The sequence below is a fragment of the Alexandromys fortis genome, unplaced genomic scaffold, assembly GCF_014885135.2.
Source record: "Alexandromys fortis isolate MF-2015 unplaced genomic scaffold, M_Fortis_MF-2015_v1.1 scaffold_18, whole genome shotgun sequence".
Lineage (NCBI taxonomy): Eukaryota > Metazoa > Chordata > Mammalia > Rodentia > Cricetidae > Alexandromys > Alexandromys fortis.
In genome coordinates, this window is record NW_026067897.1 from 11,365,317 (window position 1) to 11,428,398 (window position 63,082).

Consider the following 63,082-nt stretch of genomic DNA (forward strand, 5'->3'; position numbering starts at 1 on the left):
AGCTGTCCTTGAACTCACTTTGTGCATCATAGAGATGCAGCTGCCTCTGCCTCCCAAGTACTGGGATTTTTTTTTTTAAAGACAGTATTTATTTTTCATTTCAACCTATGATAAACATCAATTAGTTCCAACATTATAGCAACTGTATTGCTACTCTGTAGCTGTTTGTGACAATAAGAAACGTATCTTGGAATATTACCATCAAACATTTTTTTTGTTTACCACTTAAAATTTACTTTATTTTTTTAATATTTATTTATTATGTATACAATATTCTTTCTGTGTGTATGCCTGCAGGCCAGAAGAGGGCACCAGACCTCATTACAGATGGTTGTGAGCCACCATGTGGTTGCCGGGAATTGAACTCAGGACCATTGGAAGAGCAGGCAATGCTCTTAACCACTGAGCCATCTCTCCGGCCCCCAATTTACTTTATTTTTATTTCTTGACACCAAACATTTCCATAGTTTTATACAAAAGAATATAGTTTGTAACACCAGCATTCCCTACTGATCACAGGTTTGTTAGATACCCATTTTTTTAATTTTTAATCTAAATTTTTTATGGTTTTTATTGCACAATATGTTTTTTTCTCTGCTCCTCTCCCTTCCTCAGTTGAGGGGCATCTAGGTTGTTTCCAGGTTCTGGCTGTTATTAATAATGCTGCTATAAACATAGTTGAGCACATGTCCTTGTGGTATGATTGAGCATCCTTTGAGTATATACCCAAAAGTGGTATTGCTGGGTCTTGAGGTAGATTGTTTCCTAATATTCTGAGAAATTGCCATACTGACTTTGAAAGTGGCTGTACCAGTTTGCACTCTCACCAGCAATGTAGGAGTGTTCCCTTTACCTCACATTCTCTCCAGCATAAACTGACATCAGTGCTTTTGATCTTGGCCATTCTGACAGGTGTAAGATGGAATCTCTTGTTTTGATTTGCATTTCTCTGATGACTAAGGATGTTGAGCATTTCCTTAAGTGTCTTTCAGCCATTTGAAATTTATCTATTGAGAATTCACTGTTTAGATCTGTCCCCCAGTTTTTTTATTGGATTATTTGTTCTTTTGATGTCAAGTTTCTTGAGTTCTTTGTATAATTTGGAGACTAATCCTCTATCCAATGTGGGGTTGGTGAAGATCTTTTTCCAATCTGTAGGCTGCCATTTTATCTTGTTGACCTTGTACTTTAATTTACAGAAGCTTTTCAGTTTCAGGAGGTCCCATTTATTAATTGTTTCTCTCAGTGTCTGTGCTACTGAGGTTATATTTAGGAAGTGGTCTCTTGTGTCAATGCATTTAAGTGTACTTCCCACTTTCTCTTCTATGAGGTTCAGTGTGGTTGGCTTCATATTGAAGACTTTGATCCATTTGAACTTGAGTTTTGTGCATGGCGATAGATATGGATCTATTTTCATTCTTCTACATGTTGATATCCAGTTTATGCCAGCACCAATTGTTGAATATGCTTTCTTTTTTTTCCATTTTATATTTTTAGCTTCTTTGTCAAAAATCAGGTGTTCGTAGGTGTCTGGATTGATGTACGGGTATTCGATTCCATTCCATTGGTCCAAGTACTAGGATTAAAGGCATGCACCACTACACCATGCTAGATAATTTTTTAAATATGTATCAAAACATAATCTCCCCAAGAAAAATAAAAATCAGCAATTTTCTACGACCTTGTTAGGACACGAGGGACAGCCTATAGTGCTCACTGATGAAATGTACTACATGAGAATTCTATTGACTTGGTCCCTTGAATCATTTTGACATTGTTCAGAGCCCTCCAGTGTGCATCACCCAGGGCCCAGGTGCCCAGCTACCCTCCCCTGGGTCCCTGGACTCTCTCTTTCAGCAATGATTTCTGTCCCTGCAGCTGTGCTCCAGAGACGGCTTTTGTGGACCACCAGGAATTTCCTGCGATAGAATATCAGAAAGCTACTGGTGACTCGGAAGAGGTGACTTCACAGGGCAAAAGTTCCCTCTCTACAATAAACATTCTCAATACGGTCATGTCGGAGACTTCCCGCAGAGATCCCACACCTACCAGCCCCTTGTCATCTTGACACCAACCAAGTGTCCAAAGAAAGAAATACAACCATTTATAAAAGACTGTCTTCTTGTTCTAACCAGACCTGCTTTGGGTTCTGGATAGGTGAATCTTATGCAAGCCAATCAGCAAAGCCTGGTGAATCACCTGTAATCCCAGCATTCAAGAGACCAAAGCAAGACAGATTCTATGAGTTCAAGGATCACCTGGCTATAAAAAGTGGGGAGATAGAAGAGAGAGAAAAGAAAACAAACCTTAAGATAATTTTTTAAGTTCCAGAACAGGAACCAAAGCTACACAGAAAAACCCTGTCTCAAAATACAAAAAAAATAAATAAATAAATAAATAAAATAAACAATTAAAAAAAAAGACAAAGGATTTATCTTGGTGCTGCTGGGAATCAAACCCAGAGCCTCAACATGCTGTGCAAGACTTTCAAGATGTAGCTGGGGTCCCATCCACAGGCACTGATTCCCACTTCCCAGGGCAGGATGAAGGCTGGAGTGAGCACGAAGCCCTTGAGTGTTCTGAGGATAGAAGCCGACACTTCTGCAGCGGCCCCTCTAAAACCCACGCTCGAAACAGTCAACGGGGCGAGACGCCAGGAGGGAGACTGTAGCTGGTCTGCACCATGACACCTGCGACCCTGTTTGTATAGAGCTTGAACCCAGCTGGGTCTACATAGCAATTCCAGGGCAGCTGGGGTTACAGAGTAACCTTGCCCAGCTATCCAACCAAGAGAATAAGCTACATTTCCCCCTGAGTTTCCTGGAGTCTTAGCAGCCTCCACATGAGGTATTGCTTGCTTGAATCCACCTGTGATGCCTAGGAGGAGCTTTTACAACACAGGGGCATCCTGCCCAAATGGCCTCTGGGGGTCTTCTAGTTTTGCTTTCACCTGAAGCAGCAAATGTTTGTGGGCGTCCTCTATGCTAACTGGAAGACAGCTGAGTTCTCCCATCCCTGGCAAGTGGCCATCTGCCCTCTGGACTCATTACAAGATGCTCCTCAGGGACAAGCCAGGGATGGACAGGAGCTCCAAACAGCCCGAGAAGCCTGCGGTGGAACTGAGAGCATTTAAAGCTCCAACAAAGGACTAGGCCTATCATATTAGCAGTCATTAAAAGTCAGTAATTTGATTTTCTTTAGAGAAAATTGTTTGAGGCAGGGTCTCACTACATACAGCTATGGCTGTCCTCGAACTAACTCTGTAGACCATGCTGGCCTGAAAACTCACAGACAAGCACCTATCTCTGCCTCCCTGGTTCTGGATTAAAGGCGTGTACTCTCTCTCCCAGGTTTTTTAGTTTGTGTGTAAATGTGTGTGTGCGCGTGTGCAATCAGTGCCCACTGAGACCAGAAGCGGGTGTCATATTCCCTTGAGAAGGAGTTACAGGCGGCTCTAAGCCGCCAGGTGTGAGTGCTGAAAACTGAACCGAGGTCTTTTGGAAGAGTCGCCAGTGCTCTTAACCTCAGAGCCGTGTCTCTGCTCAGTTCTTTGGTTTCACCTGTGATAAATGGAGTATCTTAGAACGTTGAGATTTTGCTGTTTAGTTTTGGAGACTGTGTGGTCTGTGAGTTCAGTGTGCCAGCACACTGTACAAAATCTGTCAAAAGCAACTTAGAACTCAGGAAGGCCAAGATGAGTGGGCAGAGATGCCGGGTGACCTTTCTTCAGCTCTGCCCAAGAGCCCTACAATCTGCTCTTTTCTTGACAGTGAAATCTCCTCTTGGTGGCTGACCATGTCCAGAGACACAGAGCCGAGCCCCAGCCCTGCTCAATGAGTTACCACACACAGACCGCGTTCCTTATGGTTCAGTGAGACTGGCTAAGTAACTTTCTCCAGCTCTAACGAGTTAGCGGAGCTATTACACCCTGTCCTGAGGAGCCAGAGGCAGCCCCATTGGTTTTCCTTTGTGTTGTGATAGGACTTGGAACACTGCGTTCTAGTTCTCATCTTGATACTGCTATGCTTTTCACACCCTGGAGAGCCAGGCAGGCGGTGGAAAAAGACTCCCCAGAATAGGAAGTCGAACAAAGAGCAGGCAGGGCATGCTCTCCCTGTTCCTACCAGAGTCATCAGAAAGCAGCCCAAGTGTGGTTCGGCCGGGCTCTGCCGAGTGTGGGTGTTGCAGATGGAAATCTTTATGTCACTGTCTTTGTTGAATGAGATGTTTTTAAACCAAACATCATGTTTCCCTTCACCTTCTGTCCACGTTTGATGAAGTCTGATATTGTTCCCATTTTTTTTTTTTCTTCTCGTTTTTGAAAGCCGAACATTTGTTTACGGCGGATTGATGAAGTCTTCAGGAAGAGTTGGTGCTGCCCAGACAGCAGCACGCTCTCCGCGGCCGGTGTTGTTCCTTCCAGCAATCCGCATCTGAGTTGTCAGAGGCAGGCTATGTGTGCCTCTTTAGCCCAGACCTGGCAGTACACTCTAATTCCACGTTTGCTTGAGCCTGGCAGGGTGACCACGCTTACCACGGGTCCACGACTTCGGAAAACGGGAAAGCCTTAGAGGCACAGCAGTCTTGCGTGTTCGTGTCATTTCAATGCTTCCCAAACACTGGCATCCCCTCTAGCGTCTTGCTTCTGCAGATGAGACCGAAACAACCACAAGGAACTGGGAATTTCTAAAGGCGTGATCTAAAGACTGCTTTGAAATCTCTGTGTGGCAAGGGCCAGGCTGCAGAGACAGCGCGACATAGGCGCCGTTCCCATGTGCCCCAGGAGGCGGGTGTGCAGAAGCCACGGCACTGATGCCAGATTCCAGGGTTGCAACCTCACATGGAGCTTAGAACCTGGCTTTAAGCCAAAGGATGGAAGGGTATGGAATTGTTGAAAACACTGTCAAATAGTACGGAGAGGCTGTGCAAAACACAGTCCCGGAAGCATCGCGGGAGAGCGGCTCCATCCTCACCAACACCTGGAGCTTTGATGCCAGGTTTAACATGGACGTGCCTCTTCCTGCTGAGCGCCCCTCTCTGGATTTCTCATTTCTCCGCCTAAGTGTTCCATCCACCCACAACCCTAGGGAACGTGAAACAGGAACCCCAAGTCCTCCCCGAGGACGGAGGGAGGCCCTCGGGCTGGTAGAAATAAGGGTCTTTGGCTTGACACCATTCAGAAAACTGCCACTAAAACCCGGCGGCGAGAGTGCTTGGCATCTTACTTCTGGGCAGGGACCAGGGCAACAGTGATTAGCCCGAGGCACAGGAGGAAGGCTTGAGGAGCTTGTCACAGTGCTTGTCACAGTACTTCCGGTTGTGACTCTTGGCTTGGCGCTCCCTGGAGCTGTTAGGCCCTAAGTCTCAATTTATAGATTTCTTTGTTTATTCTAAAGGAAAGAAGCAGGAAGTTCACTTTGGCCGGTGACCTTGACTGGATGTCTTTGATGGTGAAGTTTAATAGGCTGAAGGCTCAGCAGTTTATTTATATCGTTATAAAGTGACGCCATCCTTGTATTTTTCACATCTCTTTAGCGAGTGCTTCCTGAAATCAGTCACACACACACACACACACACACACACACACACACACACACACACTTGAGCAAGTGCTCCTCGGTCTGTCTTACTTATTTCTTTTGTTGCAGTTTCATCCCCATCTATAATAAAAATTGTGCGATATTATTTTCAAATGTTTACCTGGACTTGTAGAACAATCTGTTGTTTCAGGGCTTTGGTGTGGTTGGTTTTGTGTTGTTTGTTTTAATGATTTTTATTTTAATGGAGAAATTTTTGAACCTTTTTCTCCATATTGTATTAGGAAAAAATTGCTTACTATTTGTCACATTCTTTAGAACTTTTTTTTTCTCTTTCTTTAAAAGCAAAATGTCTTGTCAACTTGAAAAGGTTAATTATAAAAACAACTACAATCCGGCATGGTGGTGCACACCTTCTTTAATATCAGCACTCAGGAGGTAGAAGCAGTCTGAGTTAGCCTGGTCTACAGAGTGATTTCCAGGACAGTCAGGGCTACACAGAGAAATCCTGTCTCGAAAAATAAACAAACAAAGAAAACACAAAAACACAGCAAAGAGGCAAAACAGCCTAAGTATATGAAATTTTAGGAAATATTGCCACCTAGTGGTCATATGCAATACTGCAGTAGGGTTAGCATGTTGCTTTGTTTTGTTTTTGTTTGCATACACTTTAGTTAAAGGCATGGTGTCCGTTAACAGAGCTTTTCAATCTTTAGTTAAAGATTGTGTGTGGAAATAACTATGAGATCTTGTCAAAGGAAGATTATTATTCAGGAGTTTGAGGGTCTCAGTCTTGGCCCTCTAGTTAGGCTTTCTGCCTGGCAGGGTAGTCATGTTTACCACAGCTCCATTAGAACACGATGTGCATCTTATTTCGATGTTTTCCAACGTGCAAGGCTGTAGAGTCCACAGTTCAGCATAGGTGTAATTCCCACGTGCCCAACAAACTACATCAACGAGATCCCAGGGGAGGCCATTGCTGCTGTTCCACGACCACCCTGAGTTCAGAGGGTTTAATCTAATATGCATAGCGCAAAATTCAGTGAGTCTAGCCTATAGAGTCAGGAAATTTTTATCAATATTTAATTTTAGACATTACGGTTCTTTGACAGTATGCTTCAGGGGTAGAGCTTTTCCCTAACATGTGTGAGGCCGTGAGCTGCGAACGGAGTCCCAGCACCACATATTTTAAAAAGCAATTCCACAGCTGGGTGGTGGTGCACGCATTTAATCCCAGAGGTTGGGAGGCAGAAGCAAGAGCGTCTCTGTGATTTCGAAGCCAGCCTGGTCTACAGCACTGTTCCTGGACAGCCAAGGCTACACAGTAAAACCGTGAGATTGACCTAAATGAATCAGGAATGTTGAATTAACTGTTAGGAAAGCCCAGCCACCCTTCTGTGAGTGTTTAACCTCTATTCTTTCAATAGAGGTTCAACAGAGTCTAAGAACTTACTCACTTACTCTTTCATTCCCTGCCTTATTTTTTTTTTAATCTATTTGTTTGTTTTTGAGACAGGATCTCCCTACCTAACTCTAGCTGTCCTGGAACTCACTCTGTAGACCAGGCTGACCTTGAACCCACAGAGAACCACTTGCCTCTGCCTTCCAAATGCTGGGATTAAGATGTGCGTAGCCTACCATCCCCAGATTCCTCCCTCACTTTTGAAACAGCCCTAAAGTCCGGATTCTGTTTTGTCTCTTAGTGGTGGAACAGATCAAATCACAACGAATGTCCAGCCTGTTGGTCTGGGGAGCTGACTGAGCTCTCCAGGAATGATAACAGAGGCAAGTGGGTACCGAGTCTCACCTCCAGCTGTGTCGGTTCCCAGGGAGACTCCAGCAGCCAGAGACTTGGTATCCCTCCACAACTGTGCATCATTCTCCCCTGAGTAAGTCCTTTGAACTCTTTCTAATCGATTGTTGTGTCTGCATGGTGTGGGAGAAGTGCCTTGACACACATGGGGTTGGCCTCTGCTTCCACCTTTTCCATGGGTTCCAGGAATTGAACTCAGATCAGTAGACTTCACTGGAAACACCTGAGCCCTCGCACTCGCCCTGTCTGATTTGCTGGTGGATGTCAGCCAGGCTTGGTGTTTGTAATCCTAGCCCTCCAGAGGCTGAGACAGGATCAAGTTCATGTCCAGTTTAGGCTATGCAAAAAAGACCTTTTCCTTAAGCTGAGCAAGCTAAACAGTCTCCATATTTGATGGACATCCCTTCCAATAGCACGGCGGTCCACATGTCTCTCCTCGCACGCTCAGCACCAGCCCTTAGAAAGAAGCACCTCTGCTCACACCATTCTGCTGGCAAGCTTACTGGAAGTCAGCAGTCCTGCTAACCTGGCTTGTGTACCAAGGACCAACGCCTTCAAAACTCTCCCTTAATAAAACGACTTTGCTCCCATGTCCAACACTGGCTTGTCCACTCTCTGAGACTTCATCCTATATGCACAGTAGACCAAGAAGGAAGAGCCTGTCAACTGTGTCCTTCCTTAACATGCTGGTGGCTACTAGAATATCCGCCCAGGAAACTCGAGAACATCTACATCTAAATTAGAGATGATGGGATAGTTCGTGGGGGATCAGGGAAAGTCAGTGTGAAACCAGAGGGGATATGGCTACCTTTCCCTCATGCTTTGTGGTCACCATCTGTTACTAACACAGAACTTGGGTTTGTTCCACGAGACCCAGGAATGCCTTTGAACATAAAGGCACGCCGGCGCATATGGCCGATTACTTCGGATTCTGCATATTGTGTTTTAGTGGTTTGGTTCTCCGAGCGTCTGTGCCTCTGTTGTAACTGCTTTTCTAATTTCAGTGTCTCTGGCACTGTGTCCTGCGTGTGCACTTGAGGACTGTGGCATGTAGAAGCACACGAATTTAAATGTAATACCATTCATCGAACCTGGAAGCTCCCTGAAGCATACTCACATTTGGCCACCAGGGGGCAGTCTTTGCCTACTTTGAAACGGTATCATCTTGTGAGACGCAGTCTTCCCGAGAAAACTGAGTTGGAAAGCGTCTCAAAAGTTACTTCTTTTTGACGTTTTCATTTGAAAGCATTTCAAAGGTAACTCCTGCTGTCCTCTTGCCAGAGTTTGTCTAAGCAGAAGGTAAAGCAACATTTCATTCTCAATTGCTAATCCAGGCTGGTAGCCACAAGCCTACCAATCAAATGAGAAATCTGGAACTGACCAGTCAGGCTCGGCAGGATTTGCACAGTGAGATAGGGTCCCCGCCCAAAGAGTTTAGAGCTCAACCGAAGGTTCCGGCCTTGGCTCACAGGCCACAGTGGCAGGATTAAAGGTGTGCACCACCACAGCCTGGTGTCTCGTGCCTTAGCTCCGCACTCTCATCTTCAGGCAAGCTGTATTTGTTAAAACATTAACAAAAATATCACTACCCTTCTCACCAGTGAGATTCAAGCAAGACTTAGAAAAGGCTTTATGTACAAGGATTTATGTACATCTTAAGAGGAAAGGAGGCAGCATCCCTAGGGTAGCAGCTGTATAAGCACCAGAAGACACGAATTCACCAGTGTGTAGCTTTTCACCCAGTTCAGTGGCCTCCCCTTCAGCAACTGCAGCTCCTCTGACACCAGCTGCGGTTCAGCCACAAGGGCCACAGCCAGCGGGGAATTCTGTTCCCTCACACCCCCACCGGCTCTCTCAAAGTCACCAAGGGAAACTTTAGATCTCTGTCCCTCTGTAGAGCTCAGGATTCAAGGTTGAGGTGAAATCCTGCCCGCTCAAAGAGGCTGAACCGTAAGCAGCTAACTTTCCTTGCTCGCGTCTGGCGAAAGCCCACCCGTCCTTCTGACCTGCCGCCACATAAGAACCCTGGCTACACCTGGTTCCTTCCTCCCTACCGCTTCCTGTCAGCTAGTTGCTGCCGCAGTTTCCCCGACCACAGGTGAATTTTATTTAATCAAACAAGTGGAACATGATTTTGCATTGTAAACAAAAGCAGTAGGAAAGGGTACCACACCTTAAAATAATGTTCCACAACACACCAACACTTGAGAAGGCCTCACGAGGCAGATCACGTGTTCCATGCTTTACAAACACTGCTTTCAAGTCTAATAATTGTTCTAATTTTATATCAGCTTGTCTTAAGAGTCATCTGACATGAAGGAATCTCAATTATGAAAATGCCTCCATAAGATCCAGCCTGTGGGGTATTTTCTTAGTGATTGATGGGGGAGGTCCCAGTATATTGTCGGTGGGGCCTCCCCAGGGCTGGTGGTCCTGGATTCTATAAGAAAACAGGTTGGCTGGACAGTGGTGGCGCACGCCTTTAATACCAGCACTTTGCACTTGGGAGGCAGAGACAGGCTGATCTCTTGAGTTCGAGGCCAGCCTGGTCTACAGAATGAGTTCCAGGACAGGCTCCAAAATTACAGAGAAACCCTCTGTATTCAGGGGGTGGGGCAGCCTGAGCAAGCCAAGAGGAGCAAGCCAGGGAGCAGCTCCCCACCATGGCCTCTGCATCAACTCTGTTCTCCAGGTTGCAGCCCTGTTTGAGTTCCTGTCATGGCTGCCTTCTGTGATGAACAGCGCTGTGGAAGTGTGAGACTCCCTCCTTCCCAACACCATTTTGGGCATGGCATTTATTATAGCAGTAAAAACCCTAAGATAATTTGGATTTTATATAAACCTAATTTATATTTTACCTTCCGTTTCTCAGACGGTGAAATGAGGCAGAAAAAAAAACCACATGCTAAATCCCATAGCCAGTCCTGCTTTAAGCCCTAGTCACATTCCATCCAGACGGCTCTGCAGGTCCAGACATGAGAGGAGAGCTATACTGTGACACGGTCTGCCTGCAGCAAGGTCTCCAGAAGACCCTATGGGACTTACATTAACATCAGAGCCCACTCTCCTCACCCCAAGGGGAAGCAAGCAGCACCGTTCCCATTTGACACTTCCCATCCTATGAGGGGCCCTCTTCTTTCCAAAGAATAGTGACTTAAATTTTTTAAAAAAAGACCAGGATCTCATACATCATAGCAATTTTCCCCAAGTTTAGAAATGGGGTAGGGGGCAGATGCAGGCACACAGACCAGATGCTGCTCACATGTCTTCTCTCAACGGCTTTTTTATTATGTGCGTGTCTTGCTTACGTGTATGTGTGCCTGGTGCCCAGAGAAGGCAGAAGAGGACACTGTATCCCCTGGAATTGGAGATAGAGATGGTTGTCACCATATGGGGGCTGGGAATTGCACTTGGGTCCTCTACATTGGCAAGAGCTCCTAACTGCTACGCCCACTAAACTCTAGCCCACTGTCCCCGCTTTTTACACAAGGTCTCTTATTACTGAACCTGAAGATCTCCACTTGGCTAATGTGGTTGCCAGGGAGCCTGCAGGGTCCACTCACCCTCTGATGCCCATGCGAGCTGTTCATACGGCTCACATGGGTTCTAGAGTTGAATGCACACAGTACCCGCCCCTAGAAGTGGTCTTGGGGTATTTTCGTTTGGTTTTTGTTTGTTTTTAGCTTCTGGAGACAGACTCACTTTGTAGACCAGGCTGGCCTTGAACTCAGAGATCCACCTATCCTTGCCTTTTGGGTGCTGGGATTAACGGCAGGCACAATCACACCTAGTCCTAAAAATCATTTGAAGGCACAAATTAACTCAAGGATTTTTGGGCTTGGCCACCAAAACGCGTGTGAGAAGAGATGAAGCCACATACCAGGACAGCTCTAAATTGAAACCTACTGCTTTTAAAGGTAGATTCTCACGGGATAGCAACACTTACAGCTACCACTTTCTATTGGCCCTCTCCTGGGTGCCCTTTAAACGGCACAGGGGCCAGAGCGTTCCGGCCGAATCTTACGGAACGTGCTGCTTTGGCAGAGAGAGAGAGAAAGCTGTGGGGTTACAGTATCACAGCCCGGACACAGCTGTTTGTGACAAAGTCACCGTCACCAAATAAACACCCTGGATCACCAGACATCTGTTTCCTGTTTTTATTCTTCCCTTTATCGCCCTATCCCGACTTCCTTCCACCTGTAGGCCACAAAGACAACCAAAACGAAGAAAGCCCGAGAGAGCTGTCGGTTCTCCGATGAATGTCGAGAGGGAGGTTAGTCATTCAGCTTGCAGGGATGGGGGAAGAGTCCAAGGACCCTCGCAGGACATCTGGGATGGAAAGGCAGCAGTGTTCTCCCGTGAGGTGACTAACATCCTCTCCCACTTCCTGTGGACGCAGTGGCTGAGGCCCACAACTGTAAACGGCATCACCAAAGGAAAGCCGTGGACAATATGGCGAGGCAGTAACTTACCTAGTGCCCAGCACGGCAAGCAGGACCCTTTACCCCACCCACAGCTACGACACAGGAGGCCTTTATATCTCAGGCAATTTATTTCTATGCAGATCGGCTGAGGTCAAAATTGTCCTCAGGTCAAGGAAGCATCTGTGTCACTGAGCTGCTGCAGCTGGAGGCAGCGGGAGGGTGGTGTCACCCGGCGTGTGAAGAGCTGGTGCACAGGAGGGTGGGAAAGAGACTGCAGTGTAGCTGTTACACGCGTGCAGCGTGTCTGTTACACACCCGCTGCTTTACAGACTGGCCCTGCACTTTGGTTTAAGGAGGTGAAGCAGGGTGCAGCAGCAGCAGAATGTGGACTTTTGGTCCCATTAAACCTCAACAGCCGGGTGTGGAAGCAGACATTCTGTAACCCCAGCACTAAAGGGGTAGAGGCGGGACTTCCACGCTGCCCTCCACTACGTGACAAGTTTGAAGCTATGTTGAGCTACAAAACTAAAATACCTCAATACAGGGCTGGAGAGATGGCTCAGAGGTTAAGAGCATTGCCTGCTCCTCCAAAGGTCCTGAGTTCAATTCCCAACAACCACATGGTGGCTCACAACCATCTATAATGAGATCTGGTGCCCTCTTCTAGCATACAAACATACATGGAAAGAATGTTGTATACATAATAAATAAATAAATCTTTTAAAAAAAATACCTCAATACTACCTCGTGTTCAAAACAAGAACTTTTGTTCTCATATGACATTTTAAGAATTTTTTTTCCAGACGTAAAAATAAAATGTCCTCAATTCTTGAAGTGTTGGTTGTGAACAGCTGATATCCAGCCCAGAATGAACCCACTCTTAACCCATAGGGACTCACTGCTGACAATTAAAGCGCATATTCTTTGTACCTGTATTCTACCCAGTCTCCACTGGGGCCTATTCTCTTTCCCCTTAAACTAGCCACGTGTATGTTTTTCTAAGGTGTATTATGTAGTGTTCTGCCTGCATGTACGCCTGTAGGCCAGAAGAGGGCACCAGATCTCACTTTAGATGGTTGTGAGCCACCATGTAGTGGCTGGGAACTGAACTCAGGACCTCTGGAAGAGCAACCAGTGCTCTTAACCTCTGAGCCATCTCTTCAGGCCCTCAAATGTATATTTTAAGATACCTAATACGGGAAGCATAAAATAAACTAGCTTTACGGTAAAATGTTTCTAAGAGCAGGCATATATTGTCAGGCAGTGGTGGCAGGCACATTTAATCCCAGCACTTGGAAGGCAGAGGCAGGTGGAACTCAGTTTGAGGCCAGTTTGGTGTGCAAGCAGAGTTTTAGGCTATGAGCTAAACCATCTGTAATTACCATCTGTAATGAGATCTGGCACTGTATCCTGGAAAGTGTATATATAATAAATAAATATTTAAAAAAAAAAGTTTTAGGCTAGCCACAGACTTAGTGAGGGCCCCAAATCCAAGAGATTGATGAACTGATCAACTTACTGTTAGTTATGTAAAGCATTGAACTCAATATTCCAGGTGTAGAATTTAAAATTCTTCACTTTTGTCTTATCTGATGTAAGTTAACTCACCTGAGCTGAAGTTCAGTGGGGAGATGTGCTCACTCTTATTCGTTACTTTGTTTTGTTTTGCTGAGACAGGGTTTCTGTGTTTCCCTGATTGTCTTGGAACTCGTTCTGTAGATCAGGCTGGCATTTAACTCACAGAGATCCACCTGCCCCTGCCTCCCAAGTACTGCATTTAAAGGCTGTACCATCACTACCGCCCTGCTTACTCATGACTTAGCGGCCTTTTCACCCAAGACCAGCAGCTGCCTCAGACTTGAAGCCCTTCAAAACAGGGCTGTGTTCAGGGTCTGGCCAACAGCTACGAACTTTGGTGGCAGCTTCTAACTTTGTTTACAGAATGCTGGCTTGCGGCTGCATGGCTCTTATTTAGAACTCACAGTACAAAGGCATTTACCCAGAAGCAGCTGCCCAGCACAGCTGCCGCCAACTCCAACAGAGCCCCGCAGCTCACTGTGAGTGAGTGTTGCTTCACTCAAGCCATGGGACTTGGCGTTTTTAGCAGCAGAGCTAAAACTACCCTGGTCTGTAAAAATACAAACATATTGTTAAGAATTGATTTCAGCCAGGCATTGGTGGCACGTCTTTGATCCCAGCACTTAGGAGGCAGAGGCAGGCGGATCTCTGGAAGATCAAGGCCAGCCTTGAGTTCCAGGACACCCAGGACTACACAGAGAAACCCTGTCTCAAAAATCAAAAAAATAAAATGGATTTTAAAACAATCACAGAAGTTGATCTAAGGATGATTCTTCTTAGCTCGTCCTTACTAGAGTTTGTACCAAACAAAATTACACAACCCTGGATGAAAACTGAAACACACTCTCGGCACAGGTATGAATTTATAAACTAGAGCCCCAGTCAGCAAAAGTCAGTAAAAAATACACTGTATGATTTATGAGTTTTTGTTTTTTATTTTAAGATAACCAGCTAAGAATCATTTTAGCTGTGGGAAAATTATAATGAATTATTCAAGATCAATGTTTACTTGATCAGCCATGCATGGTTCCCAATACTTGGGAAGGGGCAGGAATTCAAGGACAGCAGGGTCACAGGAGACCCTTGTTCATACAAATAAAACAGCTGTCACTTAAAGTAATTAAGCTTTTGCAGGATTTGGATATAATGTCCCTTTGAAAAGCTTACTAACTTGTAAATCTTTTACAATAACTGAGTTTAAAGGGGGCTCAGTAGCCCCACTTTCCAGAAACGCTCAGGCAGAATTCAAGGCCAGCTTCAATAGTGACACGCCCATCTTAAAACTACCACCTAAACAAAAGACAAATCCTGACAACCGTAACTGTTTCCATTTGCTTACACGGCTTTATAATCTTTGAGTAATTTTCTAAACTTAACTGAAATGCCTTGAAATCTGAGATAAATAAATTTTTATCAACTGGAACACTATCTTCAAGAAAAATGCTAATGGCTTGACCGCTATCTATATTTACCAATGCTGTGAAAATTAATTCATTTGTGATCTTCCTTTCTCTGCCTCCACTGCTGATATGCACCTTTGTAGCAACTCACCAGCTGTCAGCCACATTCTGAGCATCTCCGACCCTGCTGGAAACTCACAATCCTAAGGGGTGGTAGCAAAGCTTCTCTGGGGCTACTGCCTTAGCTCCTTAGCACCTGCTCCCAGGCCTACTAATCAATCCGATACACTTGCCCTTCATTCTGACAAAACAGGTAAGAAAGACCATGAAAAGATGGACAGGAAGATGTTTTAGAGTAGTTAAAATTAGGCTGAGCAATGGTGGTACACACCTTTAATCCCAGCTCTCGGGAGGCAGAGACAGGCAGACGGATCTCTGCGAGTTCGAGGCCAGCCTCTTCTACAGAGCGAGTTCCAGGACAGTCAGGGCTACACGGAGAAACCCTGCCTCAAAACAAACAAAAAGGGTGGTAAAGAGGTGATTTTAAGTAATTTTTTTAATGACCTTTTTCTAAGGACCGTCACCTTTTGAATTTTGAGACATACACCCATAAAGGTTCAGTTCTGTGCAGCTTCTGCTGCCTGTGATTTAGTTTTGGATCTGACCACACCGACAGCTACTAACAACCCCGAGGATTTGAGACCCACAAGAAGCCTCTTCTCAGCCTGTCTGGTTCTCATGTCTGCTTTGCTGGAAGAGAGTTCAGGAGCTGTAATACTTGAGGAGATTCTCATCTGTAGGCTTCAGAACTTTCTTATCTGCCATATTCACCACCCAACCAGGAGCAAGGCCAAAGAAAATCTGCCTTGGATCCTTCCGAGCGCTGAGCATTCTGAAGAGTTCATCTTTCGTGATATCAGGAAGAACGTAGCCGTACTTCATGGCGAGTTCAAGTCTTGCTTCAGGAAACTTGGCAGGGTCGGCCAGGTACCCCCGGTTCTTCGCATCTGTGTAATACGGCACAAGGGCCTCAGGAGGGAGCATTCGCTTTGGAATGGGCTGTCCCCGCAGAAAGAACGGAACAGGCTTGCACAGAATTTCTAAAGAGAATTTTTAAAAAGAGCTATAAATACTATTAAATAATTTTAAATTAATTTTTACATTTACTGAGATGAGAACTGAACTCCAAGAACTTCTCAGTTAGACAGGTTAAGTAGAAAAATGGAAACAACTCTATAAATTTCCGTCTTCTTCTTAGTCTCCCATGTGCTGTGCTGCACAGGGAGAGCTGATGATGACTTCAGGAGCTGGTTCTCTCCTTCCACCATGGAACCAAACTCAGTCAGACTTACAGAGCAGGTGGTCTTGCTACTGAGCTATCTAAGTTAGGCTGAAAAAAGTCACATTTAATAGTATACTTTGAAAAAGAAAGGAAAAGGGTAGAGGGAGGGAGGAAGGGAAGGCTTGTAAACACTTCAGATGAGCTAACACCCCTCTGAACAGTGAAGTTCATGACCGCAGCGCTCAAGGCGGTCTAAAGAGGGCAGCTGTGAGCAGGACGGAGCACTAAAAACAATACTGGCAAACAAACAGCAGGCAAGAACAGACTTACCCAGACTTCTTGGGTCATAGAAGGCTGTAGTAACGACACCGCCATTTTTTTCAATTGCAGCAATGGCTAATTCTGAAGCCAACTGCACCTCAATATTCACTTTTGCTTGAAAAGTATCAGCACCCTGTCACGAGTAATAACAAGGCCTGTAGGTAAAGAGCTTAGCGGAAGGCCAATCAGCACTGGGTGTTTTCAGCTGTGCTCCCCGCCCCACAGTACCTGCAATTCCATCTCTAAGGACCTCTGTGCCTATGCCTCACCAATTCTCAAGCTCTACAATAGGAATGACTGTCTTATTTCCATTTTCTGCCTTTAGTAGGTTATCGAGGGAAGTAGCCGTTCCCCAGGCTCCATTAGCAGTACACGATTTGTTGTGAGCACCCATGTGGGGTCCAGGAATTGGAATTGAACCCAGTTACTTTGGAAGAGCTGTCAGTGCTCTTAACCACTGAGCCATCTATCTCCAACCCATAACAGATTTTTAAATTTTTTCTTCTTTTTCTTTCTTTCTTTTGCTTTTTTTTTTTTTTTTTGGAGAGGGTTTCTCTGTAGCTTTGGAGCCTGTATTGGAACTTGCTCTGTAGACCAGGCTGGCCTGGAACTCACAGAGATCCCCCTGCCTCTGCCTCCCAAGTGCTGGGATTAAAGGTGTGTGCCACCACCGCCATTTTTAAAATTTTAATAATAAAATAAAAATAAGTCTTCCTTATCCTTAAGTAAGCAATAGGAGATTATAGAGGATCCAAAGGTCTGGAACAGCCTAGAAAACAAAATATCTGACAATACTGAAGAGAATGGCTATCTTTAGAAAGAAAAGGGGGGGGGGTGCATTTCGTATTCAGCATCAACTTTGTTATACTCTCCAAAATGGAGGAGGCATTTCTTTTTCCCTAGAGTGTTTAACACTAGCCGATGAAGTAATGAAGTAATGAACTTCTTAAAGTTATGTTACTCAGGATATGCTAAGATTTCTCTTAACTTTAAAACATACTGTGTTTACCATTTTAGTATGGCTGAAACTAGTTCTCAGTCTGATTCCTTTTGTCACGATTTTGAAATTCATATATTTCAAAATATTCTATTAACTATCAACTACAGGACGTAGTTTCTCTATATAGTTGATAATAGTGTGCATTTTTATAATCAATACACTGTTGATTCAGAACCAGGGACTTGTATTGATTTGTATTCCTTTTTTAAAATCACTGCTCTGAGGCTGGGCAGTGGTGGCACACACCTTTAATCCTAGCACTCAGGAGACAGAAGCAGGTAGATTTCTCTCTCTCTCTCTCTCTCTCTCTCTCTCTCTCTCTCTCTCTCTCTCTCTGTGTGTGTGTGTGTGTGTGTGTGTGTGTGTGTGTGTGTGAGTTCAAGATCAGCCTGATCTACAAAGTGAGTTCAAGGACAGCCATGAGGCTCAATCATATCTTTGGTACAGCTTTTCCAAATGAACTCACCTGTTTGTTTTTATTAGGGTTTTGTTTTTGTTTTTGCTTTCCTTTAAGACAGCATTTTATAGTGCAGTCGAGGCTCACCTAAAATTCACTATGTAGCTCAAAGTAGCCTCAAACTTCCAGCAATCCTCCAGTCTCAACCTTTCAAGTGCTGGGAACACAGGCATGATCTACCACATCAGATAATGAGAGAGACTGGAAAGCTTTCATCCTTAGGGCCACATTCTCAAAGGACTTGGAAAGATTCTTCCACGGACATCTACTTCCCTCTAGTGGACACGAAGTTACTGCTCAGCTCTGTATTTAATCGGCTTATGAATTGTTGGTCAATTGGTGTAACAGCAATTTTTACTGAAGTTGAAGTGAGATTTAATTCATTCCCTTTTTCCATAAATATTAAGCAACACTCAGAGCTAAGATCGTCAATACTGAAACCATAACCAAGTGCCTACCTTTACAAGGCTTAGGTGACGGTAAGAAAAATAATGAAATGGAAGGGCAGTGGCACCAGAGATTAAGAAAAATGAGTTGGGCAGTTGGAGAGATGGCTCAGCAGCTAAGGGAACTAACTAGCTGCTGCTCCAGGGGGCCAGGGTTCTATTACCAGAATCCATACGGTAGCTCCTAGTACCTGGACCTCCAGTTCTAGTGAATCCAAAGCTTCAGCTGGTACCAGGCACACATATGGTAGGTACATGCCGGCAAAACACTCACACACATAAAAACAACAGAAAGAAGAATGCTATGTGCAGAAAAGGCAGGGATAAAGCGTGCTTCTAAGTGGGAACAGGGCCACAGGCTACACTTGAACTACTGACAGGCTCTTGTCACCTCGCAATACACTTAAACTGTTTTAGAAAGTGTGGGGTAGATGAACAGATGTAGTGGCACATGCCTGTCATCTCAGCACTCAAGAGACAAAGGCCAGCCTGGTCTACACAGTGAGTTCCAGGGCAGCCTGCCAGAGCTACCTTGCCTCAAACAACAAAAATAATTCCAGAAAGATCTTTCTGGGGCTGGAGAGAGGGCTGAGAGAATAAGAGCACTTGCTGCTCTCCTGGGGTTTGGGGTTTGGTTTCCAGCACTCACATGGTGGCTCACAACCATCTGTTAAGTCCAGTTCCAGGGGATCTAATGTCCTCTTCTTAACTCTGTAAGCACCAGAGAGACATACGGTGCACATACATAAAGCAAAACACCCATACACCTAAAACAAAGAAATCTAGCCTTTTTCTGCCCAAAGCATTCTTCTTTCTGTTGTTTTTATCCCAGCACTCAGGAGGCAGAGGCTGGGAGATCTGTGAGTTCAAGGCCAGTCTGCTCTACTGAGTGAGTTCCAGTCAGAGCTACACAGCGAAAGCTGTCTTGAAAAACAAACCATTTGAAAAATTCTTTTAAGGATTTTCCTAATGACTTTCTATGTTGACAGGTGAACATCTCAGAAATAAGGGAGACAGCTGTACTGATCCAAAGAAGCAGAAGACAGAAATGTGCCCTGAACGTACGCCAGCTTCCTATAACCACAGCTAGTATGAACTACGTTGTTTGTTTGTATTTATTCTATGTGTATGTGTATTTTGTCTGCATTAATGTCTTTGTACCATGTGCATGCAGTTCCCAACAAGGCCAGCAAAGGGTGGTGGATCTCCTGGGACTGAAGGTACAGATGTTGTGAGCGATCATGCAGATGCTGGGACTCGAACCCAGGTCCACTAGATGAACAGTAAATGTTCTTTACCACTGGTCTATCTCTCTAGCCCCCAAGAAGGGGTAGGGGTAGATTAAGCAGTCCCTCAGTTTTACCTTCAGTTTTAGTTACTGGTTCTGCAGAGCAAGAAATCAAGCCAAGACCCTGTGCAAGCTGGAAAGCACATCTCCCATACATTTAGGTATGAAACTGTTGGAGCATTGGGAGGCCTCATGCTGCTTCGCCCCAACCCTCCCAGACGTGAATTACACCTTTCTAAACCATACTCACATTCTATCTGCTACCCACCCACCAGCCTGCCATAGTATTACAATACTGCAGTTACCCCTTATCTTAATTAATGGTGACCCCAGCATACAAGAGCAACGATGCTGGCAATTCGGGTATAACAAAGAGGAGCTATGAAGTGTGAACCTGAAGTGGAGAGATGGAAGCTCTCCATTTAATAGTCACAGATAAGGTTACTAACAACTGTAGCAGATTATTACTAACTTCACACTATGCCTAAATTATGAATGAATCTTTACCGGATATCTATAGGAAAAGAAGCAAACGGTTTACACAGTGTGGTGACGCCCACAGTGAACCATCAGCGTGAGCAGAGTGGAGCACCAGGGACTAGTAGGGCAGAGTGTCTACATAATACCCAAAGCCAACAACAACAAATGGAGTTACCTCTTCAACCAGCTGGACCCCATAATCCCTCTTAAGTGGCTGGATGGTCACGCCTCTGCCATTGACAAGCTGGGTTAAGTCGATAGGCTGAGTTGGATCAACTCGCCCTAAATCAATGAGATACTGCAGTCTCCTGAGACTCAAAGGCTGATACTGATGCCTGAAACTGCAAACAGAAACATAACAGTCAGAAAACACCAAGTCATCTTCCTGAAACCTCTTCAAATCAACAAGCTTTGCTCTGTGTTTGCCTTCATAATTTCTGATGGCTTAGAATAAACTTATGAGGACAATACAAACGCATAAAACGCCAGTGCTTCCTTTGTTCCACTAAAAACAATTTACCTCTCTAAACATTTACTCCATTCATGCACACAAGGAAATTGTTCACAAAAGTTTAACTCAAAATGACAGATCATAGAATAGTCACTACAATATGCCATATACATATTATGTATGTCCATATATATATAGATATGATACACAAGCCCTTTAAATTGCCAGTCAGCTAAGGAGTCATGACAGCAAGCATTATCCCCATTTTGTTGATCCAGCAGAACAACTGGGCTTGTATGCTTGCCTAAGAGCACGCATGCACGTGTGTGCACACATATATACAAAATCTAGATTAAATTATTCAGAGGAACAGTATCACAAATGTTAAGTAATTATCTACCAAACTATTTATTTATGCAATTCTTGGTGGAAATTAGGGATTTGTACTTCCAAAGCAAAACATCCTTACCTATGTCCTTCATTAAATCCGTATTTTGGGATCCGGATGTAAAATGGAGTCTGCCCTCCCTCGAAACCCAGCCGGGGTCGAGTTCCTCTCTGCCTTTCTCCTTTGTGGCCTCTGCCACATTTCCTCCCTCTCCTCCGGTCTCTTGGACGTCTTTCCTATAAGGAAAAGTGAGTGTCAAGACCTTCAGATACATTTCTGACAACTGTTTCCCCTCACACATATTCCTTTATGACGCCCTATATGCAGCCAAGCAGTCCTAGTTCAGGTACTGTGTGCCCAGCACCGCTCAGGCTATTCAGTCATCTTTGCACTCCACACCACTCACTGAATGGAGCTAATTCTAATAACCAAAACGCAGAGCCAAGTTCTAAGATGGAAGAAACAAGCTCTACAAGGAGCTAGCTCCCAGGCTAGTCAGCTTGTGCTGGCCTGCAGTGACAACTACTTGGAACGCTGAGGCAGGAGGATTCAAAGTTCAAGGCCTGCCTGAGCGACACAAGTTTAAGGGCAGCACTTCCAATTTACTAAGACTGTGTCTAGGAATAAATGACTTAAAAAGCAGGAAAGGGATTGGGGGTAGTGCGCTTGACTAGGCATGCCCAGGGCCTCAGTAGAAAAGCGGCAGGATCGAAAAATATCCTAGAACTAAGCAGCCAAGACTTGAGCGATATTGATTTATGTTTAATTAATCGTAAATGTGTAACTGTATCACATATGGCTAAGGAAAACTCCATTTTGTGCTAGACACTCATTCTAAATTCCTAAAAGATAAACTCGTGGCAACTTGGACTCCTCGTCTCCCTCCCCAGAATTGCAAAACTGTTGTAAAACTGATTAACCGCTTGCTTTGGTTTCTGTAAACTCCCTACTTAGCGAGGAGGGAGGCAATATCTCACGAGGGCGTGAGTCCCACGGAAATGCTCCCATAGAAACGCAGAAAAGCTCTTAAAGGGGGGCTTTAAATCCCACCTCCCTTTAAGCTGGGCCTCAGTTCGAAATCTGACCACGGGAACTGATAGCTGCAGCTTTAAATAAAAACTGTGGCTGAGAACTGGATAGCGTCGGGTGGTCTTTCCATGTTTTCTAACCCCGTTAACAAATTTACTTTGTCACCTCCCCAAAGCAACAAACTGAGTGACAATAAAAGGCGAAGGACAACAGCTTTTCTAGTCATGCCGCGGGCTGCAAGCGAGACAGCTGAAGTGACAGGCACTTTACTAAAGGACTTCGGTTTAGACGCAATTTTGGGCAAATCGTTCTGGAGCTCCGAGAGTGTGCCGCTATGCACACTTAGCATCTTTGTGCATTTAAGTGAGAGCCTTGGTAATTCGGGGTGCACGCGGAATGGTCGGAGCCCGGGAAACCCACACGCGTCCTTCACCCCGGGTCGCGACGCAGTCCCACGACTCCCCGCACCGCCGCCATCCGTTTACCCGTTTTCTGGAGTCGGGGTTGGGCTTCAGGTTGGCCAGGCTCACTCGCGGCAGGGACCGGAGCAGGTCCAGGCTGGCCCCGCTGCCCCGCGGCCCGCCAGCCATGACCCACACACTTCCCAAGGGCGTCCAGGGAGGCAGTGCAACTCGGCGTGGCTTTACGGCCCCACCCCACCCCTGTCGCGCGGCAGCGCGCCGGCGTCCGCGGAATCCGGTATCTCGCTTCCGGCTTCCGGCTTCCGGGTTTAGTGGGAAACTGAGCTGGTTTGAGTGTTTGGAGTGTCCTCAATTCTTAGGCTTCGGTACCACGTTCTGAACGAAATAAGTTCGCTTACACCCTGAAAGGACTAGGGATGCTGTGTATTAGAGGGTCTTTTGAGTTGAAATTTGTCTTTGGGCTTTTTAAAGTGGCGTCTCATAAAGCGAAGAGTAATCCAAAACAATGTTAGCAGTTTCTAGCTTTGGGGCTTTGGCAATACAACTATCACAACGTCTGCTTCATCTTCCTTTCCTGACTGTTACTGAATTGCTAACTTGAGCGATATATCACAGTTAATGACGGGGTTCCATACTGAGTGCCTTTGTACCAGAAACCGCGTTGAGTTAGCTTTCCGGGATTCAAGCCAATCAGATTGACTCGCTCTCAGAACAAGCAGCAAAGCCAGGATTCAAAGTTAGTGATCTTATATTGCCAAACATATTTGACTCCAAAACGAAATGATTTTAAATGTTTGTCTTAATACAAGTAATATAGAAAAGAATGTGTTCCTTTTGGTATTATTTTGCCATTACACTATTTTGCAGAAGATTTGCTCCTGCTAGCTCTTACTAACAAGCATATTACTAAGGTGTAATGGGCAGTGTTATTTTTAAAAAACGATGAGAGAGCGGCTACAAACGGTCCCGGTCGGGCTGGCGGAGCCCGCCATGGGAAAGCAGCTACAGGAGGGCACGCTTCCTTGGCCCACGGTGGCGGCAGGTAACAGACACGTAAACACAGGTAATAGCCATAAGTATTTATTAAGGAAGAGGGAGGAAGAAAGACAGAGAAAAGAGATAAAAGGAGAGAGGAGAGATAAAAGAAGAGAGAGACAGAGAAAACGCGTGCACACGCCAAGGAAGCAGAAAGAGAGAGGAAGGGTCCCAAGATGGCGATGGGCGGGTCAGAGGTTATGGGAGTGGGCGTGGCTAGGGCAGGGACCAAAAGAATAACAGGCAGTTGTTTCTAAATCTAATCACCTTTTTGAAGTTACTGTAAAAGGCTTTGGGGGGTATTTGTTTTTGTTTTCATGTGTATGTGTAACTTTGAGAGCTGGCAGAGGCCAGAACAGGACTTCCAGTCTTCTGGAATTGGAGTATAGGTGGTTGCCTCAAACCAAATGCAGGTCCTCTGAAAAAGTAGTAAATACTACACCGCTAAGCCCTCTTCCCAAACCTCCAAATCAACTAACTGTAATACAGCTACATAAACAAGTTATTTTCATGCCTTTAAACAATGAGCAAGGCACTAGCTGAGGAAGTCAAATCTAAATATTGCTCCCAGGTTGATTGTTAAAAACACCTGGAGTTGGGAGACTCTCACTCAAGTCTCGGGATAACACGACCCCCCAAGAACTCACAAGAGGCCGTCCTTGCTGTAATCACATGAGGTTTATTGACAGGAACCAGCTCGCTTGGGCCGAGACTCACACCGTTTCTCAAGATTGTTCTCAAGATTATAATCTAACTTTGTGGTCAGCCAGCTCCTGGAACGGAGCATGGAACCGGCAAACCTAGATTTTGAGCTCTATTCTTCCTGCTAGTGGGTCTGGATTTATCCTGGTCTTTCACAAGTAGCACAGAATATAAACCTAAGAATTAAGAAACAAAATTATACAAAATTAAACAGAGGAAACTGAAAGGTTTTTGGTGATTCAAAAAGTCCAGATCAGACCAGATTAAAACAGATAAATGCAGGTTTATTGAGCATTGCCCCAGGAAAGGTTCACCAGTCCCAAAGAACAGAGCCAGGGAAGTCACACCGGAGCTAAGGCAGGGCAGTTTTGCAGACCTTAGACAAGGAGTGATAGCCAGGTCCTGGGAATGCCCCAGTATGGTTAAAAGCCAAGCCCCTGGCAGGCACTTGGGTGGACTGGTCCTGTCAGGAAGGCTGGTTGTATCATCGGATGCCAGAAATATGGAACTGGGCTCTTGGTGCCATTCCTCAGTTCAGAGTTTTCTCAGAATGGGCCAGATTGGAGAAAGTGGGGCAGATAGGGTTTCCCATCTTGGGCAGTGGTGAGCAGGGGTTCCAGCCATGCAGAAGCTATCATCAAAGTGAAAAGGCAGCCTATGGAATAGGAGAAAAATCTTTGCCATTTAGACTACAAACAACTACAACTATTAAACACAAGGAAGCCTGCCAAGCAATGAATGGGTTAATAAACTGAACAGATAATTCTTAAATGAAGGCTCACAAATGACCAATATGTATTTTTATTTTTTTTAGAACAGGGTCCTACTGGGTAGCTCTGGCTTGCTTGGGACTTTGTATGTAGACCAGGCTGGCTTTGACCTCACAGAGATACCCCTGTCACTGCTTCCAGAATTCTGGGATCAAAGGTGTGTGCCACCACACCCACCTTCCGCAGCATTTTTACAGCGTATATTTTACCTTCTAGCTTTGTCCTCGTTTGCCTATTTCCGCTAGAGAATAACCTGTTACTTTAGAACAGAAGTAATTTATACTTTTCATCTAAAAAAAAGGCATTTTTAACCTACCTTAGAAAAAATACTTCATTAACTTTAACTTTTCTATCTCAGCTTCCCTTTCTTACTTGATGGATACTGTGGGGTTTTTTTTCACAAAATATGGAAAATACTTATTTTTAACAAAATAAAGTAGCTTCCACTGAAAACAAAGGAAGCTGAATGTGAGACAGTGAACACATACATTCTACCTTAACTATCCAATTATAAATCAAACATTTTGACAGTCCTGAAAACAGTAAGCTTAAATTAACCAACTAGGTTTTAAGTTTTATTATAGCAGGCATTTAGAAGTAACTATTAACAGTTTACATTCAGATGCAAGTTTGACATAATATATTTTCTTTACTTCTAACTAGATTGTTGACACACACTAATCATTTAAAATTTTTACCTAAATTATTTTGTTGTTCTTTTAACATGAAAGTGTAGGAGGAGGGCCTGCTTGTTTGTCCTGGCCACCCAGAACCAAAATAACCACACAGAAACTTATTAATTAAATCACTGCTTGGCCCAGTAGCTCTAACTTCTTATTGACTAACTCTTACATCTTAATTTAGCCCATCTCTGTTAATCTGTGCATCACCTCGAGGTCATGGCCTACCAGCCAAGTTCCAGCACATCTATCTCCAGCGTCAGATCCATGGCGTCTCCTCATTCTGCCCTTCTTTACATTACATTTTTAAATGAACTAACACAATCACAATACCCCAATCAAGAGCAGAAATATATATATATATATATATACATATAACAAAACTAACCTTAAATTTGTATCAATAAGCCAAGATCCATATCAATGCAAATCTCTATAGCATATCTATATCAAATACATTGTAAATGAAAGGTGCCCTTGTACCTTCCCCACTCGCTCTGTCCCCCAGATGCAATCCCAATCCCCAGAGTTGCCCTAAGCTCTGTAACAGACCATCCTCCTTGGCCTCCCCTCTCCTGAGCCTTTAATACCAGCAGGCATTCCCCATAAAAACACCATCTATGCAGGCCATCAGAACAGGCAGCACACAGCCAACACGCTCTCTGAATATACAGAGTAAAAACAAAAACCAAGGAGCAAACACCCAGCCAGCAAAGACAAACCCAGAAATCAGCACCTGGACCCAAACTCAGATGCCTAGAAACCTGTCACTGAGAGTCTGCAATCAATTTCTCCTAATTTGCACCTTTTGGGGTCTAATTTTTTGAAAACCTATTTTATAGCCTAAATAATTAATAAAATATCCTCTTTGTATTTTTTTTCAGGAGCCATTTGTAATCCCCAACAAGGCAAAATTTTCTTCTTCAAATATTCTTTCTAAAGTATACACATTTGAGTCAGATAGTAAAATAGCATCCAATTGTTCCTTGCTAACTGGTATGTCCATAATGGTTTCTGTTTTCTTTACAATACCCCCTGAATCATTCCCAAATACAAAAACAATAGTGTCTGGCTCTAAGTTCAGAGAGGCCCTTTAAGTCTAAAGAAAAAGCTCTAACCTTTCTTTTGCTTGAACAACCTCAGTCCTTTGTATCTGGCAATATCACATCAATACTTAAAACGCACTTAGCATCTTTGAGGTCAACAGTGGTATCAACTCCGAGAATATGTTTTCTAAGACCACAAGACATCTCAACAGTGCCAGGGTTTTGAAGATGAGTGTTGGAGGCAGGGAGGCACTTTGCAGCAACAAAGAAAGATCTCAACATATTTTTGAAACACCTTAGACTGTGAAGAAAAGACACAAGAAGCTGCTGCCATGGAAACGGCACAGACAACACTTTTACAGTTGCTTCTTGAGTGGCCACTCTGAAGCTGCTGTTTCTAGATTCTCTATTTCCTCTTCAAGACCCTTGAGGAGTCTTCTCATGATTATTTTACCATCTTGGTGACTTTCATAATTATAAAATTTAAAAACCATATAACCAAAATTTTAAATAAAATTGTTATTAAAATAAAATATATAGGTATTTTAGTGGGGATTACATGGTTGATTAAGTCTGAGAAAACTGGTAATCTAATAATATTGAATGTTCCTATTCAGTTGTCTTTTTTTTACCTACGTAACTTGATACTTTCCTTAATATGGGTTTAATACATTAAAATTTTGCTTATGCAAAGTAAAATTCCTCTGCAGATGTCACTATGAGAAAACTTTAGAGTCTCCATCAAAAACTGTTAGGACCATGTAACGAATTCAGAAAATCTGCAAAATGTAAAGTTAATATACAAAAACTAGTTGTATTGATATATGCTAACAGAAAAATACCAGAAAGAATTTAGGAAAACAATCCTGTTTTTAATAGCATAAAATAGGGCCAGCAGGATGGCTCAGTGGGAAAGGCTCTTGCTGCCAAGACTAACAACCTAAGTTCAATCCCAGAACCCATATAGTGAAAGGAAAGAATCAAGTCCCACAATTTGTCTTTTGACAGTCACATGTGTGCCATGGCACAAGCATGCACACATACAACAAACACACATGTGTCAAGGAATTAAAAAAAAAGAAGTAAATCTAGCCTGGGATTAAATATCTGTAAGCTGATAACATTAATGAAAGCAGACACAAATGAATAAATGGAAAGATATCTATGCTCATGGATTGGAAAATTAATATTGTTAAAGTGCTTACATTATGTGAAAAGACCTACGGGATCAATACACTCCCTATCAAAATTCCAAAGGAATTTTCTTTATGGAATGGAGACAAACACATAGACCAAAAGGAAACCAATGTATGTAAAGTCAAATGACTTGACAAGAGCACCAAGAAGATACTTAAAATTACTACGAAGGGTGTGTAGACATGGCGGCCTCCTTGGCAGAAGGCTGTATGGTGTCCCCGAACCTGGCTCGGAGCTTCGAACGGCCAGGCCACGCCTTGCTACACTCGCATCTGATGTCTTCTGTGTCAGCACAGAACCCAGCTGGCTTCAGAGCACCGGACCTTCTGAGCCCAGTGGGTTCAAGTCACCTCCGAAACAGAGAAGGTTCCTGAGTCCTGAATTCATTCCTCCAAGGGGCAGAACAAACCCTCTGATATTTCAGCTAGAAAGAAAAGATATGCTCGAACGGAGAAAGGTCCTTCACATCCCAGAGTAATACATCAGAAGAATACTGCGTGTCAACACAGCTGACCCATATGCCAGTGGAAAAACCAGCCAGTTCCCGGGGATTTGCATCCAGTGGTCTGGAAAGGGCTTGGGGCTCCTTTCACCCTTAGAAACACGATTGAAGGACAAGGTATGCAGATTTGTTTTGAATTGTATAATCCTCGAATTCACGAGATCCAGGTGGTGAAGTTGGAGAAGCGGCTGGACTACAGCCTGCTGTATTTACGAGACACCTTCCTGGAGCTCAGCACCTTTGATGTTAACATGAAGCAGGTCCTGACAGGAAGTGTCTGTTAACAAAGCTCAGAGTTAAAATGAAGCCAAAGCCGTGGTCCAAACGCCGGGAATGTCCGTACTTCAACATTAAAGGGATCCAATTTGCTTTAACTGAGGAGCAAATGAAAGAAGCCCAGAAGTGGAGCCAGCCATGGCTTGAGTTTGATATGATAAGAGAATATGACACTTCAAAAATCGAAGCTGCATTATGGGAAGAAATAGAAGCATCAAAGAAGTCTTGATCTTGGGAATGGTGAGACGGCTCTGCAGGTTTTGTAAACATGCTTGCTGCTCAGGCTGGATGACCCGAGTTCAGTTCTGGAGCCCGGTTGGAAGGAGAGAACTAATTTCTGAAAGCTGCCTTTTGCCTTCTACATGCACACCCTAGCATGTATGGACCCTCAATTGTACACACTATATTTCTTCAAAAACTTACTAGGAAGCTACATTTTATGTAGCATTCTAAATAAAATAAAAACAAAACAAACAGCAATAATGGAAAGGGTGGGAGGAGACTTTGGGGGGTAATTGTTGTGGAATATTAGTTCAACTATGTAGAGCTCTGTTGTATTTGTTTATGCTGTAGAATATTAGCGTAACTATGTAGAGATCTGTTGTATTTATGTGTGAGCAGGCAGCGGGTAGGAGGCACATGGGCAGACATACCGTACAGAATAGAATTGGATATTTATTACTTAGGGGAGGGGGGGAGAAGGAGAAGGAGGACAGAGAGAGAGAGAAAAAGGGGGGGTAGGGAGTGGGCGTGGCTTGTATGAACAATCTAACAAAGTGGACTGTCTTTAAGTATTTGGTTCATCAATCCCTTCCCAGTCTTAAAGAATGTTTCCTAAAAAAAAAAAAAAAAAAAAAAAAAAGTGCTTTTGGTTTCCTCACTCAACTGTAGGCTTCTGAAGGTCAAGGCATTTTGGCCTTAGAAGTCTGTCTTTGAACCTTCTCAACTCAATCAGGTATGCACTAAATATGCAACTCGTGTAAAAACATGGCCCATGCTTACACCGGCTGGTACCGCAGTAAATCTCCCTCCTCTAGTTAATGACGCTGACCTGTCTGGAGATAGGGGAATAGCTCACAGCTAGAGCTCTCCCCGCCTGGCCTCGATCCGGCCACCCACGGCTCGCCGAGACCCTGTGTGTAGAAACCGGGGGCCCCGTTTGGCTCCTGCTCGGGGCCGGCAGCTGCATTGTGACGCGCACGCACGCGCAGCCGAGGCGGGGTCGAGCGCGCGGAGCAAGGGGAGGGTGGGGGCGGCGCGTGGGCGCGCACGCGCCCGAGCGCGCGCCCGGAGGGGCGGGCAGGGATTCGGCTCGCACGCCCTTCGGCCGCCGGGGCGCCCGAGCTCCCTTCCGCTTCCGACGCGCTGTCCGCCAGCCGGTGGATGTGCGGTAACAACATGTCGGCCCCGCTGCCCGTCGTCGTGCCCGCTGCCCGGAAGGCCACCGCCGCGGTGAGTGGCGGGGGCTGGGGGCCCAGGGGCGCCGCGGGGAGCCAGGCCGCCGCGCGTGGGTGCGCCCGCGCCGCCCCGCGGGCTCTCCCGGGTCGGGGCTGGGAACCCCAGCCTGCCTGCCGCGCACTCCTCACCCCAGAAGCAGTGCCGAGGGCTGGTGCTGAAACAGCCGCCCGGCGTGTGTGTCTGTGCCGCGGGAGCTCAGATTAACTTTTGCTCCCGGAAACTTTCGTGATGGAAGAATTCGGCTGTGTGTGTCAGGCTTTCGTAACTTGACTTTAGGGAGACGACTATCTTGATCAGACTGTGATTTGCCTCTCGGCGCTGAAATGCCGCATTATTTTAGGAATGAAAAGGAAGGCGTATAGAAATTAATTAGCTCGCAGAACATTGTTCCATTGTTAAGTTTTTAGGCCCTTCATTCGCTTTTGTAATTAAGCCAAAGCTACAGTGTGTTAACAGTTCAGTGTGGGCTTATTTTGTCTTCTTCTCTTTTAGGTTATTTTCCTTCACGGATTGGGAGATACTGGGTAGGTACCGTTATTAGTAACAAGAATGAGATGGGGTCATGCAGCTGTTTACAGGTCAAAGGTTGCATGCTGACGAAGACTGAAAATTGCCAGTCGCGGTTCCCATAGCCCGGCGAGGAGACCCCCCCAGACTTCCTCCCTCGAGTCTTTGAGCTTGTCTCTGGAACATGTTAAAATTAACTGCTCTTTGGATGGGTATTGGATGGCAGAGAGGAGTGGAGTGTGCAGAGAGGCAGTGTGCAATCGAGAGCTTTTCAGGGGAATTAAAGTTTCAGAGCAGGTTGAGAAGGACTAATTGAGTCTGTTAAGAGAAATAACAGTCACACGAAGCATATGGAGGCCCAGATCAGAGAGTGGATGATCCCTTAAAAAAGAAAATCAAAAAAGAAAAAGCAGAAGCAGCAACTCCAAAATTAATTTGGAGGCTTATCAAACAGATTTTGCTTTGTTCTTGTGGTTCTGGAGACCACACCCAGGGCGTTGTATGTGCTGCACAGAAGCTTTACCTCGGTCACTTGTCATCGGTCCATGCTGCACTAACTTTAGGTTATGATTTTCTGTTGGTCATTCTTTTTTTCTGATGAGAGGTTTTCTCGTGTTTAATTCAGCGATGATCTGACTGGAACTTGGGTTACATGGGACAGTTGTCAAAAATTAAAGTTGAAACTAGGGAGGTGTCTCAGAGGTTAAGAGCACAGGTTGCTCTTTTCAAAGGAACTGGGTTTAATTTTGAACACCCACATGGTGGCTTACAACCATCTGTAACTCCAGTTCCAAGAGAGCTGATCGCTCTTCTGGCCTCCACAGAGGCCACACACATGTGGCACACAGACATGCAGGCAAAACACCTGTGTGCATTAAAAAAAAATTAAATTTTTTAAACTGGTTAAAAATAGCTCCAAAGATAAAATATTAATCCCAGCACTCGGGAGGCAGAGGCAGGCAGATCTCTGTGAGTTCGAGACCAGCCTGGTTTACAGAGCTAGTTCCAGGACAGGCTCCAAAACCTGTCTCGAAAAACAAACAAACAAAAAAAAGATAAATTATTATTAAATGTTTTTTGCAAGGATTTATTAGGCCCATTGTTCCAAATACTCAGGAGGTTGAGGCAGGCAGTTTGCTTGAACTCTGGAGTTTGAGATCAACCTGGGCAACATAGTGAGACCTTGTCTCTGAATAAATGAATGAATTAATGAATGAATGAGGGAGGCATTGAGCTAGACTAGTTGTCCCTTTAAGGTACTAATTGTGTCTCACCCTCATAACTTTAGAGATTAGATGTATTAGCTAGATTTTTGTTTTGTTTTTTGAGACTGGATTTTTCTATGTAACCCTGGCTATTCTGGAATTCACTCTATAGACCAGGCTGACCTCAAACTCAGAGATCCACCTGCCCCTGCCTCCTGAGTGCTGGGATTAAAGGTGTCCTAACACCGCCCAGCAAGGGTTAGATTTTTAAAATTTTTAAATTACAGTGTGTGTGTGTGTGTGTGTGTGTGTGTGTGTGTGTGTGTGAACATGTATGTGGAGGCTGGACAGCCTTGAATGTTATAAGTGCTTTGCCTGCCTGTACATAGGTGCAGTGTGTGTGTGTGTGTTTCTGGTGCTCTCAGATGGCCTGTAACTGGAGTTGTGGATGTGGTCAGCCTTGGTGTGGGTGCTGAGAACCTACCCCAGGTCCTCTGCAAGAACAAGAGCAGCAAGTGCTCTTAACCACTCAACTATCACTCTTGCCCCTGTGTTTTCTTTTTTCTTTTTCTTTTTTTTTTAAATTTTTTTCTTTTTTGCATAGTTTCTTGGGTTGAACTAACGTCCTCATGCTTACAAGGAAGACAAACATTTTACTATCTCTCCAGTCCCATTCCTAGTTCTCAAAAGTGATTTATTTTTCAAGTTCTGCTATTTGTACTAGTCTAATATGAGGTTACTGAAAATGTTATATGACTCTGATAAAAATGACAAACTTGTGGGCCAGGCCTCTAACTCCAGCATTTGGGACGCAAAGGCAGGGGCAGCTCTGTGAGTTTGAGGACAGTCCTGGTCTATATAATGAGCTCAAAGCCAACCAAGACTATGTAGTGAGACTGCTTTAAACACATACGTGCACACACACACAGACACACACACACCTACCCATCACTCCACTCTTGCTTTACTAAATAGATTTTTAGGGTTTTTTGTTTGTGTTTTTGTTTTGTTTTGCTTTTGGAGATAGGGTTTCTCTACGTGGCTCTTGCTGTCCTGGAACTCCCTGTGTAGACCAGGTGGGCCTGGCTTCAGTCTCAAAAGATTTGCCTCGTAGAGTGCTAGGACTAGAGATTTGTTCCACCATGCCTCTCAACTAAAAGGATTTTAAATGGCCAAACTTCTGGGGTGTTGTTTTTTGTTTTGTCTTGTCTTGTTCTTTTACTTTGTTCACAGCTTGGTCTTGTGGACCAAGTGCAGCAAAACAAGAAAAGAAGTTTAGTGTAAGCAGGTGCTCAGCAGGTCCAGTGTGGCCAGATCCCTCGAGCTGAAGAGCGGAAGTGTGAAGGAACAAAATCAGATTAGAAGTACCAGAAGCCAGCCAGGCGGTGGTGGCGCACGCCTTTGATCCCAGCACTCGGGAGGCAGAAGCCGGCAGATCTTTGAGGCCAAGGCTAGCCTAGTCTACAAGAGCTAGCTCCAGGACAGTTTCCAAAGCTACAGAGAAACCCTGTCTCAAAAAAAAAAAAAAACAAAAAAGAAATACTAGAAGCTTCTGTGGCAGGGAGTGAGTGGTTTCTTCTTACAGTTGCTTATATAAAGTAAAAAACATCGAACTATGGAAATACCTTATGAACTATCGCTAAGGAACTGTTAACTGAATTAATTCCATGAATATGTGGTGAAACTCAGAACCAGCCAGTCTAGAAGCAGCAATGGTGTTGAGGCCTGTAACAGAAGTCATTCGCAATGCTTACATATGTAATGTGTAATAACTTAAAATGAACGTTGAAGGAATCCTGTTCTGTATTGCATGTAGTCGGTTCTCTATAAAAATAGCTTTTGTAATTTGAAAATGCTACAATTGTATGGCAAAAGAATCAGAATATTAATATGTTTAAAGAGGGAATGAAATGCATTGAAATTCTACAGCCCAGATACAGTCTTTTTATTTTCGTAGCATTTAAAAACTTTAGTTTTGAAATATTTCCAATCTTACAGAAGTTTCAAGAATAACATAGATCTGTTACCCGCTTTATCTAGGTTTACTAATCTCTTCCTTACTGACATACATATGCTTGCTATACTGGTGTGCGGGTAAATCGCATATGCGATTGTTGTGTGCCCTACATGCCACGTAACTCTTAAAAGCTATATATAAACTGAATGCTTTCTTTATATAAGGACAATATCTTATATAACCATGGAACAGTTATCAAATTCAGGGCATTTACCATCATCTAATGCAGCATGTGTGCAGGTTCTGCCGGGCTGCCTGAGTAATGCGATCCCATTCGCTGTTACACATGCATTTGGTTGGCAAGTCTGTCTCTATGTGGCAGAACGTTTCTGTTTTTGAAAAGAGGGATGCCATTCGTCCTATTATTCTTTTTGTTGCTGTTATTTTGAGACAGTTTATCTGTATAGCCCTGGCTATCCTGGAACTTGCTCTGTAGACCAGGTTGGCTTTGGATTCACAGAGATCCACTTGCCTCTGGCCCCCAAAATGCTGGGGTTAAATGTGTGGGGCCTGGTGCCTGGCCCTGTCCCCTAATTCTTAACAGGTCACTTGTACTTGTTAAGGTGGTCTTTTCCAGGTTTCCTTTCTGCATTGATTTTTCTCCTTTTAATTAAAAAGCCAGTCCTGACCTGGAGTGGCGACACATGGCTGCAGGATCGTAGTGAGTTGGTAGCAGCTTGAGTTATTCATGGAACTATTAAAGCAGAGGAGCAAGGGATGTGCGTGAAAATACTTGGAGACTGTGAAGATGGTTCTTCATCCAACTTTCACCCAATGTTTTTAGCAGTTGGTTTGGTCCTGCACATATGTGTGTGGACAAAGACTAATTTAACAGATTATATTCCATTACTGTTGGGTTTTAACTTAGTTTAACCTTTTCTTTTAAAATAATTTTCACATACAAAAGTTTCTGAAGTAGTACTTATAGCTTCATATGTCTTTCAGCCAGATTACCCAGTTGTAAATGTTTCTAAACTCTTTAGGAGTAAGTTGCAGAGTTGTATGGTTCAGTTGGTAGAGTGCTTCCTAACATGCAGGCAGTTCTGGGCTTGATGACTGATACTTCACAAAACCAAGCAAGGTAGTGTATTCCTGTGTGAAGTTCAGTCATAAACTGTCATGACACAGTGAGCTTGGAGAATTTGAGGTTGGCCTGGACTGCATGAGGCTTGTCTCAAAGAAAAAAAGTTAAAAAGTTAGCCAGACATAGTGGCACACCCCTAATCCCAGAACTCAGGTGGTAGGTGCAGTTCCAGGACAGCCAGGGCTACACAGAGAAATCCTGTCTCAACAAACAAACATAAAAGGAGTTGCAGCCATATTGCCTTACTAGTCCTTTATACTTGTGTGTATTTCACAAAATGTATTATATTTTTATTTATGGAGGGGTATGCATGTGGCAGCCAAAGGACAGTGTTGCTGTTGAAACTTGGTTCTCTCCTGCTACCATGTAGGTCCCAGGGCAAAGGTCATCAGGCTTGATCGCAAGTGTCCTCTTTGCCCTCGGAGCTGTCTGCCGGCCTCAGTGCGTAATTTTATGGACAAGGACATTCCCACACGATAACAGTATAGCCATCAGTGCTGATAATGTCACCATCTAATCTCCCAACTACATTCATATTTCCTCCAGTTGATTTGATCCAGTCCAGGATTAAGGGTTACATTTATTTATGTCCTTCAGTCTTTATCTGGATTAGTTCTTTTTTGCCTTTCATGACCTTGATGCTGTTCAAGAGTCAGCATCAAGATTCAGTTTGGGTGGTGGTAGTCTCGGCAAGCTAGCTGCAGCGCATTTATCAGTTGAGTGACTCTGTTGCTTTTTGTCTCAGGTACACACGATTTCGATTCTTGTTACAGTATTAATGATATTTTATTTTTTATCAGTTGGTTATGATGGTGCCTGGCAATTATGAATAATAATTGAATATAACATTTAAAATGCTAAATGCTTACATATTTAATATTGAAATATTTGAGAGTATTTTGTAAGAAGGTATTTGGCATTACTAAAGGTAATCTTTTTTTCACAATATTTTTACTAGTGGATTTATAACTAACCAACTCCCTAAGGTTCTTCATACCTCTTTCCTACAGCCTCTCAGCTTCTCACTTTTGCTTCCTGGTATATTTGCATAGTAGTTTCTGTTCTCACATTTCCATGTCATTTTGCAGGTCTGGCATTCTGTCCGCTCTCAAGGATCCACCCTATGTTAGGTCATTTGCCCTTGGCCAGTTATGTGGAAAGACTGATGAGAATTTAGATGTTATAGGGAAATTCGTTGCAAAGGTCAGGGCAGAGTCATTGCTGCTATTACACAATAGGGAACATAATGGACATCGTGCTTTACTTTGCAGTCTCTTCTCAAAGATAAGCAGATTGGAGTGGGTGTATAGGATTTATTCAGTCCCCCTGGACTCTTGGATGTTAGCTGGTTGTGATGTACACAATAGGCCCTCTAGCACATGCAGGCTGGAGCAAGAGCTTTGGAAGCTCTACGCCTGCCTGGACTACATAGCAAGACGCTCTATATTTTTTTTTAATTTTTAGGTTAATTTTTATTTTGTGCGTATGAGTGTTTTGCCTGTGTACATGTGTGTGTACCTTGTGTGTGTCTATTGGATCCCTTGGAACTGAGATTACATATTGGTGCTGAGCATCTAGCCCTGGTCCTCTGCAAGAGCACAAGAGAGTTTAATCACTGCGCCATCTCTCAAGCCCAGCAACACCATTTCAAACAAACAAACAAAAATTCTAAACCAGACAAACCGCCACACACTTGGATTATACACATTTATTATTAGGTTTTGTGCTCTGTCTCTCCCTCTTTCAGACACACACACACACATACATTTATTCATGTGTGCACGTGTACATGGAGGTTGTAGAACAGCTCTGATTAGGTTTTGAATATTGGTTAAATATTGTGTTAAATTCTTGTATCCATAAAAAAAGCAGAAAGGACTGAATACAGATTGACCGAGACAAAGCTGACATTGAAACTCACAGATATCCCCCTGCCCCAGCCTCTGAAGCGCTGTATTTAAAGGCATGGCTACTATGCCCACTTCTTTTGTTTTTTTTTTATGTAAGAATTTTTATCATTTTGTGTCTGGGACACAGTTGTTATTGTTTATTGAGATGTAATTCACATACCATAAAATTCACACCTTCCTCACTGCCTTAACTGCTTAATATTTCCAATGTCCCACAGAAGACAGTTTGCTCTTCTCTCAGGCATGACTCAGTTGTTCATTTTTCCATGGTGTTGATTATTCTGGATATTTCGTATACAAGGAACTCAGACTCCTTGGGCTTCTTTGGACTTTATTCACATGGCATAATGCTTTTCAGGGTTGAAGCACGGTCCTAATTAGTCTTAATAATAAAACCCAGAGTGAGAGATAGGTATAAAAGCTGAAAAATCAGAGAAGTAAAGGACCAGCCATGGTCACCTCTTGCCTCACTGCTTAGACCGAAAAGGGCAGAGCTCTTGTCTACACCCCGCTTTATCATTTCCTCTCTCCACCCAATGGTATCACTTCCCCTCCCTTGTCTTACAGACCTCCAGACCTCTATAATTAGCCAGTGGCTAGCTCCACCCTCTGACCTTCAGGCAAGCTTTATTTGTCAGAACACAAGCAAAATGTCACAGCATTTCCCCTTTTTGTCTAAAATAAAAAGAGGTGGTTATACCTAACATAGAAAAACTATGTACAATAAGTACAATAACTATATACAATAGTTACAGTCAAGAATTACATTAACAATGTTCAGTCCATTAGTATTTGATAAATTCAGAGAAAATACTCCTTTATCCTATCCTGGTGAGTTCAAAGTGTTGTTCCTAATTCACTTTCTTTCTTTTTTTTTTTTTGGTTTTTCGAGACAGGGTTTCTCTGTGGCCTTGGAGCCTGTCCTGGCACTAGCTCTGTAGACCAGGCTGGTCTCGAACTCACAGAGATCCGCCTGCCTCTGCCTCACGAGTGCTGGGATTAAAGGCGTGCGCCACCATAGCCGGGCTATCCTGACTTATTACCAACCCAAACCTATCTTTTGATGTCTCTCAACCTTATACACTTTACATTTCTTTTGTGAGACCCTATTACACAGTTGTGAACTAGAAAATCCTACATTTTCCATCGGGTGGTGGTGGTAAGTGCACGTGAATATTCAGATACTCGTGCCCATGTGCACACATGTAGGGGCCTCTTTGGCACTCTGCCTTACTGACTTCAGAAAGGTTCTCTCACTTAGAAAGGCATTGTTTGGATTAGGCTGGCTGGCAAGCTCTTGGATACCGACTCCTTCTGCCAGGGTTGGGACTCTAGATATGAGCAGCCATGCGAGGCTTTTTCATGGGTGCTGGATTGGAACTCAGGCTTTCGTACTTGCAGAACAAGTGTGTTACCTCCTGAGCTGTCTCTGCTGCCATGAATATTGCACTTTTTTATTACCAAATAATCCATTGCATGACTATACAGTTCTAGAATTAATGAAAATTTGGGTCATTTCCACCTTTGGTCCACTATGAATGATACAACTCTGAACACCCATATACAATTAGTTGCACGTCCTTCGGTGTCTAGTTCTCTGTGCCAGAGGAGAACGGGTGGGTCAACGTTCCACCCGAGGTATTTTCACGGTGGTGGTGCCACTTTTCATTTCTTTTGTGCAGGCAGGGAAGTGCACATGTGAGCCCAGGGACCAGAGGACAGCTCGTGTCATTCCTAGAAGCCGTCAGACTTTATTATTTCCTACTGGCCCAGTACTTACCCAGTAGATTAGATTAGCTAGTCAGTGAGTCCCAGGACCCTGCCTTTCTCTACTCCCTCCGTGTGGTTTTTGTTTAAGTGTGTATTTGGGGGTTTGGCTCATCATGCCTGGAAGGCAGACACTTTACTGCCACAACTGCCTCCCCAGACCCAGATTTGCGTTCAGCCATCAGAGGGGTCTGGTTTCTCTTCGTTCTCAGCCATACTTGTTCTGTCCTACTCTCCCCTCTCCATCCTTCTCCTCCCTTTTGAGACAGGTCTTGTGTAGCCCAGGCTGGCCTAGCTTGCTGTGCAGAGGGTGACCTTGAAAGTTTGATCTTCCTGAGGGTGTGCAGGATTGAACTTACTCCACATCCAAGTTTAATGTTGTTCTGGGCTCAAACAAATGCTGTGCAAGCGTTCTTAACAACTGGGCTTCTGTTTTTATTCTAGCAATTCAGTGGTTTCTAATTGTGGGTTTTAATTTGCATTTCTTAATGGCTGATGGTGTGCAGGACTTCGTGTGGCTTGTTGCCATCTGCATTTTCTCTGGAGAAATACTATTCAAATTGTTGGCCTATTTCTTAAAGTTTTTTGTCTGTTTGTAGTAGATTTTAAAATAGTCCTTTCTATATTTTGGACACTGGACTCTTGTCAGATAATGTGATTTATAAACTTTGTTTCCCATTCTGCTGATTGTCTTTTTGTTTAACTTAAAGCATACTGACTGTTTAATCCTGGTGAATTCTAGAATGCATATTTTTATTTATTCGGCTGCTTGTGCTTTTGATGTTCTATCTAGAAATCATCCCTTAATCCAAAGTCGTAGAATTTTATTCCCTCCTTTCTTTTTCTTCTTTACAAATTTACTTCTTACAGTTAGGTTTCAGGTTCATTTTTAATTAAATTTATATGTATTGTAGCAAGTGAGATACTGCTCTGCATTGTCTTGTATGTGAACATGCAGTTATCTAAGCTGATTCCTCCAGTGCTGGGCTTCAGTTCAGGCCGTCATGAGTGCTAGGTAACCTCCTTTCCATTGTGTCTAAGCTCTCTGAAGACTCTTCTCTTCCCGGGGACTTGTCTGAGGACATTTGTCAAAAATCATTTGATCATAAGTGCTGTAAACCCCACTACTGTGTGTGAGTGAGCAAGCATATGTCATGGAGAGGACGTGATTCTTTATATTTCTTTTGTGTGTGGGTGATTATACGTCTTAGAGATTGAGCCATGCATGCTAAGAAGGTGTTCTGTTACTGATCTTTAGACTGTGTTGTCTTCTTTTGTTTCAGGTTTATTTATTTATATGTGTGCTGGTGTTTTGCCTGCAGGCATGCCACATTCTCTGGATATGGAGTTGCAGGAATGAGCTGCCATGTGGGTGCTGGGAATTCTAGGTCCTTTGGAAAAACAGTCAGTGTTCTTAACTGCTGTGCCATCTCTTCAGCTCCTTGACATTCTTTATAGCTTCTTTGTGGTACTTACATTTGGATTTTTGTGGTGGTATATTTATATCTGTTTTCTTTTTTTTTCTTTTTTTTTTTTCTTTTTTTGGTTTTTCGAGACAGGGTTTCTCTGTAGCTTTGGTGCCTGTCCTGGAACTAGCTCTTGTAGACCAGGCTGGCCTCGAACTCCCAGAGATCCACCTGCCTCTGCCTCCCTAGTGCTGGGATTAAAGGTGTGTGCCACCACTGCCTGGCTATATCTGTTTTCTTAAACTACATTGTAGATCTGGAAACACTGTCTAAATTCTAATCCTTTCATTATATACAGAGTTTTTGAAATTCTGTCCTAGATAATTTTTAAACATTTATTATAAAAAAATTATTTTTAGGGGTTGTTCTATTGGGCTAGAGATGTTGGGAAAAACAGTGGCTTATGTGGCTAAAACACCAATAATAGTAACATCTCTTAGAAGAAAAAAGCCTGAAATAGCAATTAGTAAATAGCATTAAAATTGTTGAATTATAATTTGGATAATAGAGGTAAAATATTTAATAGTTAAGATTTTCATGAATTAATATTGCAATTAATTATTGTCATTGATTAATTGAAAGATAACTCTTCAACAGGCTCTTTTACCCCAGACTTGAGAGCTAGAGAGAAAGTCAAAAGGTCTTTGAAGTGCAGTTTCTTTATTCTCAGGCTCTTGTGCTTTGCTTTTCTAAATTCAATTGACCCAGCTTTTCCAAAATATTTTACTAATTCATTGAGAATCTGATACAATGTATTTTTATCATATTTATCCCCCTCAGCCAGTTACTCCTTGGTTTGGGTTTCATCTGATTGTCTTAAACACAATCAGAAAGTGGCTGGTTACTCCCATAACCCATGCCACTATTGTGCCAGTGGACACATCTTGCCAAGCAGGTCGTTATTGCAGCTTGCAGTGTTCACGGCTGGGTGGGATTGATGAATACACAATACCTTCTAACACTGAAATCTAACCAGAGAGGTAAAGCCTCCAAGTTTGTGACTCAAGTGTGTGATGTCTTCAGCATTAGGTTCTTCCTGTCAGGCTCTGCTCACCAAGAACAGTGGCAGTAGCCTGTAATGTTTGAGGGGCTATGAGACCTTACTGGCTAGCAACTCAAAAAGAGGTACATTCTAGTGCTGGGTTTTTTGTTTTGTTTTATTTTGGTTTTTTGAGATAAGGTTTCAGTGTAGCCCAGGCTGCCTTTTTTTTTTTCCTGTATAATTTTTTTATTGATACTTATTGAGCTCTACATTTTTCTCAGCTCCCCTCCCTGCCTCTTCCCTCCCCCTTCAGTCCTACCCCAAGGTCCCCATGCTCTCAATTTACTCAGGAGATCTTGTCTTTTTATACTTTCTACTTCCCATGAAGATTAGATCTATGTAAATCTCTCTTAGTGTCCTCATTGTTGTCTAAGTTCTCTGGGATTGTGGTTTGTAGGCTGGCTTTCTTTGCTTTATGTTTAAAAACCGCCTATAAGTGAGTACATGTGATGATTGTCTTTCTGAGTCTGGGTTACCTCACTCAAAATAATGTTTTCTAGCTCCGTCCATTTTCCTGCAAAATTCAAGCTGTCATTATTTTTTTCTGCTGTGTGACACTCCATTGTGTAAATGTACCACATTTTTCTTATCCATTCTTGGATCGAGGGGCATTTAGGTTGTTTCCAGGTTCTGGCTATGACAAAGCTGCTATGAACATAGTTGAGCACATGTCCTTGTGGCACAATTGAGCATCCTTTGGATATATACCCAAAAGTGGTATTATTGGATCTTGAGGAAGGTTGTTTCCTAATTTCTGAGAAATAGCCACACTGACATACAAAGGGGTTGTACCAGCTTGCATTCCCACCATCAATGCAGAAGTGTTCCTTTTCCCCACAACCTCTCCAGCATAAGTTGTCATCAGTGTTTTTGATCTTGGCCATTCTTACAGGTATAAGATGGAATCTCAGAGTTGGTTTGATTTGCATTTTTCTGATGACTAAGGATATTGAACATTTCCTTAAATGTCTTTCAGCCATTTTAGATTCCTCTGTTAAGAGTTCTCTGTTTAGGTCTGTACTCCATTTTTTATTGGATTATGTGATCTTTTGGTGTCTAATTTCTTGACTTCTTTGTATATTTTGGAGATCATACCTCTGTCTGATATGGTAAGGTTAGTGAAGATCTTTTCCCATTCTGTAGGCTATCTTGTTTGACTGTGTCCATTGCTTTACAGAAGCTTTTCAGTTTCAGGAGGTCCCATTTATTAATTGTTTCTCTCAGTGTCTGTGTTGCTGGAGTTATATTTAGGAAGTGGTCTCCTGTGCCAATGCGTTCAAATGTACTTCCCACTTTCTCTTCTATAAGGTTCAGTGTGGCTGGCTTTATGTTGAAGTCTTTGTTCCTTTTGGACTTGAGTTTTGTACATGGTGATAGATATGGGCCTATTTTCATTTTTCTATATGTTGATATCCAGTTATCAGGCTGCCTTTTTATAGCCCAGGGATGACCTTGAACCAGTCCTCTGGTCTCCATCTCTCCAGTGCTGGGATTAAAAGTATACACTGTCCTGCCTGGTCTGTGTAGTGCTTGCCATTGAACATAGGAGTGTTCTCTAAATTAGGTGAGCACTCTGCTAACTGTGCTGTATTCCCAGCCCCATGATTCCAGCTTGTTTATTCCTTATCATTGAATTTGAATAAATATACAAGCCACAAAAGGTCAAAAGGTTAAAGCCTGCAGTGTAGACCATGGGAAAAATAGCCAAGATATTATATATTAAAAAGCATTGTAAAATTAAAGTTAATTTTTTTTTGTCTGAATGCTATTTTCCTAGTTGCCATACGTTTAAGTCACTACTTCTGAATAAAATGATTACAGGGAGGTGAGCCTGTCAAGCGTTCTAGATAGTCATACTAAAAATTAAGCTTTGCTATATGTGGTGATTTTTCTCCTTAAGAGACTGTCTTACTATTTGTTCTGGGGTGGACTTCATTCCCTGTGTAGTTCTGTTGGCGTCAAGCTTCTTAGCCATTCAATAATCATTACCTGTGTATGCTACCCAGGTAAGCTTGCAGTAATACTCTGAGGAAGATAACTGAACCTGTGTTCCATTTGGTCTCTTAATAATTGGTGGACAATTGTTTTATAAACATGGTTTTTGGTGACTGTCCATTCCCAGAACTCTAATTAACTGAAATCATATCATGGTATTTATGGCTAATAGTTATCCCTGAGGTCATTAGAACAAATCCCCAAATAATACACTAATGATATGCTTAGAAATTGAAAATGAAACTGAAGCAGAGTTGGCAGTGAGTTGGACTGTTACCTTTTACAGGGGTAACAGAGTTTGTGTGTAATTTAGGTTTTATGAACTTAATTCCAATAATTTCAGTTTTTTGAAACAAGGTAACCCAGGTTGGCTATAAAGTCATAGTCTCTCTTGACTTAGTTGAGTGCTGAGGTGACTCAGAAGGTTTTGTATTTTATTTTGTTTCAGATTTATTTTATGTATATGAGAGTTTTATCAGTTTACATGTGCATATCTGGTACCTGTGGAGGTCAGAAGAGGGTAACCCAGTCCCCTGGAACTAGAGTTAAGAACAGTTTTGGGCCATCATGTGGGTTCTGGGAACCAAACCCAGTCCCCTGGAGAAGCAAATTAGTGCCATCTCTCCAGTCCTACATGATGTGATTTTATGTGCAAGTTTTAGTTTATTGTTTTCATTGAGCTATATATTTTTATCTACTTCTCTCCCTTTCTTTCCCTCCCCTTCTACTCTCTCCTGTGACCTCCATGCTCCCTCCCAATTTACTCAGGAGATCTTGTCTTTTTCTCCTTCCTATGTAGATCCGTTTATGTCTCTCTTAGCGTCCTCTTTGTTGTCTAGGATGTCTGGGGTTATGGACTGTAGGTTGGTTTTTCTTTGCTTTATGTTTAGAAACCACTTATGAGTAAATACATATTATATTTGTCTTTCTGCGTCTGGGATACCTTACTCAAACATAGAAGAATATACCTTCTTCTCAGCACCCCCATGGAACCTTCTCAAAAATTGACCACATACTTGGTAACAAAGCAAACCTCAACAGATACAAAAGAATTGGAATAACCCGTGTATCTTATCAGATCACCATGGCTTAAAGTTGGAATTCAACACCAACACTAATTTCAGAAAGCACACAAACACATGAAAATTGAACAGTGCTTACTTGAACTACCATTGGGTCAAGGAAGAAATAAAGAAGTTAAAGTCTTTCTATAATTCAATGAAAATGACCGCACAACATACCCAAACTTATGGGACACAATGAAAGCAATGTTAAGAGGAAAGTTCATAGCACTAAATGCCTACATAAAGAAGCTGGGAAAATCTACATTATGTATTTTAAATATTTGGTCAGATGGCTTGAAAGACCCTCTCTCTGGGGCTGGAGAGATGGCTCTGTGCCTGTTCTTCCAAAGGTTCTGAGTTCAGTTACCAGCAACCACTTGGTGGCTCACACCCTGAGATCTGGTGCCCTCTTCTGGCCTGCAGGCATAATACTGTATACATAATAAATCTTTAAAAAAAATTTTTTTTTTTTTTAAAAAGAAGAAAGACCTCTTCGCTTAACGCTTAGAGTCAAGGATTGCCTTGATTACTAGATAATGTCTGCTTGGTCAGGTAATCTGGAAGTGCAGGTACATATCAACATTGCAGAAAGGTTCCTACTGTGTACTTTGTTTCACATGCCTGTGTAAACCCAGTACTCAGAGGCTGAGGCAGAAAGATGGCATGAGTCTGAGGACATCTTGGGCTACTTAGTGAATACCAAACCATCCAGTTACAGAGTGTGACACTGTCTCAACAAATAGCACCCCCAGGTTTATAGCCATCTTAGTGGGTATGAATCTCACTGAGTGCTTGCTGCATATGTGTGGGTTTCATGACAGGGTCTAACTGCAGCACAGGCTACCTTTGAACTCCATGATCTTCCTGCCTCAGCCTCCTGGGATGACAGGCATGTGTACTCTGTCAGGCCCGAGTGTGGTTTTGACTTGTATTTCTTTCCTTAATGACAGATGTATTTATTGACTATTTTAATACTTACTTTGCAGAATGTCCTTTGCCCATTTGTAAATTGAGTGGTCACTTGGCTATAACTGTTCTGTATATATTGTGGATGGGTATTATTAGACAATGTGCACATAATTTTTAGTTCTGTAGATTGTCTTCACTTTCTTGAAGCACAATAGCCATCTTTATTCAGCGCATCAGACAATTTATTCTGAGGGTTAAGAAGAGCCATGTGATTCAGTCACAAGGACAAGCCACACGTGGCAGGTAAGCCACATGTAGCAAAATCCCGTCCTGCCATAGAGGCATATTAACAAATGACAATAGTGATGAGTGACCTGAAGTAAACGCTCTCCTGTCCTCACCTGGGAGGGGCAGGAAAACACTGAAGAAACTCTTGTTTACTTGGAGTTTTCTCACAGTCACCACTATTAACATCAATCAGTGCAAATGAAGCTTCCATGTTGTAGAATACAATATTTAGTTATGTAAAGATGTGTTGTATTTGTTTGTATTGCAGAATAATTGTTTCCCTCTGTAAAGATGTGTTACATTTGTTTATGCCACATTTGTTTAATTATGTAAAGATGCGTTGCTTTTGTTTTTGTGGCTTTTGTTTAAATAGGTAAAGATGTATTTTACCTTGCCTGCCTAAGCCACCTGATTGCTCTTATAAAAAGCTGAATGGCCAATAAGTAGGCAGAGGAGGGATAGGTGGGCTAAGGAGAGCCAGCCAGCTGGGGACCACCAGACATGGAGAAGCAGGAAAGCAGGATGGGCAGTATGTAGATGAGGTAGCGCATAGAACAGAAATGGAGTAACAAGTCTCTGTCTCATTATTTGGGGACTGGCGGTCCAAGAAAGTTGGCTCCACTTCCAGCTGGGCACCTGCTGGATTTCTCCACGTATAATGAATTGTGTTGTCTTCAACAATAAGGTCTTACCACCAAGTTGTAGAGGAAATCCAGTAGCATTGGCAAGAGGGCAGTCTCTAGGACCCTGTTGGCCAACAACTCAAAAAGATGTAACCATTCATGTTGTTGGAGGTTTTATTTGGTAGCATATTGTGACTAGTTGGGGTATTGTCCCCCCCCCATTATAATGTACATCAATTTAAATTCCTTTTCTATATGTACATGTTTTAGGAAGGTCTCCATATGGGTTTTCAGAGCTGTTAACCCTCACCATATTCCCTCTATCCTGCATTGCCATCCCACGCCTCACTTGAGCCTCCTGCTCTAATTTCCCCTTCATAACTCAATATTCTATATTCCTTTCCTTTGAAGAACCTCCCCCCCCCCCAAATTCCCTAACCTCTGGGTATTCTAAACGGCGTGTGTGTGTGTGTGTGTGTGTGTGTGTGTGTGTGTGTGTGTTGGGAATTGCATTTTATCTGTAGATTGCTTTTGGTAGGATGACCATTTCACAGTGTTACTTCTACAAACTCATGGGTATGGGAGGTTATTATTCCATCTTCTGGTGTCTTCTTCAGTTTCCTTCTTTGGCGTCCTGAAATTGTTATTATACAGGTCTTTCATTTCTTTCAGTTTTAAAACATATGTCAATATATTAAAATAACTATTTTGAATATTTAGAATATATATAATTTGAGGCAGTTGTGAAAGGTACTGTTTCCCTGATTTCTTTCTGAGTATGTTAATCATTTGTACATAGGAAGGCTATGAATTTTAGTGTTAATTTTGTATAAAGCTACTTTCCTGGAGTTTTTAAAAGTTTTTTAAGTATCAAATCGTATAATCTAACAGCAGCATCTGTTGACAGAACTCACGAGAGCATCTTTCTCTGTGTAAGCAAACGGGATTGCCATTGCTCCCAGGTCAGCAGTGACGCTAAATAGCACAGTCCCCTCACTCTTTAGTACTTTAAGAAGCTAACCTTTGACCTGTTTTTAAGTACTGTCCTGTATCAGTTTACTAGAATTTAAAACAGTCATTAATAGGATGATTTTAATAATTTTCTACCAGGCACGGATGGGCAGAAGCCTTTGCAGGTATCAGAAGTTCCCACATCAAATACATCTGTCCACATGCGTGAGTATTTTTAATATTTAGGGTTTCTTTTTTCTTAGTATTTGGAACAAATTGTAATAGCTTTGCTTTTCCAGAAAAAATATTCGAATATAATTGTTTCTCTCTTAGGTAAAAAGGACAAGTAACACTCCTTAAAACTAGAATATTCTCTTGGTTAAATTGAAATATAAATCCTTTTTTTGAAATTTGAGATAATTCTTCTAGAGGTCAGATGAACTTAAAGCCACAAAATTCTTTTAGATATGTAAGTACCTGCAGAGTTCCAAAATTGAATTGCTCTAAGGCTGTATACTAATCTTGGGAAGTTTATGTTTTCCTAAAATGTTGAATTAGTTTGATTTATGAATCAGGAGGAGGTTGGTGTTGGTAATTAAAAGTATATTCATGTTTCTTTCCTCTAGTACCAGATTTTTTTGATTGCTCATTCCAGATTTGAGTTACACATAATGAACACTAGAGTAGAACTTAGGTTTTTTAATAAGTCTCTTAATCAAGCAAGCATGTAACTAGGGAACAAGCAAAATGTAATCTGGGTATATGGAGATTAATGGTACAGTAGCTAGCAATAAGTTGCTCTTTCAAGAGTCTCATGTATATATTTGCCATTGTTTCGTTTTCTAGAAGTTACAGTTATTAAGTAAGACCATTGAGACAAAAAGTACTTGTTTAGTCCTGAACCAAGTTAGTCCTCTGCAACAGCTGCTCTGTCTTCAGAGAGCGGCTGTGGGACAAAGGGAACAGAGCTGTGTGGGTGGAGATGCGAGACGCACTGCATGTTAAAGCCACGTGTGCCCCTTGACTCTGGTATCCTGACGTGCTGTGTTTCTTTCCCACACAGACCCGTCATGCCTGTTACATTAAATATGAATATGGCAATGCCTTCCTGGTAAGTAAGAGTTTACTTACTCATAAGAACCTGTTAGTCACCAGGCAGTGCTGGGGAATCCCTTCAGTCCTAGCACTTAAGAGGCAGAGACAGGCAGATTTCTATGAGTTAGAAGCCAGTCTGGTCTACAGAGTGAGTTCCAGTACAGCCAGGGCTACATGGGGAAACAAACAAACAAACAAACTTTTACTCTTTTCAGAAGAGCATTGCAAGAGAACATCTAAGCTTAACTTTTATTCCATATCGATACTTTTATAACTGAGAGTTAACTTCAGAAGCTATACAGACGGTAGGAAAACGAGAGTGAATAATAAAGAGAATCTGTCCTGCTGCCTGGTGTTTGTTGGGTGCATTAATCATACATTTGAATCATGAGACATGCACATTGATTACACCACAGCGTCCTAGTTCTGCCCACTCCTTGCCTTCCTGACTGGCAGGTTGGATGCCATTTCCCTTGCAGCCCTCTCAAGATGCCTGCCATGCCCTTCCCAACCAGAAAGAAGAGTTAGTGAGGCCCATTTCTCCACAGACTAACTTAAAGTTAGTAAATGTATCTGCCAGCTATGGGAGTTTAGAATTTAATAGTTCTTTTCTTTTGGCCTTATTTTGTAGGTTTGATATTATTGGACTTTCACCAGATTCTCAGGAGGATGAATCTGGAATTAAACAGGCAGCAGAAAATGGTGAGTACCAAATGTGTTTATAAAGGCAAACAAATTCATGAGTGTTTTTAGTAGATTTAGTAGTTGAAGTTTGATAAAATGTTTTTAGTAGATTCAATACTTAAATTTTGACTCAATGTAACGTAGTTATGTGTTTTTAGGAACTAATCTCTTCGTCCCTTTCCCTTGCTTCCCACCATCCTCTTCCTCCCTCTTCCCCTCCCTTCCTCCCTTTGCCATGCTAGAGACTAGCCTAGGGCATCACAAATAATAGACAAGCATACTGTCTAGTATCATACATTCTTTTTTTTTAATATTTTTTTTTTATTTTGTATGCAGTTAGCCAGAAGAGGGCACCAGACCTCAATGCAGATGGTTGTGGACCACCATGTGGTTGCTGGGAATTGAACTCAGGACCTTTGGAAGAGCAGGCAATGCTCGCTCTTAACTGCTGAGCCATCTCTCCAGCCCCCTAGTATCATACATTCTGATGACTCTTCTCTGCCACCACACCTTCATATGTTCTCTTACCTGTAGTCAGTGGCAGCCATGCAAATGGAAAGGAGCAGCGTTTGTCTGAAAGGTGGTTTTGATTGGCATGAGCAAAACTGAGCACTGTGGTGCCCAGCTATAATCCCAGCTTTGGAAGGCTGAGGTAAGAGGATTGCTGTGAGAAACAGCCCGCCTAGATTGCACAGCAAACCCTGTCACAAAACAAATATACTTAGGCAATGCAGAAAATAGTACTTTAATAGCTGTATAAAAGAGACTTGAAGTTATTAAAGAGACTTGAAGTAATGATAATGACATAAAGATACTTAACAGTAAAAGTGATAGGAGTGGTTAATATTAGTGAAATATTGATAGAGACCACTGATTTATCACTTAGCTTCTTACCAGCTGGTCATTTCTTATAGGCTGGCTCACTTAACAAATGGTCCTGTGAAGTTAGTATTCCATTCTCCTTTATAAGCACTGTTTTGTGAGTGAAAGCAGATTAACTTACTGAGAGGTGTAGTTTTTAAGAACCTTTCTTTTATGTGCATGTTGGAGTTAGAGTATCTTTGGTTTTCATGTAATGCAGTGACTGGCAGTGACTTTAGACTAGTTAGTGTGGTGACTTCTGTTTGTAGGCTACATCAGAAGGAACCAGCCCAGCTGAGAATTGGTGATTGCAGTCTTGGAGCAGTATACATGGGCTGCTCTTTCTATCTGTATATTTGAAGTTTTCCAAAATGGATAAAAAAAACCCCAAAAACCCAGAGAAGTCCTTTTATTCTTTATAAAAATAACTTGAAATCTTTGAGATAAAATATATCCGAAACACAGTAACTATCAGGGGATATGAAATCCTGACCAGTGACTTTTTAGATTATCAGAATATATTAATGCCAGAATCCTAGAGCTAAGGTTTTATCTTAAGATTAAATGAGAAAAATATTTATTTGGGTATAAGTGTGTTATTTGGGTAAGTGTCCTGGTTACCCTGCCCCTGAGTAAAAGATTCTCTTTTAACAATAGACATGGCTATTTCTTTCCCCCCAAATGAATGCTAAAGGGAATGAAGGTGAGAGCTGGCTAGGAAGACAAGGGTTGAGAAAACAGACAGGCTGCTGAAACCGTCAGATTGCCTTCTGGGAGGGCATCACGCTCTTAGGTAGAATGTGAGTGAGTTTGAAACCCACTGCCCCAAAAGTGGCTGTTTTCCCTGTGGTTTGTTAAAACATTTTTTGTTTTATATCATGTGGATTATATTTCAGTTGGTGAAATCCAGAAATTAAAGCTAAATAATCTCAGGGTCCTGGTCTGGGTGAAGTTAAAATTCCCACAGCTGCCACCTCCTTGCTGACAGCGGACTGTCTCTGTCCCTCCAATCATTTGTCTCTATAATAGTTTTTCACTTCGTGGTATCTTACACTGTTCACACTGGTTGGACTGCATTTTCTTTTTTACCAGACACACATAGGTACACACAGAATTTCAAATGACTCCTCCATCGTTTACTGTTTCTATGTAAATATAATTGTAGTCATTTGAATTACAGGAAAAAGTAATACAGCCCTTTTTAAAACCATGACTAATGGTGTTAGACACTGTAAACTACAAATTACATAATCTTTAAATGTATTCTGATTCAAAATGACAAGTTGTACCTCATTTCCCTTTAGTTTGTTGGACAAAAATATAAAATGTACACTAGAAGTAACCATACACAAAGGACATAGAGCTCTCTGTATGGAGAAAGTCTGTAACAGGAAGTCATAGAAGTGTTGAGCTCTTCAGCTCCGGAGAACCTGAGGAGTCAGGCTTGAAACAACGCCACTGTGTTAAAAAAGGATGCTTCAAGGTTTCATTCCTTTCTGTCTTTAATACACCCTGCGTCTGCTATTTTTCTTGGATCTTTAATTACCTCAGTGGACTGAGGTATATATATATTGTTGATGATATTTTTCTTGTTTTTAGTGAAAGCTTTGATAGAGCAAGAGGTGAAGAATGGCATTCCCTCTAACAGAATTATTTTGGGAGGATTTTCTCAGGTGAGTTTGGGCGTGTCCAACGTCTACCTTCAGTTGTGTTCCTTTGGAAGAGCCCCTTGTTTAGAGCTGTTAAGGGAATCTTAGGTGATACAGTGCTGAGTAACAGTTGGATTGGACAGGACAGAACTTCTGCCTCGCACACTTTCATTTATTTGTTTATTTTCTAGTTTCTTATCACGGTCATTTTTTTTTTTTTTTACATTGCCTTTGAACAGCCTGGTGTGGCGCCCGCCTTTTATCCCAGCACTCAGGGGAGCAGAAGCAGGTAGATATCTCTAAATTCGAGGCCATCCTTGTTTACAGAGCAAGTTCCAGGACAGGATTCAAAGATTCAAAGCTACAGAGAAACCCTGTCTTGGCGAGGGTTGGAACCTAGAATGTACTATTATTATTATTTGTTTTGTTTTTTGAGACAGGGTTTCTCTGTGTAGCCCTGGCTGTCCTAGAACTTACTCTGTAGATCAGGCTGGCCTCAAACTCAGAGATTTGCCTGCATCTGCTGGACTGAGATCTGCTGGGATCAAAGGTGTACATCATCACTGCCCGGGCTAGAATGTATTTTCTTAAAGTAAACACATACACTAATTAGGCTTCTTTTAGTGAAACAGGACTGTAAGGGAACAGGGTAAGTGCCTAGGTTTCTGAGATATGAGTATGGTATTACTTGGGGTTTGTTCTTCAGCCTGATATTTTCTCCATGCCCAGCTTCTTTATGTTGACCTTACTTACATCCATCTTGGTTTGTTTCGTGGTGCTAGTGATTGCCCTAGGTCCTAGCACAAGCTGAATAAGCTCTTTATCACTGAGCTACATCCCCACCTTGAACTTAGGTTTCTACCTAACCAGCTTCCAAGTAACCTGTTCCCAGAATGCTCTAGCTTCTAGTTTCCTCAGTCAGTAACTGTGAGAAATGTCAGAATTCTGGAATCAGCTGAGACAATAAAACTCAATCGAATGTGCTATATATGGCAATGTGGTTAATATAGTACATGAAAGGGTGTTGTTGATGGGAGCTGAAGAGCTGGCACAGCAGTTAAGAGCACATGCTCTTCTAGAGGACCCAGGTTCAGTTCCCAGCACCCATATGGCAGTTCACAACTGCCTGCAACTCTACCTCCAGGAATCTGACACCTTCACACAGACATACATGCAGACAAAACAGCAATGCGTGCCTTTAATCTCAGCATTTGGAAGGCAGAGGCAGGCTGATCTCTGAGTTCTCTAGTCTACAGAGCAAGTACCACCATGGCCAGAGGTACACAGACAAACTATTTTAAAAACCAAAACAAAAAACTTAAAAAGGATTATTGATATGTGGTCTTTGTTTAGATAATACAAACACACATACACAAGCATAAGGCCAACAATTAATGCTTAATTAAAGTATAATGTGCACATAGTTGTTATATGATACTGATTATAGCCTGTAGAAACTCATTCCTAGGGCTGGGGAGATGGCTCAGGTGGTGTAGTACTTGTCACACAGACATGAGGTGCCAAATTTGGATCCCCAGACCCTGTGTGAAAAGCTGAGTGTGATGGCAAGCCTCTATAACACCGGTGCTAGAGAATTGGCAACAGACAGATCCCCTGAGCTACCTGACCACCCACTTTCCATGCCTCAAAAAAATAAGGTAGAAAACGACTATGGAAAATACCTGACTGCTACACTAACAGTCGTACACCTAAGGACACCCATCCCAAATACTTTAACCAAGAAGTCAGTTAGAAGTCTGTGGCATTATTATATCAAGGAAAATGAAACTCTAACTACACCCCAGAAAATAGGTAGTAATTAGCAGTCCATCGGGACTTTCTCTTCATCCTCATTTCTTTCTCTCGCCTTTCCACCGTTAGCCATGTTAACTTTACAGCTCTGGGGTTTACATGTTGTATTTTCTACCATATGGAGATCGCCTGAAAGTAACTTAATTTCAGTCCCACAGTCCTGAGAGAAAGAACATCTCTACCTGGGACTAGAAAGTGTCTCATGTCCCCATGTGGTACAGGCCTGAGCAGGGTGGTGGCATTTAGATGGATGACAGAATTATTGTTCCTAGCACATGGCATGTTCTGCGTTAGGTGGGCAAATCTCTAAAGATATCTGGTATTCTATCTGTATTATCTTAAATTCCTGTTTTGGAAAAATAGTTTAAATCTCACTTGGAGTTTATATCTAACACTATTCAGAGAGGAAAATGAGAACATTACATTCAGACTGTTCTTCAGCCATGCTGCAAGTGGAGATCTTGCATTAGTGGGTTTTCTTGGAGGTAGAGATTCATCCATTATGAGTATATAGCATGGATTCCAGTTGGTATTAATAATAAAAAAGAGTCAGATATAGGGGTTAATGCTGAAGATCCGAGAAGCAAAGTGGCCAGCCACTAGAGCATTCTTTTACTTCTACCAATGCTCAGACCAAAGAAGCAATTCTGTTCTCAGATTGTCTCCTCAGACCGCAACTGAGTAGCCTTATCACTCCTGTCTCCACCTCCTTACTACTGGGATTAAAGTGTGTAATCCCAAATGCTGGGATTAAAAGCAAGTGATCCCAAGTGCTGGGATCACCTTTGTGTGAGCGGTTTCTTTTAGACAGATTCAATCTTGTGTAGCCCAGGAAGGCCTTGAACTAACAGATATCCACCCCCCCCCTGCCTGTTTCCCAAGACCTGGGATTAAAAGTGTATGCCACCACTGCCTGACCTCTAGTGGACTGAAGGTGTGAGCCACCACTCCCTGACCTCTAGTGGATTAAAGGTGTGTGCCACCACTCCCTGACCTCTAGTGGCTCAGCTCTGCACTCTGATCTTCAGGCAAGCTTTATTTGTTAAAATATCACTACATGATTTTATATTTTCATTCTTTACTTGATTTGATTTTCTTTTCCCCTTAGGTTTTTCAAGACAAGGTTTCTGTGTGTAGCCCTTTCCTGGAACTCTCTCTATATAAACCAGGATGGCCTCAAACTTAGAGATCCACCTGCCTCTGCCTCCCAAGTGTGCCACCATGCCCATCTTAACCTGGTTTGATTTAACACAGTATATATTCTTATAAACATTAGTAATAAGAATTCTCTCATATGCTCCATTTAACTCCCTGCTTCTGTTCCAGGGAGGCGCTTTATCTTTGTATACTGCTCTTACTACACAGCAGAAACTGGCCGGCGTCACTGCGCTCAGTTGCTGGCTTCCACTTCGGGCTTCATTTCCACAGGTAGCTTGTGTGGGGCGAATAAACGAGATTATAGATCTTAGGAGATAGCAGACAATGTTAGGAGCAAGTCATCTTTTCTTTTAATTAATCAGCTTTTTATCTTTTTTAGAGTTTTAGGTTTATAGAAAATTGGGTGGGAAATGAGTTCTCTTATTCCTCCTTTCTGCTCCACACACAGCCTCCCCTACAGTAGACATCCCACACTATAGCGGTACCTTTGCTCCAGTTGGTGAGCCTACACTGAAACACATTACTACCCAAAGTTCACGGCTTACAACAGTAACTTATGTTTAAAGTATTTCTTTAGTCCTTTGTGGTGTAGTACTACACTTGATCTGTATATCCTTCCTGTGGTTTTCATACGCAGACTAAGAAGCTTATTGTCTGTCTTACATTTAGTTATTTGGTACATTTTAAGATACATATTCACATACACATTTTTAACTAAAATGTTTAGTATAATCATTTGCAGAATTTTACTATAAAACTGTAAATTATTTTAACTGTGGCATAATATGTTATGTACTATCAGAGATGTGGAGATTATTTTCAGATTCTTTATTTTACTTTACGTTTTGTTTTCGGTACTGGGAATTAATCACTGAGCCTTGAACAGTTAGTCAAGTTCATTACTGCTGTGTTCAGGTAGCTCTTATGTTTTTTCTTGAGACGGTATATAGACCAGGCTGCCCATAAATATCTGATCCTCTTATCTCAGCCTCCCAAGTGCTGGGATTGCAGGTGTACTAATTTGCCAAACTCCTTTTCTATTCTAGAGTTCAGCCTTTTTGTGATGTAGTAACTTCTGAGTGTGCTATATATAACAGATTGCTAATTCTTAACTTAATTCAGTTAATAAAGTTGAGGAGAACATGACTTAACCTAATGTGCGCTAATAGTTATTGATTACCTCTCATGTAAACATACTGAAAATAAAAGATGAGTCAATATGTAATTGGCTTAAAGAAACTGATTCATTGGAAACGTGTATTACAATACATGACAAAATAATCATGTATCTCCTGAAAGCTTAAATTAAAGATGTTTGGAGAATATAAGGATAGAGGGTTTACTTGACTAAAATCCTTGACTGCCTTATGAGTAAATAGCATATGCATGTATATCTGTACTTTTTAGGAATCTGGAACAGTGCTTTATATATCTGATAAATAACATTCCTTTTATATTTGTTTTGCAGGGTCCTATCAATAGTGCTAATAGAGACATTTCTATTCTACAGTGCCATGGAGATTGTGACCCTTTAGTTCCCCTAATGTTTGGTTCTCTTACTGTTGAGAAACTAAAAGCATTGGTAAATCCATCCAATGTAACCTTCAAAATCTATGAAGGCATGATGCACAGCTCATGTCAGCAGGTAGGAGTCTGGAAGCAGTGATGATAGCCACTATCAATACAAATAAATAACACTTGGATTTTGGTGATTTAAAATGAATTCATAATTGAATCAATTTAACACAATTTTCAATGATAGCTTATTCAACTGAATTCTAAAAATCTGTTACCTTTTACAAGTGGGCATTGTATATAATCCAAAGGCCAATTTATAAGTATACCTTTTTATTTAGTAAAATTTAAGTTATAAAAAGTGAGAGCCTTCTTTAGTGAAATGGAAGAAAGACATCTGTGAGTAGGTAAAGATATTTGATGAAGGGATAACAGATCATGTGATCATCTGGGGCCATAGTTGGATTGTGTTACCTTAAAAGAAGAAACCATTTGAATCAAGATAGAACAGGATTAGGTGAGTGTTAATAGATGATGAGAGTGAGAGAGCAGGGCTCTTGGGAACTTAGATGCCCTTTGTCTTCTTGATGAAGTAGGAGATATAGTTACTTAGAGAAAGACCTGGATGGGTTTGGTGGTGCTTGTAATGGCCTAGAATAAAATTTGAATAGCCAATCGCTGGGGTAGTCCAAGCTAACACTGTTATATAACCATTGAGCACAGTTAAATCATTTGCTTTAGGTACAAAGGACGTGGGTAGTATTATGATGTACACAAAAAGGCCAACATGCTTGGGATCCTAGACAGCCCTCCATTGCCCACACCCTGAAAGGAGATGTTGAATCTAGAAGAGTAGGGAGTCACAGAATCCTGGAGACTTAGGAGTAGCTGAAGACGCTAAACATCTTGAGTAAAACACATAAAAATGAGTGTTTGTTCTGGCATATGAGGACCTTTGACTGAGGCTGTTCAGCATGGGTGAGAGGATGGGTGTGCAATATTATAGGAAATTATGAGGTTGGACTTTAGAGTGCTCAAAATAGACCTCTCTCATGCCCTACCTCTTCTCAGTGATGCAAATACACTTACATAGCTAAGCTGGTTGACCAGTGAGGGCCAGGGACTTGAGAAAACGAAGAAAATGGGTTTAGACCGAGGTGGTTTCCATACATACATTCTTTCAAATGAGTAGCTGTATGTAATTCTTTATGAAAGGGACACACAAAAGAGCTATCTCTGTGTCGTTTCATTCCAACAAGGAAACTCCCTGATGCTCCGCTGTTAGTAAGTCGACAGTACTAAACTTCTCTGTATAGGTATTGTCATTCTGAACTTCCTGACTCCCCAGTGTTTTATTTGCGTGTATAATAATAATCCTGAGAAATAGTCCCAAATTTCATTTGGAGCCTCATTTTTCTTACATGGCCTTTTACTGTAATAGTAAAACATCCTCACCTACATGGGTTTTATAACTGGCAACTTGGAATTGTAATTTCTGACTTATGTAGCTGTTTATTAAATCATTTTTTTTCCAAATAGGAAATGATGGACGTCAAGCAGTTCATTGATAAACTCCTACCTCCAGTTGATTGACGTCACTACGAGGCCTTGTGTAGACGCTCACCAGCAGCACTGTAGTAGAGTATGAACCCTTCCCTTGCCTGATCGTAAAGCTTCTAATGTTTGCAGTATTAAAATGTTTTTCAAATATATACCAATGATACAGACTAAATGATGTCTCCCTCATGGGAAATGATCCTTTTAAGTTTCTCTACATACATCTGTTTTATACAATCTAGAATATACTGGGATTAAAGTAGATGAAGAGATCCAGCTAGCTTCTTTTTCTCAAATTAATTCAGCAAAATAAAATACCACAACCAGAGTTTTATTATGTCATTTGAAAGTGACAAGTGTGCTCCTGAAAATCTGTTGAGGTCTAACAAGCTGCTGAGATATCTGTATGTGACTTGTTATGCTGTGAGTGACTATGGCTCCATTCCACACTGTTTAGTCACCGTGCAGGGTCTGTATTTTATAGGTATATTCATGTATATGTGACTGGAACACACAAGAATTAGATGGTATTACATTCTCCCTGATACCAGGGACAATGCTAGCAAGTGTCAGAAAAGTAAAACTGTTCTTCTCAATTAATGGTCTTTTTATTGGGGAACCAGGCTGTTCTTTTCCTTCTACTTAATTTTTCTCCTCTCAAGAAACAAAAAGTTTTTGTTCCTTGATTTTTTTTATTGCCTCTGCTATAAAAACCTGTTGATATATACTATAATCTGACACTCTGAATCACAGACATACAGTATTTCAAATCTAAGTAATCTGAAAAAAAAAATCAAACATTACTTAGACTTACATACTCAAATAACTGCACCTTAGTCCATCTTTAGACTGTAGAGTTGCCAGAATCTTCAGTCCTAATAATTTTGTGGTTTTATCTTTCTGTAAAAAACTTCAAGGGTAAATAATATCTTGGCATGTTCAGAAATAAATATTTAAGACCAGTTTTGAAGTCTAATTTCTAAAACAGTTACGTGTTATAGCAAAGTTTAAAGTTTACATTTTCTGTACATATGCTTGAAACCAAATACTGTTCAAGATGAGCAATCAGAAACTTATTTTTATCTTGTAACAAACTAATTTGAATTTTCATCTTAGTTTTTGAGAGTTAGTCTCTTGTACAAACATTAAAATAGCAATCATTTGGTTTTAAATCATCAACATGTCCAGAATACTGGTGAAAATTAAATTAATTTATGGGTAATAAAGACTGATTAGAATCTATATATATCTATATATAAACAGTTGAATATGTTGCAAAAATTATGGTCATTTCTGAACTGTTACTTTTCCTGCTGTTTCTAACTGCCCACGACCATGCTAAGAAGCATCATTATAAACAGGTGCTAACTACTATGGAGATCATTTGGTGTGGACTAGATAGGATGTTAATAATGAAGCCATATACTTATGTCTAGATTTAAAACAATTTCAATCATTTACTATTTTGCTTTAAGAACATAAACTTGCTTCAGCTGTACCATCAGTAAAATTTTATTTGTGGTAAGAAATATTTCATTGAATTCTTGTGCTGTAATGTGGGAAAATGTCATGTTTTTCATAGTTTCTATCAATGTGAAATAAAACTTAATTCTGGATTTCTTGGATTGTTTTATGAAGCATTGTTTCCTGTTTTAAGACAGAATCTTACTACAAAGCCCAGGCTCTTAGGAACTTGCCTAAATCCACTCTCTTTCTCAGTTGCTTTTGGTCATGGTGTTGTATCACAGTAACAGCAAAGTAACTCATTATGCTGATCTGGAAGTCATGGACTCACCTGCCTGTGCCTCCCAAGTGCTGATATTATAGGATGGACTCCCATGACCTGCTTGTTTTTCCAAGCTTTTGTACTGTGTTTTTAAGGTAAGGTCTCCCTTATAGCCAGCCCAGTGTGGCCTCAAAGTTATCAATCCTCCTGCCTCTGTCTCCCGAGTGCTAGAATTACAGGTGTCAGAATGGCCATCAATGTTGAAAGGGAAGATACAAAAATGTATTCATGAGAAAATGCATTGGGTGTTTTCATCTTTTTAAGATTTCTTTATTATGTATACAGTGTTCTGCCTCCATGTATGCCTACACACCAGAATGGGGCACCAGATCCCATTATAGATGGTTATGAGCCACTGTGTGGTTGCTGGGAATTGAACTCAGGACCTCTGGAAGAGCAGCCAGTGCTCTTGAGCCATCTCTTGTAGTTATCACTAGGAATTTTTAATAAGTATCTTATGTCAGTTATCCAAGTATTTTTTTTCCAGGTATTTCATTATTGAGTTCTAACGTTTGCTAGTACAGAGGTCTATCCAAGTGTTAGTCTTTCTGTTTCTGCTTTTGAATACTTAAAGTTGACCAGCTGAACTTTTGTGATTTAGCTTGAGTTTGGCATAATCCTAGTGGCAAGAGATTTTGTGATGGTTTGAATAAGAAACGTTCCCCTATAGGCACTGTCTCCAGTTGATGGTGCTGTCTGGAGAGGTTATGTGGAGGGGCAGGCTTGCTGGAAGAAGGCATCACTGTGGTCAGTGTAAGCACTGCAGCTCAGATGGAGAGAAAGGTATACTAATAGCAGGGAACCAAGGAGTACCACAAAGTCAGTTAGCACAAGAAACCTCACACAAGAGATTTATTGGGGGGAAAAACCAGGAGGGTGGCTACCTCTGCTTGGGGGAAAACAACAGCAAACTGACCCAGGATACAGGACTTACAGTTTCTTGGGAACAGCGTGATGCTTTTCAGGATGTAGACTGGTGTGATTTCACATCCAGATATTGAGCTTTTTACTCTGTAGGTGGGGACAGGGTCTAGCAATTAAGGCAGATAAAGTATTCTGTGGGTGGAACCTAGCAGTTGGGGGAGGGGCTTACAGTCAGGCTTTGAGAGTTTAAAACCTTGTCCCACTTCCAGTTTGCTTTCTCTGCTTCAAGCGTACGGCTGAGATGTGACCTCTCAGCTTCCAGCTCTTGCCTCCAGGCCCACTGATGCTGCCATGTCTTCCTACTAAGATGAACTGTTTAAAGGTGTGTAATAAGAACAGGTATTTCTAACATCTACTCTTGCAGATTTAACCTGCAAAGCAGAACCACCTCCCTGTTTTCATTTGTCAGTCAGGGTAGGATCTTGTAATATAGACCTGGCTGTCCTGGAACTCACAGCAGTCCTCCTGCCTCAGTTTCCAAAATACAAGACTTGCAGGTGTGGGACACCGTCCCCAGTTCATGCGATGTTTAGGATCACACCCAGGTTCTTGTGTATGTACTAGACAGTGTGCTGAGTAGTAACTCTAGCTTCAGGTGTTGATGTCTATTTCATCAGTTTTGTTCTAAAAAATCCAGTGCATGCATAATTAATTGTAGTCATAAATAACAGAATTTTGCCTGTTGTTGCAGTAGGTAGAACTTGCTATAGATAAATGCAATCCTTGCCATACACACAAGAACATTTTACTCTTGTACAAGTTCCTAAAACTGAAGGAGGAAACAGAGCAGAGGTAAACTGTATCTAGGACTAGAGTTGTTGGAATTCACATTAACTTGCCTAATTCCACGGTCATTACCATTTCACTGTGTGCCCCTGCAGAGTAATTATGTTTTAAACAAAAATATATTTCCTATACTACAAAGCACCTTAAAAACACTGAGTCAGATTATGATGCAAATCAACGCAACATGAAGAAACTGGAATCTCCAGAGCCGGGGAGAATTAATGAGACAGCTCGAGTGGCAAATTTAACTTTAGGCTCAGGTGAGGAAAGATGTGGAAATAATCTACCACTATAAAAATATAATCCTTCTGGGGATGCACACAGGTGAACTAGAAAAATGGCCTGGCTTTCAACACCAAAAATAAACGGAGCCTGTACACTGAATTTTTTTTTAAATTTATTTATTTAGTATACAATATATGCCTTCAGGCCAGAAGAGGGCACCTGACCTCATTACAGATGGTTGTGAGCCACCATGTGGTTACTGGGAATTGAACTCAGGACCTTTGGAATAGCAGGCAATGCTCTTAACCACTGAGCCATCTCTCCAGGCCCTGTACACTGAATTTTAAAAGGGAAGAAACTGTCTTTTGTCCTTTCTGAAATTCAGAAACTTGCTTTCACATGAATGTTGGTCTTAAATTGATAACATATGACATTATACATGATGATATAAATATATAAAATATATACAATACATACACATGTGGATTAGCAATGTATAAGCATAAATTAATATCGAGAACATCCCTGAGTCAGCCCAGCCACTAGGGCATGTGGAAGTAGACATTTAAAAATGATTTGTGTTAGGCCAGGCGGTGGTGGTGCACGCCTTTAATCCCAGCACTCAGGAAGCAGAGGCAGGCGGATCTCTGTGAGTTCGAGGCCAGCCTGGTCTACAGAGCTAGTTCTGGGACAGGCACCAACGCTACAGAGAAACCCTGTCTTGAAAAACAAAGCAAAACAAAAAGATTTGTGTTGAGTTCCATCCGTATGTTTAGCCCTAGGAGAAGTGAACATCCCAAACCAATAACCTGCCAGAGTGAGCACAGTGATGAAGTGTAGAGGATGGTTACACCCAGGACCTTGAAGAAAGAGTCTGGGGACAGCGTTATGAGAATGTTAGAAACAGCATTAGAACTCAGATTTGGGAGAGGAGGGATGATAAACAGTGATTTTCAAAAAAGAATGAACATGGAATGTGTTAGTTTGGAACTGACTCAGGGTATACTAAAACAATGAATATTTAAAATTCACACAATATTGGGGGTAGAGATGGTTCAGTTGCAAGTGCTTGCTATTCTAGAGGACCCAAATTCAATTCCCAGCACCCCAATACTGGCAGCTGACAATTCCATATAAATCCAACTCCAGGCAAGCCGACATCCTCTACTGGCCTCAAATGCTTGCACACACCTTCAGTCCCACATACAGATATATCTGTGGAGCATGTGTAAAGAAATGAGCACAGAAATGAACGGAAATAGGAAAAAGGATACCTGCACTTGTATACACCAATTATTAAACCAGATATTTCTAGTCTGTTAAGAGGTAATGTTTACCATTTTAGAGATTATATTCTGTATCAGTGTGATTGTGGGGGAAAATTAAATCGCTATTTACTGTTGATTACAAATAAACTTAAATTACAGGACTTGAAGGAAAAAGGAATTCTACAAGGTAATAGCAGAAGATACAAATATCTAAGTAAATGGTGTTTATAGATCAGGCTATGGATACTACATGGTTTGAAGGAATCCCCTGAGGCATACATCCAAATTTAACTCGTTTTGGAATTAAGACAACTCCCGTTGCTGTGATAGACTGATGTGACTGCTTCAGTTCAGTTCTAGGTTGCAGTCCACTTTAGTAGGGAAGACAAAATGGCAGATGTCTAGGGGAGCTGGGTTGCACTGCATTCAGTCTGCAGCAATTTACTACACTTTATGTAAATCAGAATCTCTACCTAGGGGGTGGTGCTGGGCTTTTGCCCAGACGCTAATCTGGCAGGTGATTTTAACTTCTGTCAGGTTAACAACAAACACAAGAGCATAAACATGGCCAGGTGTAGATATTAGGGCAGAAACCCTGTGGTGCAGTCTTGGTGGCTTTATAAGGGTATAAAATACACAAAGCGGGGCGGGAGTGGTGCACACCTTTAATACCAGCAGAGGCACACGGATCTCGAATTTGAGGCCATTCTGGTCTACAGAGTGAGTTCGACAGCCAGGTCTGTTTCTCAGAGAAACTCTTGTCTTAAAAAACCAAGAGAGAGAGAGGAAGGGGGGTGTGAGAAAGAAGGAAGAAAGAAAAATAGTCACATGAAGCCCCTACCTCTTGATATACAATGTCCTGCACCTCTTGGAACTCCCAACCAAGGAAACTGTTACCACATCGAACTCTTGTGTTATCCTGTATTTTATTCTATCAAAAAAAAAAAAAAAA

At 42.2% G+C, this 63,082-nt stretch overlaps 2 protein-coding genes and 1 pseudogene across 3 annotated transcripts; 2 read left to right on the forward strand and 1 right to left on the reverse strand.

Annotated features, from left to right (window-relative positions):
* Positions 1–15,290: 15,290 nt before the first annotated feature.
* Mrpl15 (mitochondrial ribosomal protein L15) lies at positions 15,291–22,545 on the reverse strand. Its single transcript, XM_050166034.1, has 5 exons — positions 22,380–22,545; positions 20,947–21,101; positions 20,202–20,367; positions 16,365–16,488; positions 15,291–15,852 (listed from the first exon to the last, which is right to left on the reverse strand). The coding sequence occupies exons 1-5, from the start codon at positions 22,482–22,484 to the stop codon at positions 15,515–15,517; spliced, it is 888 nt and encodes a 295-aa protein (XP_050021991.1). The 5' UTR covers positions 22,485–22,545; the 3' UTR covers positions 15,291–15,514.
* A 2,161-nt stretch (positions 22,546–24,706) lies between these two features.
* On the forward strand, positions 24,707–29,582 carry LOC126486798 (39S ribosomal protein L19, mitochondrial-like; annotated as a pseudogene).
* A 226-nt stretch (positions 29,583–29,808) lies between these two features.
* Positions 29,809–58,757, forward strand: Lypla1 (lysophospholipase 1). 2 transcript variants are annotated; one of them, XM_050165472.1, is made up of 9 exons: positions 29,809–29,976; positions 30,475–30,506; positions 46,970–47,035; positions 47,874–47,921; positions 48,537–48,607; positions 51,050–51,123; positions 54,238–54,339; positions 55,538–55,714; positions 57,124–58,757. In XM_050165472.1, exons 1-9 carry the CDS (start codon positions 29,908–29,910, stop codon positions 57,175–57,177), a joined length of 693 nt encoding a protein of 230 aa, XP_050021429.1. In that variant the 5' UTR covers positions 29,809–29,907; the 3' UTR covers positions 57,178–58,757. The 2 variants fall into 2 exon arrangements, with proteins under 2 accessions (XP_050021429.1, XP_050021435.1); XM_050165478.1 differs by having other exon boundaries at positions 55,580–55,714.
* The last annotated feature ends 4,325 nt before the right edge of the window (positions 58,758–63,082 follow it).

What these genes read in the sequence shown, in the direction of transcription:
- Mrpl15 (XM_050166034.1), bottom strand. Translation starts at nt 22,484, where the DNA reads ATGGCTGGCGGGCCGCGGGGCAGCGGGGCCAGCCTGGACCTGCTCCGG. An exon ending in ACCCCGACTCCAGAAAACGG is followed by an intron (nt 21,102 to 22,379) that starts GTAAACGGATGG and finishes TTTTCCTTATAG; the next exon opens with GAAAGACGTCCAAGAGACCG. An exon ending in GGGTCCAGCTGGTTGAAGAG is followed by an intron (nt 16,489 to 20,201) that starts GTAACTCCATTT and finishes TACTCGTGACAG; the next exon opens with GGTGCTGATACTTTTCAAGC.
- Lypla1 (XM_050165472.1), top strand. Translation starts at nt 29,908, where the DNA reads ATGTGCGGTAACAACATGTCGGCCCCGCTGCCCGTCGTCGTGCCCGCT. An exon ending in AATATGGCAATGCCTTCCTG is followed by an intron (nt 47,922 to 48,536) that starts GTAAGTAAGAGT and finishes CTTATTTTGTAG; the next exon opens with GTTTGATATTATTGGACTTT. An exon ending in TTTTGGGAGGATTTTCTCAG is followed by an intron (nt 51,124 to 54,237) that starts GTGAGTTTGGGC and finishes CTTCTGTTCCAG; the next exon opens with GGAGGCGCTTTATCTTTGTA.